Source organism: Oculina patagonica, chromosome 2, assembly GCF_052425735.1.
Source record: "Oculina patagonica isolate OP01 chromosome 2, crgOcupat, whole genome shotgun sequence".
Classification (NCBI taxonomy): Eukaryota; Metazoa; Cnidaria; class Anthozoa; order Scleractinia; family Oculinidae; genus Oculina; species Oculina patagonica.
The window spans coordinates 27133868-27205956 of NC_135759.1; the positions used below are offsets into that span (position 1 = coordinate 27133868).

Sequence of the window (72089 nt, forward strand, 5' to 3'; positions counted from 1 at the left end):
CGAGTAGCGATGCTCTCACAACTTGCAACACAATCAATTCACGATGTAGTCGGAGGTTTTTGGACGATGATGAAGCAGGCCATCTTTTCCCGTGAAATGGAAGCTATGTTAATCACCACTACCATGCCGTGGAATCACTTATTATAAAGGGGTTCCATTCCCTTAACTAAAAAGCTAAAAGCAGTGCGTTTATCCGAAAATTTCGTCATCGTCGTGTAGTTATAAGAAGGCAGAATTTTGTGATGCCGTGCTACTTTTTAGTGCTGAAACAAAGAACAACCAAGTCAACAAACAACCTGAAAACAATAGAGCAAGAACAATAGCTCCGACCGGCGCGGGAATATTCGATCGCCACGTTTTCATTACCATTTCCGTGATGGTTTTATTTCATAACAAACAACACATATTGACACCAAGAACCTTTCCGGAGAAACTTTCGCTGCTTTAAAGACAAAAGATAGAAAACTTTTTTCACTACTATGAAAAAAAAATAATCGAACTCTCCTACTTGTCCAATGTTGTTATTGTTTTGGCAAGTTCACAAAGAAAGGAGCTGCTCATGCGCCTTAGAGACATCCGCTGACTACCGCCCCGAGAGTGGTAGTCGCTCAGATTTCATATAATAAGACAAGGTATGGGAAGTTGCTCCCCCCCCCCCCCCCCCCCCCCCTGCAATGCAGTATTGAAAATTTCGAGTTCATTAAGGTCAAAAAGTGCGTGTATTTGTAAACAAAACACGAACACGATAGTGCACGCTGAAGCATGAACCAATTGTTAATTATTACCAAAACTAAAAATATATTTTTTCTTTCTAGCATTGTCGACAGATTATTGCTACTTGCCCAAAAAACTGTGGAAAGGTCTATTTTAAAGTAAATACAAAGGCTATTGGTTAATGTTTTCATTTATTAACAAAAAAAACACGCTTAACCATGCACAACAGGTATGCAGGCCTGATTAAAATACATCTCAAAGCTCATAGTATATATTTGGTGGCCTTTTGCCCGTGGCTATTCTAGTACCTCGAAACTTGCTAGCATATTCCCATTCCTTACTTCTTACAGCTTGCTGCGTCAGCTGTTCCTGGTCTTAATAATTATGTTAATACAATTAACAATACAAGAAATAAAAAATTATACAAAACATTTAATAAAAGCAGCTTTCCGTGTAAACTGGGAATAAAATGGCCATACATCACCTGTTAATAAAAGAACTGGTTTTATCTGGAATGTCTCGTATTCGTTTATTCCATTTTTATTCAAAAGACGCGAGTGTATTACTGGAAAATTGATCACTTGTACATATTCATGTGAAACTACATCCGGGACCGCAGTGGCGTATTTTTGATATATATATCCTCACTAGTAAAGATGACGTAATTTTCCGCCTTGCAGGGTTGTTTTTCAAAGTTTTACTAAATTTGTCACTTTTGTCTTATATAAAAACGAAAATTACACGGTGGTTTAATGAGTTTCATTTTTTCGTGTTATAAACAATATTTTACTCACTCGCTGCGATCATTCTTAAAATATTGTTTTAACCATTCGAAAATATAATTCGTATCTTTGCGCGGCCACGAATATCCTCTATTGTTGCACGTTAATGCCTTATTTGTATTGGTCAAGTATCCTCTCTACGCTAATAGCATGTGGCAATTTCATTTATACATATAAATGTAAATGTAACTCGTTTCCCAGTGCGCATGATAGGTCCTTTAACCTTCTGACGTACACCTCCTACGAGGAGTGTTCGCAATTTTGTAATGGATTTACTCCTCGTTGCTGAAACTTTCGAGTTCATGATTCCTTCATGTTCCATAATTGCGTTGTCTTATTTGCTGTGTATCCATAGCGTAACATGATTATAGAAAAGTGGACTAAAAATTTCTAAATATAGTTTGCTTAACATGCTGTGTATTTTTTTAAATATACCCTGTCAATTAGCCTTCAACAACAGTTGCTGTCGCTAAGAAAATTTGGTACAATGATTGTTAACTAACTCTATACTAAAACTAGCTTTTCTTTTTGCAGCTAAATATATATAAGAAAACAATCGCGTTTGCTGTGACAGGCTATAATGGGGCGAGCTGCTATTAAACATCCACACATGTGTTACAATACGTTTTAATTACCAGTCCCTGTCGATGATGGCCATTATTTCCCTGTGTTTTCATACATTTCATGACTCTCTTTTCTTTTGTTTCCACTAAATCTGTGCTGTTTTGCCGCAGGGGTTTGGACTCGGGTCGATTTAAGAGAGGCATATGATGTATCTCCTGGTCTCCCTGGTAAACGGGTGGAGTTGAGCGAGGCATATGATGTATTGCCTGGTCTCTCTGGTGCCAGAGACATGTAGGTGTTGGAGTACGTTCCCTCAGCGCTTGGAGGAACACTTGTTGTGGTGTTGTTTCCATTCTTCTGTAAACCCATGTAATGCTCTTCACTGGTTCGTGTCGTTGATGCTATGTTGGCCTTCTTCTTTTCCGCTCTTGAATTTCTCTTGCTTGCCTCTTCCTTTCTTGTCAGGTTTTGTGGGACTGGAATTGGTGGTAGAAGTCGGAAAGCCTCCTCACAGATAGCGCCAGAGTCTTGACTCCTTTGCTCGGAAGCTCGAGTTGTTCCTGTACCTAAACCAACATCGTTGGATTGGTTGGCTTCTTCTTCTTGGTGTTTAGGGCGTCTTTGGTTTCGGAAGATCAGATAAACAACAGCAATGATGAGAATCATATTGAGTACTGCAGAAACTGACATTAGCACAATAAAGGGATTATCGAAGATGTCTTCTGTTGTTGTGGATTTACCTAGAAGGTAATAGTGCGATTATAATTAATTTCGCGACATTTAATCCTCATATTTCAAATTAGCATTAGACTAGACTCGAAAAATGATGGGTTTTTTTAACGATAATCACGGAAACACCGGCATTCAGTCCGTTTTATATACTTGCTATATTGGCTTTTGCTCCTCGCTTATAAAAGGATGAGGTCTATTAACGGAAAGTTTTTTTCTAAAAACTGTACCGCAATGTGCCTCAGATGAAATGTGAATAAATAGACAAAGGTGAAACTCGAGACGATAATGACAGACGCTTGGTTTTTGGCCGGCTAAGCAGGGGTTTGACAATGGAAAATTTCCAGCGAGCTGATAATCTGGAAAATCAATCTACTGATAACCTTTCTTTTCGTGCAAAGTGGCATTTTATCATTCGTTATACTCATACCTCATGCACAATAGTCGGTATCTCGAAGAGATCTATGATTTTAATTAGAAGTCAGTTTTTCTATATAAGTGCTGGAGACTCGTAAGAGTTCTGTAACTTGGGTTTTCCCCGATATTTCACTAACATAAATTTTATATCTTCAACAAACAAAAGCAAACATATTATTCAGTTCATGTACATTTCTCCGATAAAAAAAGTATATTAAAATAAGGTTAAAAAGCTGCTAAAAATGGCACTAAACGTTTTCGATCAATATGATTATCTTCAGAGTGAAAAACTGCATAAAGCTGGGTGTTTTTATAGTTTAGGCATAACCGTTACGAAATGCCTGTTCCCATGGAGAACAAAGTTTGGTCAAATGGTTGGAGTTGTTTGTTAAGTTCTGGATGGAAACGTGCGATAAAAAAACCCCAGCGTAATAACACTAATAAAAACACCCAGCTTAATTCATATTGATGACGCCCTTTTTCCTGAAACCAAGGAATCTGGTTAATGTTTTTGTAAAGCAACTGACTATAAACAATTCAAATACTTTTCTGTTATTTTAAATACTTATATATTTCGTGCATGGTCGACAGGGCCAGCGTTTTGTGGGGAAAATATGGTTAAAAAAGGTCATTCAAAAGAAGTGTCGTAGAGCTAGACAAAGGCCAGAAAATAGATTCTTACCACTTTTCTTCAGACACCGAGTCCCATTATCATCAATTGTTGTGGTCTCTTTGTCATTTAGGGCACACGAGTAATGTGTTTCGTTTTGATGACAAGATGTGTTGTTTGGGCACGGGCGGCTCAGGCAAGGATTGATGACTGTGAAATAATTCGTTTACATAGACTAAATTAATTATTGAGGAGTCATAGCACATGAAATTACTCTTTTATGTCGTTAGCCAATATTTCATCGTATGTATTCTCTTAACTTAATGTCGGTGGGAAGCTCATATCTTGAGGGCGTATAACGTGCTAGTATGACAAAGTATTCAACAAAAGATTTAAAATGGCATTTTCCGTTTTCAAATATCTATTTTAGTTCTGGAGATATTTAAGCTTAGAAAAATCGTAAAATATGCAAGTTAGGGGACAGGCGACGTCATCTACTCAACCCAATTTTATTTCAAGTACAAATCTTAAGTTATCTCGGTCATTTTTTTTACAGAGACCAATGAAACTTGACAGACTAATAGTTCTATAAGTAACACACCTAAAATTGTAATAAAATTATGTTACCATGGCAACTCACTCATTTCCAGTCCCCACTAATGTATTTTTAAAATTTTATTTCTTAAGCTTGGAAAAAATGAAAACCGGGCAAGACATTTATCTTATTCATTCATATGCCTGCCAGATCACGCATAAAAAGCATAACAGGCAAATACCAAAAAATAATGACAGAATTGACCAGAAAAGCCTTTACCTTCAGGGGGATCTGGAGCCTAGTATGTCGCCATGGTAACCAAATTGTTAAGTTTTATCGTGAAATTTTATTTCAAGTACAAATCTTGAGTCATTACTTTGCTTTCACGTCTTTACTTTGCTAGTTTGCATATTTTAAAAACTGCTTGGCTTGAAAAAAAGGACATTTCTGATCGCGATCACGATTTAAAGAAATTTTTAAGCCAAATCAGGGCTAAAATTCTGAAAGAAAAAGTTAACTAGTGGTACTTAAGTTGCGTTTAAATCCTTTAGGATTTTATTTGCAGTCATTCTAAACAAAATCGTTCTGTTAACAAAGCTACAGCCACTTGAAAAATAGTTAAGACTCCTCTTTCTTCAAGAAATCATCCTTTTTTGGAAAAATAAACGAATGATTTCCATTCCCACCCCTTCCCCCTTTTAAATTGTAGCATAAAGGTTACAAGATAATCATGAAAGTGATCAACAATGATCAGGGGGAAAGGGGGAAAGACACGAAACCTGATTATTAAAATGTATAAAACGGCATTCTTAACCAAGAGTGTCTCAACTTTTTTTTGCGAATGATTGTGTGTCGACGGTCCGAGATTTACTTTGACTCGCATTGCGTCTTGAGATTACATGTATTGGATTCTAACAATACCCACGATTTGTACAAATTGTAACATAACAAACATGTTTATTTATTATTCATCTTTCTATTTACTCACGTATTTCACAGTGGAGACCCGTAAATCCATCTGTACAGTTACAAATAGCACCAACTGCAGTCTCAATACAGGTTCCGTTGTTTTCACACGTAGCTTGCGAGAAATTTGGAAAGTTATCTGTGGTTAGTAGCATATATAATGTGAATGAGATATTGCTAAGGAAATACTTCTTGTGTAATTCAAGATTGCTTATCCAAACAGTAAAGAAAGTAAAAAGGGAATGCACTAGAAAAAAAATGTAAATAAATCCTTCATTACTTTACATTTAGTGACAGCCACAGCTTCTGTGGCAATAAACTCGGCATTTTTTTCCTGAAAATAGTTTTTACTGCGTTTCGTTCGTTAGGTGCTGGTGGCACAAACCAATCTTTCAGCAAACATGCACTGAAATTCATGCCTTCACCAATGCCCAATTCTTTTGTGTGGCATCCCCACCGGGAGTCATGGTGGTTGTATTTAAAGTGCCTATAAACCCAAACTTTTTTTCGCTAAAACAAAAAAAATATTGGAAAATTTTGAGCAAAATGAAAAGAAAAATTAAAACGATGAAAATAAAAGGATGATGTCTACTAACGAAAAAACTGTACCGCAATGTGCCTCAGATGAAATGTAAATAAATAGACAAAGGCGAAACTCGAGACGATAATGACAGATTCTTGGTTTATGGCTAAGCAGGGGTTTGACAAGAAAAATTCCCAGAAAGCTGATAATCAGGAAAATCAATCAACTGATAACCATTCTTTTGAAGCAAAGTGGCATTGAAACTTTAAGATCGGTTTTGACCTGTTGATTTAATGCATTGCAAATCGCTTTCAATATTATCATTCCCCATACTCATACCTCATGCAAAATAGTCGGCATCTCGAAGAAATCTTTGATTTTAAGTAGAAGTCAGTTTTTTATACAATTACAAGCTTAAGCGCTGGAGACTTGTAAGAGTTTCTGTTGGTGGAGTTTTCCCCCAAACTTCACTGCAGTTTCATTACCATTAATTTCATATCTTCAACAAACAAAAACAAACATATTATTATTCAGTTCGCTGACGCCCCTTACCCTGAAAACAAGGAATGTGGTATATGTTTTTGGTAAAGCAAAACTATAAACAATTCAAATACTTTTCTGTTACTTGAATACTTATATAGGTATTTGGTGCATGGTCGACAGGGCCAACGTTTTGTGGGGAAAATACGGTTAAAGAAAAGTCATATAAAAGTAGCAAAGGCCAGAAAATAAATTCTTACCACTTTTCTTCAGACACCGAGTCCCGTTATCATCAATGGTTGTGGTCTCTATGTCATTTGGAGCACACAAGTGATGTGTTCCGTTTTGATGACAAGATGTGTTGTTTGGGCACGGGCGGCTCAGGCAAGGATTGATGGCTGTGAAATAATTCATTTACATAGACTAAATTAATTATTGAGATCCATATCACATGAAATTGCTCTTTTTGTCGTTAGCCAATATTTCATCGGATGTATTCTCTTCGGCTGACGTAAAATTTCGGTGGGAAGCTCATATCTTGAGGGCGTTTTAAGTGCTACTTTGATGAAATTTTTACCCTTAGCTTTTTATGGCGTTTCATAAAGTATTCAACAAAAGATTTAAAATGGCATTTTCCGTTTTTAAATATCTATTTTGGTTCCGAAGATATTTAAGCTTTGAAATCGTAAAATATGCAAGTTAGGGGACTGGTGACGTCATCTACTCAACCCAATTATATTTCAAGTACAAATCTTGAGTTATCTTGGTCATTTTTTTTTTTACAGAGACCAATGAAACTTGGCAGACTAATAGTTCTATAGGTAACACACCTTAATATGTAATGAAATTATGTTACCATTGCAACTCACTCATTTCTAGTCCCCACTAATTTATTTTTAATTTTTTTTTTTTTGGCTCGGAAAAATGAAAACCGGACAAGACATTTATCTTATTCATTCATATGCTTACCAGATCACACATAAAAAGCATAACTGGCAAATACCAAAAATTAATATAAAATCTTCGTTCACTTTCCAAAATCCACGCGCGCAACTGGTTAAAACAACATCACGTGATTTTGCTTTACCTGTCGTCAGCAAACTCCGACAGTGCAGTATTGACAATAATGCACAAAAATCGTGCATTATTGAAAATGCCTTCAGCTTTAAGGCTTGCAGAAGCGGAAGAAAAATATACTCCTCAAATTATCAACGATCCAATACCGAACAAAATCGAAGAGGATAACAACTTGAAGCGGTTTCATGTTCAAAGGTAAACTGCAACTCAATAAATACATTTTTGTGTGCGATTAATTTGCTTGTTGCTTGATTGTGAAGGCCATCGACTTGCTTTGAACAAGCTTCTCGCTGACTGTATTTATGAACGACCACAGCTGATGAACGATTTTATGAATCATTTGAAGCTTTATTTCTTTACGGCTTATCAGTTCGGTTGGATTCCATTTCTGGAAGAAACGAAAACAATTGTTCTACGTCACGAAACGTCATTGATCAAAACATTGGATCGCATTTCATAACATGTTTCGCGGTAGCCAAATTCAAGATGGCGGACAACCACAAGGAAAGTACATATCGAATTTTTTATAAATTTCATGCCGCAGACTTCTTCTTCATCGTAGTTGAGGCTTTGACGATGTAAACAAGCTTCGTACCTCCATAAAATTGACGGTAGTTCGCTGTCTTTTCTCGTAAGTCCTCTGTTTTATTTAATCTTTTAATAATCATGTAAGTTAATTAATTTTGTCAACAGACTTTTGCTCGCGTTTTGCCTAAAATCCCGTTCCCTCTCGAAACTCTTGCGCTTTTCTCGACGTTAAACGTGCTCAAATCTTGCCATGAGATTCGATTGAGTTTTAAAACGCGAACGCGTCGCTCTTGACGGACCTCGTTTGGCCCATGTTGAGTTGACTATTATATAAAACTTTTCTCCCGTTCGTAGTTTTTTAAGTATATTATTATGTTAAGGCTTATATCTTGTAAATTGTATTGCGCGGTCAGAAAAGGAGCAAAAGAGCTTGATATTAAAAATGCAGTTTACTTCCAGTGTTGCAGTCTTATTTACCGATGCTTTAATCAATAATATAATGTCATGGTGGTACAATAAATGTTGGTCATTGAAATTGTTTTGCAGCTACGAATTATTGCCCCCTGAACCGAAAGAATTTGATTCTGTGCTAATATACAAGTTATTACCAAAGGGTAAAGAACATGACAAAAATCTGTATGTTCATGCCAGCAGAACATTTCCATAGAAAAATATTTCTTTAAAATTCTTTCTCAGATTCCAGGGTGTGCAAGAGGGTCTTTTTCGACTGCAAAGTGAAAAATCCTTGGTTGTAATTCAGTTCATTTAAGTCTGGGAATAGCAAATTTGCTCTTGTTGTCTACATTAAACTGCACACGTGAAAGAAGAAAGTATTTTCGTTTTGAATGTGTCAGGACACTGGTGTTTTATTCAACAACAACAGTTTACAATTCCTTTTTCCTCTTTGTTCCTCCATCCACCTACAAACAAAACACAAAAACAGTTTTAACTTTAACTTGCACTCATAACTGAGCATATATTGACCTAATTTTTAGTTCTGAATGAATGAATGGACTTTTACAAACACTCAACTTTATAAACAAAAATAGTAATATAAAAACAACAATGAATTGTTATACACTGATACAAAGTTAGAAAAAAGCTTTGTGAAAAGACTCGAGACAGACTAACTCCCGAGTTAGGATTTCGAGTTGGATTTTCAAGTTGGATTTTCGAGTGAGGATTTCAAGTTGGATTTTCAAGTTGGATTTTCGAGTTAGGATTTTCGAGTCAGGATATTTTTTGACAAAGCAAAACCCATTACAATTATTGAAAGCCAAACGTAACCTGGCTAACCGGAGTGCAAAGTAGGCTAACCAAAGCGAATAGTAGGCTGACAGGAGTACTAGTGTGTAGTAGGCTAACAGGATTGCATAGTAGGCTGACCGGCGTGTATAGTACGCTAACCGGAGTGCATAGTCGGCTAACCGGAGTGTTTAGTATGGTAAGCAACTCAAAAATCCAACTCGAAATCCTAACTCGAAATCCGACAGGTAATCTTAACTCAAAATCCAACTCAAAATCCTAACTCGGTAAATAGGCAACCTCTCAAAAATAAGTGGCACACAACCCAGAGACTCTATATTCACTAAACAAGAAATTTTACTGCCCTGTCCCTAACATGCATGTAATGGCCTGGAATAATTGGTCAGAGAGCACTGGAAAAATGAAAAAAAAATTAAAATGGCAATTCATCTTGTGGCTACCCCTCTTGCACGTTTTTTTTTAATTTTTGCAAGCCAACCTGCACATACATCTCCCCTCCTTCGCCAACATTTTCAGCCCTTCATTTGCCACATTTTGTTGCCACAGTAGGGATATTTGCTTTTGGTAGAGTCTGCATGTTATATGCGGCAAGAGTTCTCTACAATTTGAGAATGATTCTCCATTCCTTACAATTTCAGTAGAGAGAATCAACACAAACGAAACAACATTTAACAAGGAGCATGAAACATACTCATCAGTAAACTTTAGACCAGCGATTTGAGAATCACTTTCAAGTTCATTTCGAAGTAGAAAAAATAAAAACCAAGTCCCTGTACTCTCAATGATTTTTTCACACCTTCAGATGTGCTTAAACGAATCTTCATTTCGAACTAATGCCGTAAAAAATGCCAAAACATTTGCCCCGTTCGCTATTATCGGAGCGAACTTTAGCTCTCTTCTCATCATCAAAGCGACGCACTAAGGAATGCATCCAAGCGGTCAACTTTAAAAAGTGTTACCATTTTTCCTAGGTGGTTACCAGCGACGAAACTTTACAAAAACAACAATGAACAACGACACATTCAAGGAAAATTGTTCACTTCGACTACAAAATTCTCCATCACAGGGAAAACAGAACATAAATCAAGGTACTTACATTTCAAGTCCGCCATCATGGCGGCGGCCTCCACGATCCGCGATCTTTTCGTTGCTTAAATTGCCGTTTTCAAACCTTCTATTCTCACCCAAATGCGACCGAATTGGCATCCATCTTTGTTTTACTGGAATTGCTGCTCAAAATTCCCGGATATGGCGCGTAGAGACTGGTAGACAACTTTATGTATAAGGCACCAATTTCGCTCTATTATTTTGGCCGATTTTTGCATAGTTTCGCAAGAACAATAGAAAAGTGACGTCACGCTTTCTTCCAGAATTGGAATACATCCGAACTGCTTATTTGTGATTTTTATATTAGTATAGGTAATCACATGATTTCGAGTGCAATTTGGGATAAATCAGCACGAGTAACTTTTTCAAAGACTAATCAAATTGCTCGCCGGAGGCTGTAGGGCGAGTGCAATTTGTTGTCTTTGAAAAATTTACGAGTGCTGATTTATCCCAAATTGTACGAGAAAAATCATGTGATTACTTGTTAATATTACACATACAAAAATTTCACTTGAAGTGGATGACAAACAAAACGTGTTCAGTGGCTTACCTTTCCGATTTGTTCTTAAACATAACGGAGTTGCCGGGCTTCGTAAAATCCAGATACCGCTAGAAAATTTTAAATCTCTCTGTCATGCATTATCAGGTGCTTTTATCCTTATTCAGTTGTATTGGTTTGGGCTGAAATGTCCAACTTCAATTCACGCTTGTAATCTTTCTTCTTTTCGAGCCGTCGCGTAAGAAAATCCACGATTGGTAGCTTTCAGTAGTTTCGTAAACCCTCTCTTGTGCTGTACAAACGTCCAATTCCTAGTACTTTGGTTTAAATACTTATAACTTTCGTTAAATCGGTCAAACTTTTCATGAATCGTTATGTTTTTGCTCGATTTTTACTCTCTCAAACACTCCGACAGCGGCCGCCATTTTGTTTTGGCGCGCTTTCCGACTTTCCGGTCAATCAATTTAATTTCAACTTTCTGCACTGTTTGGGATTAATTGACGTGCCCTCAGCCAATGAGCATGCAGAAATGTTTGTATGTATATTATTATTGATCTAATCCCGTGTAATTATGTACTGCTACACTTCTTATTTTTAAACATTATTGTTTGTAGGTCGTTAAGTCGATGATCGCTTGCAGTGTAACGCAGATTATATATTAAAAGGGTTAGAGTCTGTTCGTTCGTGTTTTGTTTACAAATACACGCACTTGCTGGCCTCACAATGAACTCGAAATTTTCAATACTGCACTCGGCTACGCCTCGTGCACAACTATTGACAATTACTCGTTCATTGTGCGGCCAGCGCGTGCGTGTATTTGTCAACAAAACACTCACAACAGTCTCTAACCCATAAATAATGACAGAATTGACCAGAAAGGCCTTTAGCTTCAGGGGGATCTGGAACCTAGTATGTCGCCATGGTAACCAAATTGTTAAGTTTTTATTGTGAAATTCTACCAAATCATAACGTACATCCCGGTTACCATGAGATGCGCACGCACCGCCGCAGGTCAGTGCACTTATCGATTGCCGTGGGTCAGTCGTGTTGTTCATCCTCTTGTGTTTATCAATTACTCGACCGATATCTAACTGGGTAAGTTTACCTATTTTTTGTTGCTTTGTATTCTCTTTGCAGTGGACGTGTTCCACCATTTGTTTGGGTCTTTCGACCTGAATTTTCTCGGGTTGTGTGACGTGTCACATTGCTCGAATCGACAAACTTGTCGAACGAACAGACTGCAGGACGTGTCCTCAGTCGAAACTGCGAGGTATAACGCGATTTATACCTATTCACTCTTTACGAGGTTTCTCGGTTATAAATCTGTTATTTATTTCCGTTACAACGAGTTTGTACGCGGGGTAAAGTCGTATAATTGATTCGGCTTCAAAACACGTGGTGGACGTATCCGCCATTTTGATTTTGAGATAGTCTTATCTTACTTCGCTTCGTTCTGTATTACAGACGATGGGTGATAAGGCCAAGGCCGTTGCTGTGGATCAGCCAGGCCAATCTGCTCCACCAGGGACAGCAGAACTGAAGGCCGTGTTTTCCGAACTTCTTAATGACGCCAAACAGGATATTTTGGTCCAAGTCAAAGAGTCCATTGATCAAGTATATATGGATTTTGACAGTGCTGAAGTGGAGGCTGAGGATCCTCAGCCCGTCACTGGGGCGAACCCAGAAGACAGCCAAGATGCTGCAGTTGCAGAGAAAATTGAAGGTTTCATTCAACCTACGAAACCTGACGAAGTCAAGGGAAGCAGTGAGTCCTTTAAATCACTTGCAGAGGAGTTCAGTGTTATTGAGAAAACATCCCCTGCCATCGACGCTAACTTGACAGAGATAGTCGAAAGTTTGATCAATGAAAAGCTTTCAAAGGAGAAGCTAAGCGAGGTACAGGCCAAATACCTCAGGCGGGAAAATTGCACTGATCTGGTAGCTCCCAAAATTAACAAGCAAATTTGGCAGCAGTTCCTTGTACGTCAAGAAACAAGGAATTCTGACTCTGCTTTTCAGAAGGCACAGTCCCAACTAATTTCAGGCCTTTATGCGATTCTCCAGCTGTGTAATAATTCAAGTGGGGAACAAAAGAATGTTTTAACTCATGCAGCAGTCCTTTTGTCGTCAGCAAACAGAGATCTCAATATGAAACGTAGAGATCTTATTCGTCCTGACCTGAACAATCAATATGCTTCTCTGTGTAACCCCTCCACCACCATTTCAACGTTTCTGTTTGGTGATGACCTAAACAAGGAGGTGGAAGAACTGACTAAATCAAATGGTAGAGGTATGCGAGGTCGCGGCCGTTTTAGTCATAATTCTGGTAGGGGAAGAGATTCCAAGTCCACTAGTTTTTCTTTTAGTGCGAGGCCGGGGCCAAGCACAGCCCCATCAAAACCCCATGCCATCGTCAACCAAGACCCAGTAGGATCATCTGAGGGGGTAAGTCAAAGTTTTATTGCTTCTATTATTGCAAATCAGAGACCCTTTAAGGCAGGGGGTTTGCAAGACTTTCTCCATATGTGGGAGAAAATCACTTCTGATCCATATATCTTGGATGCAGTTACTCACGGTCATATTAAATTTGACTTTGTTCCAGTGCCACCAGACCGCATTCCTCGTTTACTGAAATTGAACAAGGTATCATTGACAGTGAGATAGAGAAGTTCCTTCAGAAAGGAATAATTAGGCTTTCTTCATTTCAAGATGGCTAGGTGATATCACCTATTTTCACACGGCCCAAGAAAGATGGGTCACATAGGGTTATATTTAACCTTAAGAGATTGAAAGAGTCAGTATCTTATCACCATTTTAAGATGGACACATTAGAAACAGCCATCAAGCTTATACAGCCTTCTTGCTTTATGACATCTATTGATCTTAAGGATGCCTATTATTCTATACCTGTTGCATTAGAACACCAAACATTTTTGAAATTTATTTGGAGAGACCAGTTGTACGCTTTCTCTAGTTTACCTATGGGCTTGTCTAGTAGTCCTAGAATTTTCACCAAAGTCATGAAACCTGTCTTTGCTTATCTAAGAAGTCAGTTTGGCCACACTTGTCTAGGCTATATTGACGATTCCTTCTATCTTGAAGACAGTTATACGGAATGCGAGTTAGCCACTTTACGTGCTGTGCGGCTCATTATCAGCTTAGGTTTTAAAGTTCATCCTGAAAAATCAGCTATCATACCTACGCAGACTTTAGAGTTTCTAGGTTTCGTTTGGATTCTATTCGTATGATAGTTACTTTGACATCTAAGAAAGTTGATAAAATCTTGCAGTTGTGTGAAACGTTTTCTCACCCCAATAAGCAGTTCAGTATTCGTGAGGTTGCATCTTATCTTGGGACCCTAGTCTCAAGTTTCCCTGGTGTACAGTTTGGCCCTCTTCATTATCGCCAGATTGAGGTTGATAAAGAGAGAAATTTAAAATTGAATCAGGGGAATTTTGATGCTCTTATAACACTGTCTAGTGATAGTTTGTATGAGGTTTGTTGGTGGTTCTCTAATATTCAGTCAGCTTTCTAAGAAAATCCACGAACCCAGCCCAGATGTAATAATTTATACTGATGCGTCTAAAACAGGCTGGGGTGCACAAATTGAACAAGGTATTAACACCTGTGACATATGGTCTTATACCTAATCGTACCTTTTTGGTACGCTTCGGCGGCATATCAGGCGAGTTTGGTCGAGCCATGGTTCGTATTTTGGCGAGACGCAGTCGAGCCAAAATACCCATGGTGAGACCAAACGAGCCTGATATGCCGCCGAAGCGTACCAAAAAGGTACTATTAGGTATTTACCGTACCCAAATTCAGCCAAAAATCCGGTGATATTATTCGATCTGTTGAAGCCATGCTTGCCAGACACGTAGTACAAAATGTGTTGACCTGCTTGTATTGATACTTTTTTGGTCTTCAACACTTTTATCAAGTCCTCTTCTTACATTTTTTTACTCGTTTGTTTGGAGTTTCATTCCCTAAATTTTCAAAATCCAAATTTAGCGAAAAATTTGGAAACTCCGACTCCATTGTTTCAGTGTGAATGTTTCAGTAGTCGTCGGCAAACATCGCGCAATTGGCGAGCGCGCTCAAGTTTAGTTTTGGCGGGAAAGTTTTTCTCATTTTACGACCGGTAAACACCAGCTAATTAAAAATACTAGTTTCTGTTTTAATGGTAAACCTCTTTTCAATTCATCGTACAGAAACACTACTTTAATTCAAAGTGACCGTGATATGGTGGCATATCAGCTCAGCGACTTGATATCGTAGGATATCAGGACAGTAGATCGCGCTTCTGATTGGCTACTTGCGAATTTGGGTACGGTGAAAGTCAGAATCGACCAGGCACATTAATTACTTAGAGCTTGCTTTGTCATCTTTGTTTGACAACAGAAGTGACATTAATATTAGGGTCATGTCTGATAATACTACTGCTGTTTCTTATATCAATGCCATGGAGGGGTGCAAGTCATTAGAATGTAACTCCCTTACTCAGAAAATTTGGAATTGGGCCATTGTTAGGAACATTTGGTTATCAGCAGCCCATATTCCAGGCTCTAGCAATGTTGATGCTGATCAACTCTCCCGAGATTTGAAATTAGACCTTGAATGAATGCTTTCAGTTCATGTATTTAAAAGAATTGTTGCTCTGTTTGGGCAACCAGACATAGATCTTTTTGCTAGTAGACTTAATGCACAAGTGGAGACCTATGTCTCGTGGAAACCGCATCCAATGGCAAAGTTTTTGGATGTATTCACTGTTGACTGGTCACAGTTTTTCTTTTACGCATTTCCCCCTTTTTGTCTTATTTCCAGATGTGTGCAAAAAATAATTCAAGACCGGGCTACAGGAATTCTGATAATCCCGAAGTGAACAACTCAGCCATACTTTACAGTTGTGTTGAGCCTTCTGATAGACACACCACGGGTTCTGAGGGCTTCTGCTCAGAATCTGGTTCATCCAACTCTGGCCGGTCCTCATCCACTACACCACCAACTGGAGTTACTGGTTTGCAAATTATCAGGCAGTCCTTGCAAAAGTCAGAGTTTTCGCCGGACATTGTCGAGATTATCATGCATTCCTGGAGAGATAGCACTCACAAACAATACAGAGTGTATATCAACAAGTGGCTACAATTTTGTAGCGAGGGATCACATGTTCCCTTGCGTCCTGCTGTGAGGCCCGTGTTATTGTTCCTGCATAGTCTCTTCGAGAAAGGCTTAAGTTATTCGGCTCTGAATACAGCCCGTTCAGCAGTCTCCAACATAGACATGAATAGCGATGGTGATCCGGACTACACACCAGTGGGGAAGCATTTCCTTGTGTGCAGATATCTTAAAGGGGTGTTTAATAAACTCAAGCCTGTCCCGAAGTACAATAGCATTTAGTCCGTGGACACTGTTCTTGATTACCTGAGTTTATATTGGCCTTTGGATAAGATTACTTGGAAGGAATTCACCTTGAAATTAGTCATGTTAATTGCATTGACTACAGGTCAAAGGTGTCAGACTTTGACATTTTTGGACATGTCAGAGAAGTACATGCAGAGGAATGGAGAATGTTTAAATTTTCTCTTTACAGATCATCTTAAGCAGGACAGACCTGGGAAGGTAATTGGGAATGTCCATCTGTTCAAGTATCCTGTCAAGGAACTGTGTGTGTATGAAAAATTACATTAGTACCTTAAGGCTACTGAGAATTTAAGAAATTCAACTAGATTGCTTTTGTCATACATCAAACCATATAGGACAGTGACCTCGTCCACTGTTGGGCGCTGGGTCAAGACCATGCTATGCCAGGCGGGCATTGACAAAGAGAAGTTTTCTGCCCATAGCACTATATAGGTGTGCTTCAACAAGTAAAACTATTGCATCTGTTTCCACTGATGCTATTCTTGCTACGGCTGGTTGGACTGAAGAGTCCACATTTCGTAAGTTTTACAACAAGCCAGTTGCTGTCACAAACCAGATGAGTTTGTCAGTTCTTGAGTAGATAAATACTTTGTCTTTAATTGAATTTTGCTGCTGTGTGGAATTTAAGATTTGTTCTAAGCTGTTTTTTAGCTTTTTTCATTGGGTGCTTTGTCATTTTGTGCTCACTGCTTTAAAATCTCATGGTAACCCGGATGTACGTAATGATTTGGTAGAATTGAAAATTAAATAAGACTTACCAGACCTGTAAGTTGAAGTTTGATTGAAATTCTGCCAAATCATTAGGAGTACAGAAGGGTTAACATGCCCATAGCACTCTTAGAGGTACCCACCCTGAATATTTCCTTTGTTGGTCACGCTGTGCTAATTAATCACAAAATGTCTTTAAAAGCTGACATGCGGCGGTGCGTGCGCATCTCATGTTAACCCTTCTGTACTCCTAATGATCTGGCAGAATTACAATCAAACTTCAACTTACAGGTAAGTCTTGTTTAATTTTCAATTTTACTTCAAGTACAAATCTTGAGTCATAACTTTGCTTTGACGTCTTTACTTTGCTAAGTTGCATATTTTAAAAACTGCTGGCTTAATAAAAAGTACATTTCTGATCGCGATCACGATTTGAGGACATTTTTAAGCCGACTCAGGGCTAAAATTTTGAAAAAGCAGTTAACTAGTGGTACTTAAGTTACGTTTAAATCCTTTAGGAATTTATTTGCAGTCATTCTAAACAAAATCGTTCTGCTTATAAAGCTACAGCCACTTGAAAAATAGTTAAGACTCCTCTTAATTTCTTCAAAAAACCATCCTGTTTTGGAAAAATAAACAAATGATTTCTATTCCGACCTCTTCCCACTTTTAAATTGTAGCATTAAGGTTTCAAGATAATCATGAAAGTGATCAACAATGATCAGGGGGAAAGGGGAAAAGACACGAAACATCATTGTTAAAATGTAATGGCATTCTTAACCAAGAGTGTCTCAACTTTTTTTTGCGAATGATTGTGTGTCGACCGTACGAGATTTTACTTTGACTCGCATAGCGTCTTGAGATTACATGTATCGGATTCTAACAATACCCACGATTTGTATAAATTGTAACATAACAAACATGCTTATTTACTATTCATCTTTCTGTTTACTCACGTATTTCACAGTGGAGACCCGTAAATCCATCTGTACAGTTACAAATAGCACCAACTGCAGTCTCAATACAGGTTCCGTTGTTTTCACACGTAGCTTGCGAGCAATTTGGAAAGTTATCTGTGGTTAGTAGCATATATAATGTGAATCAGATATTGCTAAGGAAACACTTCTTGTGTAATTCAAGATTGCTTATCCAAACAGTAAAGAAAGTAAAAAGGGAATGCACTAGAAACAAAATTGTAAACAAATCCTTCATTACTTTACATTAAGTGACAGCCACAGCTTCTGTGGCAATAAACTCGGAATTTTATCCTGAAAATAGTTTTCATTGCGTTTCGTTCGTTAGGTGCTGGTGGCACAAACCAATCTTTCAGCAAACATGCACTGAAATTCATGCCTTCACCAATGCCCAATTCTTTTGTGTGACATCCCCACCGGGAGTCATGGTGGTTGTATTTAAAGTGCCCATAATCCCAATTCTGCCCAATTCTTTTGTGTGACATCCCCACCGGGAGTCATGGTGGTTGTATTTAAAGTGCCCATAATCCCAAACATATTTTCGCTAAAACAAATTTTCGTAAAATTCTAAGCAAAATGGCTCAATAAGTTTTGTTTTTGGTCAAAACCGGATTTTTTTATGAATTTTTGAAGAAGTCTGCCCCACACCCGGGTTGATGGAAGACTGGAACTAGTGACGTAAAACTTGGTCATTTGCGCAGCAACTGTGAAAAGAAAGCAATAACAGAGCATCAACAAAGCGAAGACAATTTTTATTCTTGGACATTTTCAGACATTTGCTATCAGCGTATACGTCGATTAAGAAATGGCTGCGAAACGACTTCAGTTTCTCCTCCAGTTCTGATTCTGTCGTCACGGAAATCGGGAGGAGTACGAGCAAGGATTCGAAGGTTCGCCAAACTCTGGCTTCATAGCAGACATGACAGCGATGAGGAGGTTCACGGTCGCTTCGATACAAGTTGAAGTCGATTCTTAACACATGTAAAATATTTCGATACAGAATTAACCACGTGTAAAGTCAAGGATAAGCGTTCAGTTTTCCTATTTGATATGTATCGACAATTTTCCCTACAATTTGTAAACGCGAGTCGATCGATTTAGGCGCTCGATGGACACTGACATCACCAGCTTTATACTCGACATTGTTAATGTTATTCCAGTTTATATTTCCTGGTGGTAGGCTTAATACGCCTTGCTTGAGTAATTGAAGAAGTGTTATATGTATTTACAGTCTCGTTTGCGTGATCTCATTGTACATACGTCAAATTTTATTACGCGTAGCGGAGGTGTCGGTACGTTTCAGTCCTTAAGGAGGGATGTTTTCGCTCGAGCAACTATTTCTTTAAATGTTTGTTTGTTTAGTATAATATTCTGTATGGAAATACTTCGATTAACGAGAACATTTGCCGAATCGACTTTACATTTCATTAGATTTCTATAATTCGCCTTCTATGTCAACAAACATGCGAGCACATAAGATGGTCCGTCTGTGCCTTCGTTTTCTTTCCTCATTTTCAGGTTTATCTGCAGCTTTGTCGCTTAACACACAACGAGCGTGCTTGGTCGGAATAACACAAAGCCAATTTCATCTCCATTCAGCCTCCGGACCAAATCATCAGCAAATTTGGTGTAGTCCTCGTTTGAGCTCACGGCCGAATGCTCAGTGGGTTCCTAATGATCAAAAATGAGCATGTGTCGATTTCAAAAAATCGATCTACCCCTTCCTTCGTTTTTGCTTTTCGGACTCACTTTTACCGTAAAGGGGTATAGGATGAACCAACCTCGTACCCAGGGCCTCTCTCCTTTTTCTCCCTTGTCGTGATGAGGGAGACCCTGGTTGACCCTGGTCACGTGACCATATGGTTAAAAAATACCGCAGTGGGGGTGGGCCATTTTTTCTCTTGCCGTTTGCACAGTTCAAACAACTTTTGCCGTACACTAATTTATCTCTACGAGTTATTCAGAGTAAAAGGAGGCTTGACGAAGAAAGGCAGGTAATTGTTTGAAAATAATTCAAAACAGTCAGTCTGTAATTTACAGCGAACGCTTGGTCGCGGAAGATGGCGTAGTAATCTTGTTTGTCAGATCTAGAACAAGTTTACAAGGAGGTTCATCTAGAACAAGTTTACAAGGAGGCTTGACGAAGAAAGGCAGGTAATTGTTTGAAAATACTTCAAAACAGTCAGTTTGTAATTTACAGCGAGCGCTTGGTCGCGGAAAATGGCGTAGTAATCTTGTTTGTCAGATCTAGAACAAGTTCACCCTATTTAAAGTTAGTTTTGGAAAAGCTTTTCTGTTTTGTCGTTGCTCAGCACTTGGGAAAACCTTGCTTAGATACAATGTTTGAATTTGTAGCAAATAATAAAGATTTCTTTTAGTTTCTGTGGGAAAATTTACGGCTTAAAGTCGAAATTCAAGTAACTCGTTGCGAAGCCGAAATTATAGTGCTATTGCGTGTTCGTATTCGTGTACAACTCTTCGCGGTAGTAAATTTTTGTTTTTTTATTTGGTAAATTTTGGGAGCAGTGACTTTCCTTGCAGCGCTTCGGCTACGGCAAGAAGAACGCTGTTCCGTTCACTTCTTCACTAAACAGACTATTGCTACGATCTCTGTCACATACGTCCGCACAAACCCGGCAAAACTCGAGTCACGGAGAAAAAAATTTTTTGTTTCTTGGAAACAAAGCGCCAATTTAAAACACCTGCTGACGGGTGGGAACAATTATTTAAATCCCCTTACCCCGGCATGGTAGATTTGTCACATGGACGAAAAAGAGACTCTGTTACCCCTCCCTACCAACCTATTTTTTTTTACCACCCAGATTTTGGGTGACACGTGACCAGGGTCAACCAGGGTCTCTCTCTTCAACGACAAGGGAGGAAAAGGAGAGAGGCCCTGGTTACGAGGTTGGGGATGAACATTCGAATACTGCTACATCCAAAAACAGCACATCTTTTAGGCATTGTTTTGTCTGTAACCATCTCTGATGGAAGTCACAACTCGCGAAGCGAAGCCTGTCGAAGTCCGAGTTTTACGTCACAAATTGCACTCGACCCATTCCCTTTCGTCAAGTTCTTCGGCTTGGTTATGGATTTTCGAATCTCGATTTCTCGACACTTTGAAAATTCACAGAAAATTCCGGTTTGACCGAAATCAAATGTTTTTTTTTTTGGCCATTTCGCTCAGAATTATACAGAGATTTTTTTTTTGGGGGGGGGGGGGGGGGGGGGTATAGGCACTTTAAAGGTTAAATGAACCGAAATTCTGATTTTTTTTTATTTTTTGCTCAAGTGTTTATTAAGAGCCAAACAAAACATATCCCTAAGTTTTTAAGGAATTGGATATTGCATCGCAGAGATATTGCAAGTTGAAAAATGTTTTTAATGCCTTCATTATCATAGAGTGCTCGGAAAAGTAGTCGAAAATAAACACCGGTGACGTCATAATTAGTGTGTTTTGAAGACGACCACAGACCGATTCCACAGACCGCACCTTAGAATTTAAATAAATGTGTTTAGTGAAAATGTGTTTGTTGGTTGTTATTCAGAGACGCGCATTTTTTTTAAAAAAAATGCAAGAATTAAAGTTTGTAAAATCGCTCTATTGTCTCAACGGCTTTGAGAACCAGTGCAGTCTGCGGAATCGGTCTGTAGAAGTGTTCAAAAACACCAATTATGAGGTCATAAACTCGTTACACTCCCTACATATCAGTGGGCGTTCATTCAAGAGACGTTTTCGTGAAGCCTTCGGAAATTTTCGTACTTTTTGCTGTGATTCTCGGCTCGGAAAGCAAAATTTTTCTTTAATATTACTAAATAATGGTTACTTTTAGTGTTTGGTTGGTTAAAATGGCTTCTTAAAATCTCGTTTCATTTGACCTTTAACAATTCAAAGTCGGCGGGGCCTTGTATGAAATAATCATGATTTCCTGCCGGCGCGTCTCATGAAGGCAACTGGTCGTTACGTATTTAATTTTCTTGTTCAAAACGAAAAAAATTGGCCAGCTGGAGTTATTTAGTGTGCGTTCATCCGGATGCAGTGGATATTGCAACGCACCGATTCCGCGGCAACTTTTGTCCAGTTATCAATGCACTGTAACTTGCCAGGACCGACCTGAAATTACTGCCTAGTCTTTCTATGTTTACAATAAAAATGAAGTGTAAACATTAATTGTAATCACTTATTATTTCTTGCCTGATTGATATGGTAATTTACACAGGGCTGTTGCCCTAGAGCCTCTACCATTCGGATAGCCGTCGACATCTTTTGAACATTCGCCGAAGTTGGACTCATTGCCCATGCATCTCACGTTCTTAAACCACGCCGGTCCAGTACCGTCACCAAACTGATTGCTATAACCAGATGAAATAGCTCCAGGATATCCCAACTGGCGGCATACCACGTGAGCAGCATTCATGTCCCATCCTGGGTAGCGCACTGTCCCCCAGACTCCTGCGTAGAATACTTCCACTCGTCCAGCATTCCTGATTGGTGCGCCAGCTAACCTTACTTTTAAATCTAAGAAACCAGATATAGTGATATTGTAACAATAAGTATAAGTATTATAGTGTAAGTAATATAAACATCGAAACGTCGTATTGCAAGTAACGTAGGCATTTTATTGTAAGTAGTGTGTTGTAAATAATTTAAGTGTCGTGTTGTAAGTAGCGTATTGCATTGAACTGTAAGTAAGCTTTGTAAAGTAAGTAATCAGTAGTGAACATCTCGCTTTGTAAAAATCGTTCTGTGTGGTTTGCAAAAAAAAAAAAGATTCTTTCAAACTCTCTGAACTATTTGCATAAGGTTATGAAGGCAAAGAGTGGCTATAAAAAAATTAAAATGACGTTTTTATTTTTTTGTAGATTTTTAGCTAAACTACCGGAATGGTGGTAATTGTGTTAAATAAAGTTGTTATAATTGTTATTATAATAAGAATTTCATTTTATAAATTTGATTTCAAATGAGCCTTACTGAATCAGGTTTAACAAATGACATAAACAGATAATTTTAAATGTACTTGTATCAGGCTGTTATAAATATAAAATAGCACATAAGCAATGCTGCTAACGGCGAGCTAAAGTTGTTTTCATTTCACGAAACACGAAGCACTGTTAAACCGATTAAATAAAAAGAAAGATGGACAATTTAGACGTAATGAAAAACGAACCTATATTCCATATTTTGTTTAAATCTGTAAGCATAAGCGTTCAACCGCCATTCACCAATTTGTTTCCCGTGGCGTCGTCAAACTGTTTAACATCGGACAAACCATTTCATACAGGTTGATAATTTCACGAACCATTCACTGTCTACTTCAAGCTTGTTTAGCCCAGAAAAATGTTTCGAAAGGTGAACGATACCTGTTTCTCACTGTACTTTCTAGCTAAGCTGAATTTGTTGTTGTGTTGTGGCTTCACGAGTTTTTAAAAACTTTGACGACAAAACTGATTTGGACTATGAACTCTGACCACGGGCGTGATTCACACCACGCAGTGATGCCATCTGTGCGTCTGTACTCTAATAGATGACAGGCATCTACCAATCACAACACGCGCAGTAGCTCGGTTATTGTATAAATTGTATTATTAAATTCTCAACGTCGGATATTGCATTTCTAGCTTTCTGATTGGTTCACTGAATCCCGGTTATCAGGTCGTATACCTATGTTTGACCTTATATGGGAAATGAGTGCGGCAAGTGCCGCCTAGCGTAAAATGGTTCTGCGGGAAGCGACAGTTCCATCAGAAAAATGGTTAAAAACAGCAAATTTGGCGAGCTTTATGAACAAAAAATAATCTGCGGTGCCTACAAAGACCACAGAAATGCCATAGTAAAATTATCTATGCAAAACAGAGGGGCTGATGAGAAAAGTTTAATTAATAATACTTGTAAACGCACAACAAGAGCGAGTGAATAAAGTAGAAAAGCAGCAAAAAATTTACGAAAGAACGGCAAACTGACACAGTTTCATTCAGTGTACGTCATAAAATTAGGCTCAGCACTTCTGTAAAGTTTGGTACCTTTCAATCTTGGTCTTGTCCTTTTATACTTAAAAAAAAACCTGTTCCACTTTGAGCTCAATTTCGCTTGAAATAATATAGCAGCCTTGATGACAGCCGTGGGGCCGTAAACAACAATGTAAACACTTGCTTCGTCCGACTTGCACAAGACGTGTAGTTTCCAGAAAAACTTTTGCTTCGGATCATCCCGTAAGTCTTAACTGTTGCCACAATTTCCAGGATATATAGACAACTTTAGAGGAGATTGATAGAGGAAAATCTGGGGAAGAAAACTCTCTCGCTCGCTCATCCTTTTGTGTTTCATTCAACTCAACGAAGTGAACACCGCGTCACAAATTTTCCCGCCTCCTCATAATCACTTCGTTTACATCAAAATGAAATGACCAGTCGATTTAAGAATTTAATAAAACAATTATTCTATTCGCCCTAATTACCCCTTGTTGGATACGAGTCGTTATAGCCAACTCGGCGCTTCGCGCCTCGTTGGCTATTTACCACCTCGTATCCAACGCGGGCTCATAGAATAATTGTTAAATAATCCACAGAACTGAAATACTTGGCTCTTTGCATTCATAAAAAAATTGCTTTCGGCTTTAAAGAAATTTGCTTGATGGGTGAGAGAATTCAAATCAAAGGAATTCTTGCAGATTCATTCATTTCTCTATAAAAAAAGAATGATTTAATTATAACCAACCATTTGATGAGCTGGAATTTTCCTCACTGCATAGCACACCAACCGCATAGGTTGGATTTTGATAATAAGGGCGTAGGTATTTAACGTTGTCCGATGTTGTCACTGCACAATCTGAGAGTTTTGTTTCGTTTCCACTGCATCGTATCCTGTAAATCCACAGTGGTCCCTTTACTTGTCCAAATGCTGCTCTATTAAATATCTCATCAGCACCAGAATATCCCAGCTGACGGCATACCACGTGACCAACATTAATATCATAGCCACGACCTAGTACACCGCCCCAGACTCCTTGGTACATCACCTCGATCGTACCCGCATAAGGAACACTGGATCCATTTAAACGAACAGGAAAATCTGCAAGACAAACATGTTCTGTTTATAAAATGTTTTCAAAACATTCATGGTAAGCTTGCTGTGTTAATCTCGTCTCCGTTTACCCTTTGAATGATTGTTTATTCGTGTTGCTCTTGCTTCAATCTCGTTCAAAGGGTCTCTGGGGAGTTAGTTTGGGGGCGGGGAGAGAGAGACCCTGGGAACGAGGTTTGCTGTTGCAAAAGCTTTGACACAAGGTGACCGGAACTATGTTTTGGATTATTTTTTTTTATACATTATTCCGATATGGAGGCTGTTATTCACAGTTAACTTCTTCTTTTAAAAAATAATTTCCTGTTTTTTTTTTTATAAAATTATCTGTTATGCTACTTTTTTCTTTATGACATGACGGTGTGCCAAAAAGTCTGAATTCACGATTCGGATTGGTTATAATCGATATTATCTGCAGTCTAGTTCGACAATCTCCTTTTACTGGACCAGCATTTAAGTCGGTCTATATGTAACATTTGCCATGAGAAAGCCGCAAAGAAAAATACCAAAAAGGTTGCTTGTTTCTGCTTGATTCACTTAATGTCAAAAGTCTTGAGAAACTTCGGTAGAAAAAGGGAGCTGGCTGGCTATTCTTACGCCCGGTTATCAATCAATCATCAAAGCGTTAACATCTGACAAACAACGCGCGATTTTTCTTCGGCGGTTACTGGTTTTTCAAGCCTAAAGGTGAAGAAACACTTGATCAGCGACTTTCATGCTTGTAAGAAATTTAGCCAGTCAGTATGAGGCTTGAGATTCAGAAATCAAAAACATCCCTGTCACTGAGTGAGTTCGACCTTCCTTGCCCAAATTGGGGCAGCCAAGTTATAATTATAAGTGCTGGGTATATGCAATAGGATCACGAACTGTGAAATTCAAGTAGGCGAATCCACCAAGTACGTATCTCAATGAACGGGTTCAGACTGCATTAACCTTCGAACGTATACACGGAGGGGTTGGGGGTGAGTTTTTTTTTTCGCAATATTGAAAAGAGAACTTACTTCATGATCTGAAACTTTCAGCAGCTGTTTTCGTCTCACTCGTGAAAATTTTGATATGTCTACTATGTGCCCATGTTTCTTTACATTGTCATGGCAACTGCATACTTACATGCAGGCTTGACCAAATATCGACTGTTTTGACATAATCCTTCAATTTCTGCATATATTTGTACATTTCATGACATTAACCACGGTGGAGACAAAACACCGAAGTTGGAGTTTTCCCAGGGTTCAAACTTAGAGTAAGACCAGTCTTATTCAGTCACCTTATTTGATATTTGCCACACATTCTCCAATAGTTAGGCCGGAGATTTTTTTCAAATAACGAATAAACGAACAAACGAAGGAAAGAACAAATAACGGCTTCCTAAAGCTTTCTATTCCTCAATACTCTGAATTGATAACTTACCACTTGTTTGGGGAACATCTGGTTTACAAACAACACCGAAATCAGAGTAAGAACTGCTTCTTGTCAGATAAGGTCCGCGATAACTGCAATTCAGTAAATTAGTCTCGTTTTCACGACAGTAAAGCCTATTACTGTAAAGCCACTGGGGCCCAGTTCCCCGACCAAACACGGACCAGCGGGTAGCCAGGATGCCGTCAACAAAGTTCAGCTGTCTGCATATTACACGAGTTACTTTAGGATCAGTGTACCAAGAGTCAAAGAGATCATGAAAGTCGGAGCTCGAGCCGATCGTTCCCCAAACGCCTTTGAATCGAAGCTCCACTCTACCAGCGTGAGGGAATGGAGAGCCACTCAGCCTCATTTCAAAACCTAGGCACATATACAGATTTACCGTTACTCATGATGACTGGACAAAGGTTATTTTCAGTCATGCTGCTTTAAGGGGGCACTATCACGCACGGGGATTTTGTTGCATTTAAGGTCATAACCGAGATAAAAATAATTATGACTAAGTAGCTTCGCTCAGTTCACGAGATGCGCTTTGAACACCAAGACAAAGATATTAAGTGAATTACTTAAGAGAAAGGGAAGTGTAATTAGTGTTTAGCGATTAATCTAAGACATATGGGCAGAGTTTGAAAACGCCTGCCCGACTTCAGTTTAATCTTCGATCCATTGTATGTCTGTATAACTCACAAATACTTTTTTTGTTACTTTTTTGGCCTAATACAGTCGTTTAAAAAAGGTAGGCCATTAGGTTTGGGTTTTCATTAATGTGAATGCCATTTGCCTTTTGACTTTTCCAAGTGATGCTCATGATAGAGCTCCTTTTTAAAGTGACTTAATGTCATTGTTGTAAAAAAGATTGACCCAGCTATATAGCTAAATGTCCTTCTCTTCCAGTTATACTGCTGTTTTCGCTCAGTGCAACAGACCAGATGGTCAATGTATTTTAAAGAAACTTGTCTGAAAGACATTCCAAGCTTCAAAATATACTTAATGGTTCTCTTTGACTGGTCTTCGGCTTTTAATTTGATATGCCAATTAACAGGTTCGAATTTTAAATGTTTTCTATCTGTTTAGATTCCCTTAAATAAATATTCTCACCGCACGTTATACGTTTACCTGAATCAGCCATGCTGTCTTTACACACAACATTCGCACAATATCTATATGATGAGCCAGTAAAAAAATCCCATGAACACTGGTTCAAAGATGATTCATTTCCGTAACACCTGAAGTTGGTGAACCAATGTGGAACAGCAGCGGAGCAGAATAGTCCATAACCTGAGAAGGACGCTGTGAAATATCCCAGCTGTCTGCAGACAACTGTTGCATCATTTATGTCCCAGCCGCTATCATAAATTGTTCCCCATTTCCCAGAGTAATAAACCTCTACTCGTCCGATATTTGATGAGTGCGATCCTCCACGTAACCTAACTGACATTTCTAGTAAGAGAATATAGCATTGCAAATATATTTTGAAAATGATACAGCGTATGCGTTGGGATGCTTTTATTCACAAAATGACAGCTTTCAAACGTGATCTCCAGTGGGGAATAAAACCAATATTTTATCAAATGGGTATTTCAAGTTTAGATTTAAAATGCGAATTAAGCTTTCTTAAGTGCAGACATTTTTGCTTTACATAATGCCTTTCCTTTCAAAACCAAAGAAAATATCAACACGAAACTCGCTAATGCTCTAAGCGATTAAGAAACAGTATTAATTATTTGGCATAAGTTAGATAAAGGACGAGAAAGAACTGAAACTGCACACGAAAACTTGTAACTTACTATAGTATTTAACTTTATTACATGACAAAGCCAGTCTTAGGTAAATCCGAGCGTTCTGATTGGTTCTTTCTTGGTCGGAATTATGCCATACGGACCGTTTCCATGAAAACGGTGCAAGCCGTGTATTTTTTCGAAAGCCGGCAAATTCAAAATTTGAAACTAAACCTGCGAAAAGAAACCGTGTACACACTCTCACTCTTCGCAAAGAAACTACCAAACAGATTGATATTTTACGGAGCTTACAACGTGGACAAAGAAAACGAATATTCACCAAGCGAATTTTTACCGAGTTACCTTGAAAGATCACAAAACTTCCGATGTGGAAACTGAAACAGGCATAACCGAAAGGCAGAAGGCCATAGACGATTTTATAAAGTGAAACGAACAGAAAAGTAAAAATACAAATAAAAAGACGGCTGCTGATATGAAAGCTGTTCTCCGCTACATGTAAGATACATGAAAGTAATTGTATGACAATTGAAAGAATTAATTGAAAGGACAATACCCGATTCCCTCTACAGCGCGCGCCTGCAGGGAATCACGGTAGTTGTATTCATCAAACCATGCGCGAGACTCAGCAACGATGCACGTTGCTGAGTCTCGCGCATCCTCGGAGACCCAGGGGCAGTTAGTCGGGAAGTCGGGCAGCTCATCGGGACGATGGGATTTTCGGGCGAAAGTTTAAAACAAGCTCGGGAGAGCCCCTGGGCACTTTCTTTTACCGATCCAGTTCCAGAAGTGTTTCAACTCCTTCCTTCTGATTGGCCAGAAAAACAGTTTTTCTGGCCAATCCGCGAGGATGACCAGCAGAGCGGCTCTGACGCCTTCTTACACGAAGTTGTCTTCATAGAATCGTCGTGGTTGTTTAGAATTAGCCCGTCATCGGATAATTTTACGTGGAGAGCCTCAGATAAAAAAACAACAAAACAATGAGGCCTGGGAATTTGTCAACTGTGGCATGGCGCAAGCAAACAAATGAGTTTTTATAGCTATATAAGCGATGCACCACTTTCTAAACTGTTTATAAGTTTTGTTTTTGTTATTTAAATATCCAACAAATCAAACAAAAAACCCTTTGTTTTAATACTCAAGCTGGCAACAAAATAACAATAGGTGTCGTCAGCGATATGTTCGCAACGAAGACAACCACACCGTGGAAAGTTTCAGAAGTCGTTCAACAATCAAGGAAAAATAATAAGAATTGTTGTTTACTCGCAACTAACAGTGTAAAACTGGAAGTCGTGTAAGGCTTATTCTTTTCTGACACTCTCCACGTAAAATCATCCGATGCACGGGCTAAACAACCACGACGAGTCTATGAGGAAAACAACTTCGTGCAAGAAGGCGTCAGAGCCGCTCTGTTGGTCATCCTTGCTGATTGGCCAGAAAAACTGTTTTTCTGGCCAATCAGAAGGAAGGAGTTCAAACGCTTCTGGAACTGGTTCTGTAAAAGAAAGTGCCCAGGGGCTCTCCTGAGCTTGTTTTAAACTTTCGCCCGAAAATCCCGTCGTCCCGATGAGCTGCCCGTCGCCCCGACTAACTGCCCCTGGGTCTCCGAAGATGAGTCTCGCGCATGGTTTGATGAATACAACTACCGTGATTCCCTGCAGGCGCGCGCTATAGAGGGAATGGGAATTGAGCCTGCTTCCGAGGTTGACCAACTTTCCGTCCAAATTTTTCACGCAGCGAATTTTTTATAAACACACGCAGCAAAACATTGAAGAAGAGTACGAGCCAGCAGCAATTTCCAGTTTTCAGCGCATCATACAGCGATATCCGAGAAGAAATATCTATTCAACATACTCAACGACAATGATTTTGAACAATCCAGAAGAGTACTAGCTGCGTAGTGCCAGTCACTAGTTCACAAGTACCGCGAAGGAAACAAGCCGCTCATGCCTGATCTGGCGATTTATGAAGACGAAGAAGATGCTTTTTTGAAGCGGGAGAATCCGGGGGGAATCCCATATGAAAGTGACGGGGATGCTCGTCGTCTCGCTTAGGGGTGTAAATTTCGGATTTTTGGTCTCGCTTAGGGTGTTCCGGGCAAAATGCCAATATTTTACCCATAATGGTCTCGTTTAGGGTTACACACGAAGAAATATACAAATACAAAATCCATTCTTATCAACAAAATGTTGAGTCACACCCAGATTGGTCTCTTTTAGGGGTTCTTTTTAAAATTTCCGACGAGCATCCCCGTCCGTTTCATATAGGAGTCCCCCCCCGGGGGGGGGGAGAATCAGGCGACTTCAATCCAGTAGGCCGCTTCAAACAACTGTCTGGTGGTTTTTATCCTTACACTTTGGTTTACGAGCGAGAGAGGAAAACCGAGGCCTGTAAGTTACGCTACGGAGGCCTATTTTCAACTTCAACAGCAGAATGATGGCCAAGAAACCTCGGTTTGGTTAGCTGAACGGCCTCCTGGCATTCGGTGATGCCTGTTTCAGTTTCTACATCAGAACTTTCCCGATCGTTCGGATAATAAAATCCGCTAGGTGAATATTCGTCTTATTTGTCACGATCAATAAATTTGTTTTCAAACTCGTGGTAGCTTGTTCTTTCTGAGTTGCTCGCGTCATCATAACCGCATTACGAAGGAAGCCCTTTGAATGCAAGTGACCGGAAGTGCTTTTCAACAGTAAAATAAACAAGCATGGCGCGAATGCCATATAATAGAAAACTTACTAACCTAGCTTGCTCGTGTCGTACTGGGGAATATTGGCCCTCGATTGTTTTTGTACGGACCTCTCTATGCTCGGTCCGTACTGCCACGACCTCGGGCCAATATTCCCCAGTACGGCCCTCGCGCTCGGTTATATTAGTAAGAGGTTAATATTATACAAAAATAAAAATGTGGAGCGAATTTCAACATTACCATTTGGCAAGAATCCGTCCTTGCAAATAACGCTGGCAACACGCCGACGCCATTGCGATTCAGACTTGTTTCCAATCACATCATGAGAACAACTCATCAAGTTTGTCTCGCTTCCGGAGCACTGAAGGTTAGTGAGCCACACCGTACCGCTGACCGGACCATAAACGACGTTCGTCAAAGCTGCTTCTGCGCCAGCTTGGTAACCAAGTTGTCGGCAAGCTACTGTTGCGCCATTAATATCCCAGTCGTATTTGCTGATTGCTCCCCAGATCCCTGCGTACAACACTTCTACTCGACCAGCGTTAGGAACTGAGGATCCTTGAAGACGAATTGAAATATCTGACGGAAGAATAAGAAATATATTATCAGAAAATAGAAATAAATTAGTTTACTTTGGAGTTCAATGACCCCCAAAACAAAAGTTCCGGATATCTTGCTATGTCAAGCTCGTTCCCAGGGCGTCTCTTTCTGCCTTGGAGTCGTGTGTCATGTGACTACCCCTTCAAAATTTCCATCGAGGTAGAGCTCACCAATTATAATTTTGTTGCTTTGTAGGTGATCGCTTACCACACACGGGTATATTGTTCGTGCAACCATAAATACACCATGGCCTTATTCGATGGTTTGGCATATAATGCGCGCGGATATTTTGTGAGTTGCGTAGTAATAAATACGCTGAAGCAATGAGCAAAATATTCGCGCGTATCATATGTTAAACCATCGAATAAGTAATAAGTGATTTACTATTCCACTGATTTTTCCACTAAACTTGGGTCCGTACGTATTCCGTGAGTATATGTCTGTCCGTATTCTCGCCCTGTTCTACAGTGTAATAACGTGGCGAATTTTGCGCATTCGTTTGCCCTAATATGGTAAAATGGCGCAATAGTGGAATAATAATGGTAAATATCCCTTTTATCTCTGTCACTTGCCAACCGCTGACACCTTATTTCTGAGCTAACTAAATATTGACATTGTTGCTAAGTCATTTTGCAGCCACAAATTTGTTGAGCTTGAATATATTTAGCATTTATTGGAAGAGGCAGAGTATGATATGAAGAATTATGCAGATCGAGGAGGGTCTGCATAATTCTTCATATCATACGAAAGCCGAATTTAATACAGTCCGACCTCTGTAAAGCGGCCACCATCGGAACTTTGAAAAGTACTAGTGGCCGCTTTACATAGGTACAATATAAATTGGATAGGAATGGCATTTAACATAATTTTATTGACTCTGTATACCAAAATGCTTTTAAAAAGTAAACATATATGAAGATAAATTCAAAAATCATGGTAACACTCATCAAGTTCTAGCTCTAACACAGAGGGCACGTAGTTTAAATGTACAGTTTTTCTTCGGAGTGGTAATGTACAGAAAAATATGCAAAACATCAAGTTTATTAGGCCTTTTTGCATCAGCAGTTAGTATGTGAAAAAAGTTAGCTCGTCATTTCGTTTGGCCGCTTAATTGAGGTAAAAAGCATATAGATCATACACCCGAGACAGCAAAAAGGTGGCCGCGGCCGCTTAATATAGGTGGCCGTTAAATTGAGGTTTCAAATGCAGCAGTTTAGTGACAAATAAATCGGGACTTTGGAGGGTGGTCGCTTAATAGAGATCGGACTGTATTTGTTTTATTATTCACTGCAAATATTTCCAGAGCTCCAAATCCACAAAATGAAGTAAATAGGGTTTTTCGATTTAAACTTCAAAAACTCGGGTCCCTTCATTAAATTTCTCGTCCTTTATAATGCCGATATTTAGCATTTGCTTGAAGTGTCTATTAAGCTAAATCTGATGACACAGAGCGACGTTTTTTCCATCGTTCTTGCTTAAACAGACATAGAATTTTCGTAAAACTGCTTATAAATTTGATTTAAACTTCAAAAACTCGGTTGCCTTCATTAAATATCTTGTCCTTTACAACGTCGATATTTAGCATTTGCTTGAAGTGTCTTTTGAAGCTAAATCTAATGACACAAAGCGACGTTTTTTCCATCGTTTTTGCTTACTCAGACGTAAGAATTTTTGTAAAACCGCTCCCAGTCCTCTGCAGGGATTTTTTCCTCTTGAAGATACGCTTTCAAAATCGATCGACTCCCTGTCATTGCCTTTTCCGTGTTTTGACTATCTTTGTCTTCTAATAAGTTAAATATTTTCCTCTTTGTAAATGCTCAAAACTTGCAGCCATTTTTGAGCTTTCAAACTGCTTGGCAGCAAAGCCGTTGTCGCGAGACGTCAGCAATTCTTGAGAACCAGGTTGCAATCGGTTAATCATCCTTGGGAACGAGGTTGCGATCGGTTAATTTTTTATGCAGGACAATTGATGACGTCAATGGTCGTATAATAGGACCTTCTTCCAAATTTTGTTGTCGCTAGCCGGTTAGCTGGAATTAACAGGGGATTGAAAGCCAATCAGAAGCGGAGAAATGTTTTGAATGAATAATAATTTAGATTAAATGACTAGTAAGAAAAGCATCTTACATGAAGCACTTACCGCTGTCATCAGGATCAAAGTCATGAGTCTTACAAATCACTCCCACTTCACGGTCTCTATATATATCGCTTTTGGGCCAATCGCGATACTGACATTGTTGTAAAGTCTTCTCAGTACCCGTACATTCTACATTAGACATCACAACTGGCCCTGAACCTTCTCCAAATGATGAAAATCTCAAGGCCGTAATGACTCCTGGGAAGCCAAGCTGCCTGCATACCACGGCAGCCTCTGTTTTATCCCAGTGCCTACTCAAGACACGTCCCCAGACTCCATGAGCAAATATTTCAACACGACCAGCGAAAGACTTGTTATGGCCAGTAAGACGGACATGTGTATCTAAGGAAAGGGAGTTGTTAAGTATTTACAAAACTCATGATCCCCAATCGAAAACACTCCCAGGGTTTTAAATTTATGTTAGTCGATGTTGGGCCATTTTCAATTTTAAAACTTCCTCTCTTTCTGTTTCCCGGTATCAGACAATCAGCAGCTGATTTTTCTTTGTCATTGTACGGATGACATTGAAAGCGAGATTACTAGCTTGTTTAGGTTTGTTGTTGTTGTTGTTTCAATTTTGAAAGTTTCTGGTACATTATTGACATATTTTACAGCCTACTGAAAGGGAACAACGAATCAATAAGAAAAGCGCGATGAATGTACAACAATCGTTCCTTGCAAACAGGACGTATGTATGTCCCGTATTGAAATCAATTAACCTTGATTAACGAAGCTTTAGTTAACTTCTCACCGGAGTAAAATAGCACAAGTCTCATAAACGTCAATGCAGACAAGGAGATCATGCTATTTGCTGGTTACATGCACTTCCTTTTTTTTTTCAGTCTATTGAAGTCCCGCGGAGCCGATTCTTTCTGAAATAGCAACAGTTTAACATAAATCAATCAATCAATTAATCAATCAATCAATCAATCAATCTAGGAATAAATAAATACATGAATAAATAATAAAGAAAGAAAGAAAGAAAGAAAGAAAGAAAGAAAGAAAGAAAGAAAGAAAGAAAGAAAGAAGAGAGAGAGAGAGAGAGAGAGAGAGAGAGAGAGAGAGAGGGAGAGAGGGAGAGAGAGAGAGCCATATGCCCGTTGATACCCCGCCGCAATTTGTGGCGGCGCATCAGCCATATGGCTGATTTCCCGCCCTTTGGCTGATGCCCCGCCGCAAGTGTGGCTGATTCCCCGCCGGTGGTTGATGCACCGCCACGTATTGTGGTTGATGTCCCGCCCAGTGGCTGATGTGCCGCCACCGGTTGATTTCCCGCCACTTGGGTGGCGGTGAAATTGATGAGGATTATTGCTGAGGATTTTCATTTCTAACGGTAATTCTTTATTCTCTCTTTAGGAATACGGATAATACATTATTATATTAGACAAACAATTATTTGATTTTTTCCACGTCTTTTTCATTTTTTTTTCTTCTCTAAATTTTTGCCGGCTTTTTCCTACTAGTCACTGCGGAGAAATAAAGTACAAAATATATGTGACGTCACGTGATATCTTGATAATCAGTTATAGATCTTCTTTCTCTAACTTTATTTTTTTCCTTTTATTTTAAGGAAGTTTAGAAAGGCCCCACACAAAGCCAGGCCCCACATTTTTCCCCATCTTCCGGAAGATAGAAGAAAGTGTCCACAATAAAAAAATTTTATCACGATACATAAAATAAAACAATATTTTTTTCTCCCTGTTTTTTTTTTTGCGACCGTAATTTATAAATGACCGTACCTTAAAAAATATATTTAGAATAAAGCACATTTATTTTTACTTTCCACGACTTTTTTTTTTCGATTGTTTTATATTGGCTATTCCTCGAGCGTATGTATATTTTTTAAACCGTACACTGTTTGAAGATTTTCTTGAAAAATTTCACAATAAAAATAATAAAGAAATGCTTCATCTTCAGGAGTTCAGAGTCCATCCTTGACTTGCTACGTTTGACCTGGAATAAATCTATTTCTGGCTCTCTTCTTGAACATGTATTTGCTTTGTTAGAAAACATTCAAAGTCGCCGTCGTTTCGCTCGACAATCTTTAGCTGGATATGACTGGAACAAAGCCGTTAAGTCCGCTTTGCCTGGACGAACTCTCAATTTCTTCATTTTCTTTCATCAGTCTGTTCATTTTTCTTCTTGGACCGGAAAGCTGACAGACACAGATGCTGGCGTATCTGATATAACGTTCGACCACGCCTCTTTCTGTTTTATATGGCTCATTATTTTTGGAAGTACCATTTCTCTTTTCTTTTCGTCTCAAGTAGACCATTCTAGATTTTTGATCATCAAAGTGTCGTTCAAAAATTCCGTAAATCCATATGTCGGCACTTTTTCCTAACTATGTCAAAGAGTACGAAAGTGGAAACACCTGATGCTTATTTGACTACTGGTGAGTCCTTCTTCGTTATTGCTTTCCTCATGATCTTCATTTTTGACTTTTTGAATTTGCTGACTTGTCTATTCGATCTTTTATACTGACCTACCAAACAAGGGTCTTCTTCAGTAGCTGGTGATTGAAGACTTTTGTATGTCAAGTCTTCTTTATGAGCCACGTTTTCGTGGATAGCCCTCTTTCGAGATTACAATCAAAAGTTGCGAGGATGCTATTTCTAACATAATAATAATATAATATAACATAATAACATAACATAATAATAACACGGTGCCGACTTTAATCTCTTGCCTTGAACCAAAAGGCGGTTATTCACTTGCCGATGTTGCTTTGGTCAAAGGCCTTGCCATTGGCACAGACGTTGCGCACATATTCGATGTAGTGGTGACATTGGCATGCGTTTCAGCATCTATGCAAATCCGCGCCGGGCCATCAAAGGATCGCTTGTGTTTTGGACATTACATCGTGTAGCTGCCATCATTGCTCAGCTCTGCTTGTCGGAAGTAGAATACTGTGGCAGTTTCCATGGGACCTGGCCGTTGTGCATTTTCAAGCCCAAGTCGGGCAATGAGAAAATGCTCTTGTACTGCGTCATGTATGCTGTAGATTGTCGTATCGAATTAAAGTGGCTATAAGCCACTAAACGGAAAATTTATTATGAAACAAGAATAAAAAACAACAAACTGAAAGAAGTTATGCTGAACTTTCACACTTCATTTTAACGCATTTGGTTTGATACATCCAATAATATTACTAATAATGTCGGTAATAAGAGAACAGGTCTCATTCTTTAAACTGAGTCCTTAAGATACTTGCACGCATTGCGTGCCTATGTTGATGTGAAATTCATTTCGCTCACTACAGCCCGGAATTTCCCCGGGATATTTTAAGTTGTAATTCATTTTGACCCTTGCCGCCTATGGCCAGAGACACTCGTCGACAGTTTTAGTATTCTAGGTGGTAATTTAAAAAGAATCTGGACCATTATTTAAAGGTTTCCGTTAACACTCAAATGTTTCTTAGTTTTTGAAACTACGCAAACAAAATCCCCACGATACTTCCCAAAAGCGAACAACAATATCCTTGCAAGGGCTATTGGTAGGAAGGCAAGTGAACTGTCTTGCAACAAACTTGGAAAGTCTCCATCAAAAAAAGAATAGTTATGATGTTAATAAATTTAACTGGCCAGAAACTAAGCAACATATTATATATTTTATTTGCTACAGAAAAAGGCCATTTTTTTCTGCACGTTAAAACTATTGAAATCGTCGATCTATACAGGTGATTTGTATTAACATCGCAATCAAATAGTAAATTTTTGGAAGAAAATAGCGAAATTTTTTGAGTTCTGGCCTGATTTATGTCAATGGGGAAAAAATGCGCATTTTGGTTGATTGCCCGCCGCTTTTAGTCTTTGAACTTGAAAATCGCCCAAAATATGCAATGTAAAGCCAAAATGAACCTATTTCCCTAAATTACATGCAGTTTTACACCCTGCTACAAATTTCCAATTATATTTATCGAAAATGACAACTTTTATCAAGATTTGAAAACGTGTTTGATTTCCCGCCGCGAAAAAAAATAACTTTTTGTAATTCAAAGTAGCGTAACGAAAACAAAATTTCCTAAAATAGAGCGAAACTTTGCAAAAACTTGCTATATTGCATGCCTAATTGTGTGAATTTTTGTAGTCCATTACCGCTAAATGTGTCGAAGATATATTTTTTTAAATTATTCTGTTTGGAAAAAAAATGATGAATGCGCTTTCTTGAGCTTTGAATCTAGTACTAAGCATGCAAGTACACCGGAAAATTTTCAAAAGTCAAAAAATCGGAAATGCTTAAACGGGGGAAAGCTAAGGTAATCCTAGGGGAGTCGGGTGAATCATCAAAGGTAAACTTTTGCCGAAAAAATAAGTTTCCAGGGATTTATGTGACTTTTTCGAGTAAAGTGGGTGATTTCCCGCCATTTGCAAAAGTAAAGAGCGATAAATTAATGGAAAGAACGGAAAAATGAAAACCACACATTGGATGATGAAGAACAATGCAATTAGAAGTAGTGTGGAAAGTTTCAAGTATTGGTATGATGTTTAAAATTTTTTTCGGGCACCCCCAAAACTCAAGTTTTCCCTGGCACCTAAGGGCTTGATGAGGCATATACAGAGAGAGAGAAAGATCGTTTTCCAAAATTATTGTTCACTACTTCTTTTTGAATTAATTTCTATGAAAAAGGCCGTTTTATCTGGTAAAAAACTGATCAAAGCTGTTGATTCTAACGAATGACAAACATTTCTTCTAGATTCTGTTTTGTTTAGTTTGCCTGGTCGAGGCGTTAAGCATTTCTTTCGAATATGTTTTTGGAAACTAGGGAATGAAAGCATAGGTGAAATGATTCTCATCTTAGTTCACTGCTTACACGTTTAAAATGGAAGCTGTCTAACTTTGATTAACTGATATCCGTACAAAACTGGATAGCTATGATTCAATGCTAGCCTTTCGTGCTGACAACTGGCCTGGTGTCGCGGGACCTCTTTTCTCAACTTTCGAGCCTGTGACATCTGACTATGTAAGGAAACTTATAGTCAATTAAGAATTAAAACTATGGTTAAATGTTAAAATTTGTACTAAATTTTCGGCAACTTTCTGTTGCCTTCCTCAGAATAAAATGACTAAATGAATAAATTTAAAAGTTCCAAAACTTGTGACGGTCCCTAAGGTTCCAGTATTTGCACATAGTTCGGATAAAAGTCATGTTCAGTGGTCTCCGCGTGCTGTTTTATTGCAGACCCATTATTGCCTCGAGTACCACTAGGTTTGTGCTCTTTCCCCCGAGATTCGCTAAGTTAAGCGCGCCTTAAGCAACAGTACATGTTCATCGTTCGAAGTGGATCGAAGTGCAGCAAGGAAGTACTAAATCTTGAGAAGAAAGCATCTAAGTGTCGATAAGTGGCATGTGTGTAGCATTACTTTCTTGTTTCTTAATTTTGATGCATCTAAATGTTGGATTAAGCGAGCTTGTTAAGATAATCTTACGCTGCTGTATTTACATTTGCTATCACGACATTGCCAAAAAATATGGCTCTGGAAATGCCCCAAAAAATGCCCTAGGTGCCTATTCTTCGCCAATATTTTGATTGTTATCGATATATTTATGCTTGATAAGCTATTTCGTACCAATGTTTTGCTAAATTTAGGTGGCTCGTAATGGTTTTTATATATTCCCATCTTTGGCATTCTATTACATCATCACCATCATCATCAATTCTCGTCGCGCCAGCAGGCGCATAAGGCCTACACTACACTAATAATGTTGCAGTTAAACTTTTAGTACAACTTTGTAAAAGTTTTACCAAAGAACAAATTAAAGTCACCGTGACTTCAAAAATCGTTGCCATAGAAACATCCAAAGTGGTCAAAGATACCTTATATTTGACTTTTTGAGGCTAAAATCTTAAAAACTAGACGTTGAAACTTTTTGTTTTTTATATATTTTTATCCAATGGACAAAAAAAATCAAACAATTTTGTAAATTAATTCTGTAGGTGGGGTTCAGAGCCAACTTAAATTTATGAAAAAATAACGTAGCTCCGAATCCTGCCTACAGATTTTTTTTTAAAAAATTGAAAAAAAGTTCCGTTTGTCGGTTAGATAAAAATATGAATTTGTCTTGGAACGAAAACGCGAATTTTCCTTCCGTGATACCTTAAGCTTAATCTGATGACACAAAGCGACGTTTTTTCGCTTTCGTTCTTGCTTACACAGACGTAGAATTTTCGTAAAACTGCTTATAAATTTGATTTAAACCGAGTAGTTTTTGAGTTGTTAGCCTCAAAAGGTTCAAAATAGGGTGTATTTGACCTTTAATGACGTTACCATGGCATCTAATTTTGACGTGACAATGACCTCGATTTGTTCATTTGTAAAATTTTACAAGTTTGTACTAAAATATTTCCCTTAACGTTATTAGTTTAGCTGCGATAGAACACCAAAGACGGATATATATAATTTTGACTAAACTATTACGAGCCACCTTAAGGTAAATAAATGGCTTCTGTGTTTCGGTGAATTTTGATGAAATAGCAAGAAATTATGAAGTCACGTGTGTTTAGTTCCTCAGCACGAATTAAATATTGAAGTCCCCAAACATTTTGTGCCTTCCAAAAGATCGTTTGAGGAGAAGAAATAAAATCGAGCGGTCAAAGTGAATTATTGTACTTAAAGCCTGACAAGCACAGATTATAATTAAGTGAATTTTATTTTCAGAAGTCTTTTTTTTCTTGTGGAACTGGTTAATCAAAGTTAGCTAATAAGATATGCATAAATTAGTGAAAATGACCATTTTTGCAAAATTAAAGGTGCCATAACTTGGAGGAAATAAAATATTTGGTGCTGATGTTTTGCTACAGTTAATTGCTCACCATACCAAACATTCGTGCCAAGTTTGAGTGAAATCGGTGATTTGAGCTGTCTCACTTTTTTACAGTGTAATCCCGATATAACGATATGCCAAGGGAGCAGTAGAATTATATCGTTATATCGAGGAATCGTTATATCGAAACTCCCGATATAACGATATGGCCGTAAAATAACCGAAAACATCGTTATATCAGGGTATTTAATTTAACCCTCGGACGTACAGGGGGGAGGGGGTGGATGCCACCCCCCGTAAGGTTTATTTCGAAATTTTGAAAAGAGGATTTACTCTACAATGCTGAAACTTTCAGTAGCTGTTCATTCATCCCTTGCGGAAATTTTGATATGTCAGCCAATGTGTCCATGATATTTGACGTTGCCATTGCAACGTCATAATTACAAGCAAGTCTGGCCAAAAATCGTCATTTTTATATTTTTCTTTATCTTTTCCAGTTTTTTGAGACAGGATTGTAAGATTTGTTTATTTTTACATTCCATCAGCATTCTCGCATGATTTTACATCAGATTTTGTTATTTTCCGACTTGCTAAGAAAATGGTGAAATCCAAGATGGCGGATCCAAGATGGCGGCTCTAATGACGTCATATGCCGTCATGGCCAACAAAAAATTATGTTATCTTGTAGAGTAAGCTAAGGGCTTTCTACTCAATGCAAAATAATTTGGCTGTGCTTTAGTAGAACGAAAACCCTGGGGAGGGGTTCCATCCACCCCCCCCCCCCCCTCCCTGTACGATGATGGGGGTCTGAGTTGCTTTTACTCCCGAGGGTTAATTTGTTACGAGAATCAAATGATTCTCAAATGTGACATTTCAAGCACGCAGCAATGTCCTTAAACAGTTTGCAAAGCACTAGAAGCTTTCAAAGTTTATACAGTTAATTCTGTGGAACTATTCAATGGCAAAGAGGATAAGCTCGATAAAGAGGCTTCTATCATCCACATTATCATTTCCGTATATCATCGTACAAGGCTGTTTACAGAAACGTTAGAGATTACTCGATTACTGTAATGTTATTTTTTTAAATTCAATGTTTCGATTAAATTGTGACTGTGTCCTGTTAATATCGTTATATCGGGAAAGATTTTACGTAATTCGGTCCGCTAAATTAGATCTCATCGTTATATCGGGAATACCGTTAAATCGTTATACTCGGGGTTCCACTGTACCTGGTTCTCACATGGACAAACTCTTAATACAACGTGTAATAAATGAAACAGAAACAAACCCTGTGTCGCCAGCTGCCTGACAAGATTACTTCTCTCCAACAGTAGGTCGGCACAGCTCAAGATACTCAGTTAAGGATTGACTACTAGAACCCCACCGATCGACAAGTCATCTGCATCAAGAAAATACAAATTAATTGCCTAGAAGAAATATCGTTTATTATTAAAAAACTTTTACACTTGGCAGTCCTTAGACTGAATTATGAATAAAAACTATATATATTACCTATTAAAGCTTGATAGAGTTTTGACAGATCTTTTGGTTTTGGTTTAACCTGCGTGTCAGCGTGGTTTCTAGAAGGGACGCAAACAACACTGAAACGCTTACAACACGGAAATCTGAATAAAACCCAGGAAATAAAACAGATGAAACAAGCTGTAATAAGTTAAAAAATAAAGGTTTAAAAAAGGCCAAGTGTAAATTTACAAGTTTGAACAAAAGAATCAATTTTATTGCGCAATTTTTTAAGAACAATTTTGACTGCATTATTTATATTTCACTTCATTTCTTGCTGCAAAATATCGATTCAAAACTCCAAACAATGCCTATTGCCCGCTTGGGTTACTGTACCGCCACTCGCCAATGCATGGCCTGTGTCAGTAGTTTAAACGAAACTTCGAGCATTGTATAGCCCAACAATTTGACGTTCAATTTGTTCAATTTGACGTTCATTTTAAGTAACGGGTGAGGCGTGTTTCAGCATTTACAGCACAGCCGGTGTTATTCAGTTTAATCAATTTTTTTATCTATATTTATATTTATATTTATCAGCAATCCTCCAAGACTAGCGTGATGCCATAATTAGACAGCAAACTAGAAGTTTTTGTCGACTGCGGTCAGTTGGAAAGAGGGAAAGACACGAACCAACTTTCGATTAAAAGTGGACCTAGTTCAAACCATGAGCACTGATTCGCTTGTTTTCGCTTTTTCCATTACAATGGAAAAGCAGAGTGCGAAGTCGATAGAAATGCGAACAGTCAGTGACCATGCACTGGGAACAAATGACGTAAGGGGAGGAGTGGTGTTACTAAATTGAGGTTTACATGGGACTGTAGTAAGGTAAGTAAGGCCTAGTTCAGACGTCGTGCGTCTGCCGTGCCTCAATAAATTGCAATTATGTTCGACTGTAGCACGGCAGAAGCACGACTCTGATTCAGACGTCGTGCCAGAGTCGTACCAAATCCAGGAGTACTGAAACTACGTAGCAATTAGTCAGCGGTGATCCAACAAAAATGGCGCCGTTTTCCAAATTGCAGCAAAAACTTCTACTATTAAGATCAAGAAAAAGACACAAAGAAAAGTAATAAAAAAAACTTTTCCAAGTACGGCGAATGTTTGTTTCTTTGCCCGACTAGTTTCCGAAAACTTGCTTATTTCAGATTCAGCCCCGCTAGATTCTTCTTTGCCCTGCTTCCTGTGAGTGTCATTAGTGTCATCTACTTCGTTGAATGAAACATCATCGACGTGCTTTTTAGCAGAAAAAATTTCGTATTCCTTTGGCTGACATTTTTGCCATTTTTTTTTCTTTGCCGTTTGGCAAGAATAAAATTTAATGCGCATACTAAACCTCGTCCCCAGGGTCTTCTCAGTTTTCAAAATGGCGGCTGAAAACGGAGAAGACCCTGAGGATGAGGTTGTGCGCATACTCCGTAAAGGAGTATTATTCTCGGGCCTCCTCGTAACTCCTCGCGGGAGTGTAATCCCGCCAAATACATTAATATAATTTATGAATTTGGTTTGGTGCGGCAAAAGCACGACGTTTGAACCGCTGCCGTGCCAGAGTCGTGTAGCACGGTATGGCGTGTCGAACTAAATTGCTTTGCCGAACTCAATTCAAAAGTTTGATTCAGAAGCCGTGCTTCTGCCGTGCTTTTGTCGAACTTAATTCCTGAATTTAGTTCGGCACGGCAGAAGCACGACGTCTGAACTAGGCCTAAGCCACCACTTTGCAGACGCTAGCTTGTGTTCTAAAAACGTCAATGAGCAAAAGTTCACGTTCGGACTGTGTTTACTCGTGGTGTAACACGCGTGACTATTAGTTTAAACTTGGCTTAGTTACACAAACCTTCGTTAAGTTGTTCGTCCCACGATGATGTTTTAATCAGCGGGTAAAACGGAGTTTTGTTATCATTCGACATTTACAGCATTTACATTTCCTCTCAGGATGCCTTTTCTGAAGCTTTACTTTTACTGTCGCATATCATTGAGTTTTGAAAATTCGTTTAAAACTCAGCGTGGCTAACAGTACCTTGTTTCCACATGTCTGAAGGAAAAGAAAATATGCAAATTTGCGTTTGTCATCTTATTAGTATTCAGCACGTGCAGCAGCTCACAACTCCTACCCGTTTTACCTTTCGGTCTTGTCCCGTGCGCTTTTGTGCTTTTTTCCGACAATCTTTCTCGAATCAGCTGTATAAAACTCTGTCACGCCAAGGTCAAGTTTATCCTTTATAACAAGTTTTACCAGGAGCCATAATCGGGGACGGAGACCGTAAGCGCGTGCCATTTCAGTATTGGGGGTTGTCCCCATGATATGGAACAATTTTGCTATTTTTAGCATAAATTGCGTCATCGCGTGTGGTACGCGCGCGTCCTGCTGCGAAGGTTTTTGCGTGAACGTCACGCGGAGAAAAACAAACAAAATGGCGTCCAAAATAACCTATTCAAAGCAAGTGAAACAGATATTGGATTTCCTTCATCTCTTTCTATTACTCAGTTACATTAGTTCTTTCTTCAATTGAGCACTACCCTGAAAGTGACCATGAAAGTGAGGGTGATTCGAGTGGTTCAGATGTCCGTAGTAGCTTTTTTTCCGACAAATACAGTCGTGAACGACTAGTGCTAAAAGCCGGAACGCCGGAACGCCGGAACGCCGGAACGCCGCCGTAACGCTGCAATACTAAAACCCGGAACGCATAAAATATATCGTGTAACCCTTACAAATATAAAGAGCTAACCGAAAACAGGCTAACCGAAGTACATAGTAGGATAACCGAGGTGAATAGTAGGTTAAGCGGAGTGAATGGTAGGCTAACCGCAGTGCATAGTAGGCTTACTATTCGTTCCGGTTAGCCTACTATTCACCTCGGTTAGCCTACTATCAACTCCGGTTAGCCTTCTATTCACCTCGGTTAGCCTACTATGTACTTCGGTTAGCCTGTTAGCTATATTTGTAAGGGTTATACGATATATTTTATGCGTTCCGGGTTTTGGTATTCCGGCGTGGCCGGAATACTAATACTAATACTACTTCTGACCTCCTTCATCATTAGCCGAGTTTTTAAACTCGTGTTTAAAAAACGTGTTGAAAACAAAACGTGTTTTAAGCACGTTTTGTTTCAATTTTTTTCGCTTCCAAACTACATTGCTTTCTAGATAGTATTAAAAGTTTTAATAAACATGTAGGACATTCTTTGCTTTTTAGAATAATCGTTACGGTCGCTCATTTTGAATTCAAAGCTTTGGTTTCAATTCCCGCATCTCGCGGCAGTAGCTGGGCCGTACGCTTTCCTATTAGGGCCGTATGGCTTTTTCCGGCCCTGTTAGATCGAGGCATACGGCCCTCACACGGGACCATTTTCATATGGTTTTCCAAAAAGAAAAGGCGCGCGGGTCCGTACGGGTCATATGATAAGACACCATCTTCGCTCTCAAGGAAAAAACTGAGCACTTTGCCTTCATTTCATTTAACATATGAAATGTACAGTTAGTCTTGTATTTCATGATGCTTATAAATGATGCATTTCATATGTATATCTAGTAATAATAGAACAGATGTTCATCTTTTAGCTGCAAGTAATTATTTTGCCCACTATTTTATTTTAGCCCCATGTTTGTTTTATGAGAGTTGTTGTCTCATTGTAAGAGCTCTATGTTCGGTAAAATAATCAACAATAATTCGTTAAACCTTACACAGTCTCATTTGTCTTTATTTTTCTGGTGGATCAAGGGGATCGCAAGTTAGCTAATCTACACCCCCCCCCCCCCCCCCTTGCTTATTATTCTGCCAGCCACATTTTAACCCCATTTACCCGCATGCAGCCAATGATATGTAATAAGGTCTGCACTACCCCGTGGAAGATAGAAGTTAACAAAATTCTTGAGAGATTACAAATTATTGATGTAACCTATACTAGTACATTAAACACTACTGATTTATTTGAACTTTTGTTTGTAACCGAAGAAAGTTGTAAACAAAAAAGAAAGAAATCAGTAAAGTGATATGTATCGTGACACAAAAGTTACAAATTCACTCCTAAGATTTGAATTTGTGACAAAACTGGAGTTTGTTCAAAAGATTCACCAAATGAAAAGATTCAGTCCATATTACAGAGCTTCAACAAAGGTTACCAATGAAAAAGATGATAGAAGAACCATCTACCAAACAATATTATTGTTTGGTGATACCAGAAACCTATTTCTAGCAAAAATCATGGATGTGCTATTCAAAACAAATCACTTTTTAGTATATTATCTGTCCATTTTATGTGAAGGAGACTTAAACTCAGGCCTGCTACAGTTTGGCTGTCAAGCATTGAAGTAACATATAGATATTTAACTTCACTTCATAGAAATAGCATGTGTCTTACTCACCAAATTAAGTAAAGTATAGAAGTTTACCTTCTTACTTATCCAATAAAAATTGCAATGAGTTTTTATTTTTATAGCATAACCTTGAATGTTCCATCAATGAAAAAATAACTACAGAAAATATTTAAATATATTGCTATCAATGTGGAGTAACATTAATTAAAACCACAAGAGTAAAGTGCAAGCAAGAAGATCAGAGTAATGTAAATTATTTTAATGGTTTATGTTTGGAATCAAACAATCCCAAAAATAAATCAGTAATATGTTTTTAGTTACATGTGCGCTAGTTTAAATATTTTAAAATCTCGTTCCCAGATCTCGGGCGGGGGGAAGGGGAGACGAGATTAAATCTTTTAGTATTATATTAAATTCCCTCTTATTTCGATTCACTTTCAGTATGCCCAGAAATAAATTTCAAAGTCATATTTTAAGTGTCATATCAAGGCAGCTTTAGCAATCACTCATTTTTTCGCAAAAAAACTTAAGCGTGTAAGAAACGCGAGCCATTCAAAATCAAATATCTACAGAAATCTGCATATACGTGCATTCAAACACATGTCATTTTTTATAAAGGTAAACATTTACATCTTGTCGTAACGCGCGTGCACGACATAACGTCTCAAACGCGTTCACTTCCAAAGTAACTTTATAGTCATGTTTATCCTAACGTTAGCCTGCGAATACAGCCGGCTGTATTCGCAGGCTATCCTAAAGTTTTCAGATGCCCTATTCTTTCACTGTCATTATCCCAAGAATTCACTTCGAAATGTTTTGTTCGCACAAACGCGCCTTACAAAGGATAGATTACGACAACTAACACTGAAATAACAGCAATGCTTCACCTATCCTTAGACCATAAAAAGAAAATCAATTGTAACGTAATTCAAAATGCGAGCTTTAACATTCAAGGCCAGGTCCCCGCGACGGTCCCCGCTTTGAGATTGAGGACTCAGTTTTCAGATCACTCTAGTTGCACTGTAGTCTCCTTCGAGCTTTAGCAAACGACGACGGCAACGTGAACAGAATGTCACCAAACAAAAGGTTTAATGAGTAGAATAAAAGCCTTGCACGTGCATTTTATATCCTGGTACATGCAAAACAACAACGTCAAATGACCAAGTTCTGCGTATTTTGCAGAGCGTGAACGACGTCGACTAAATTTTCGAGTTTCTGTTTGATGATGAACGCTTTCTGACATATTTAGCTCCAGCTTGTTCCTAAACCAATAGATACGCTGAATACATTTGGATAATCGCGAGATTCTCAAGTAAAATATAAATTTATCTTGCACCAGGCGTTGTCCTCGGCGTTGCCGTCGATATTGCTAAAGTTCCCTAATGGCGTAACGAACCAAATAACGGCTGCGAAGGAGACTCGAAAAAAGACAAATGAAGACATTTGAAAGAGAAGTTGTTATTTTACCCTAAACAGATTCTTTTCTCCCATGTCAGTTGAAGAGCTTGTGCTTCACGCACTCGCGTACGTATTTTGTTTTCTTCAACGGCAGGGGTTTCAAAATGTTACTCTTGATAATTTTTATCAGTTTATGCAAATGAAGTGCTCAACTTAAGTCAAAATTATACTACCAAAAAGAAGGTTTTGCATTTTTTTTCTTAAGTTTTAAGTTGTCTACCATTTGAGTTATTTTGTTTATGACGTACTTACCTTGGAGCATACAAGGATTTGAGCAGCGTCACACGTCTTTCGCTAGTGGACAGATCTAGAGTAAAAGCTTTTCACACAGGCAGACGGACGATATTTAGCATTTCTCTCTCAACATCGCGCAACCTCGTTTCCAGGGCTTTTCCCTTCCCGTTCCAAATTACCAAGGGAAAAGCCCTGGGAACGAGGTTGAACATCGCGATGCTTTGAAACTTCTTGATGGAGAATTTAAGTTAAAGAATGAAATTCACTGCGCTAAATATTTTCATACCGTCCGCCATGTGTAAGTATGACACTGTTTTTTTTTAGCGAAAACGTGCGTTCTACAGTAGCTTCAAACAGGAACTGCACCGCCCTGTGATTGGAAGTTAAAAATAGCATTAGTCACGCTGCTGATCCTTAATCACGCTGACGTATCTGGGCGTTTTAGTACAAAAAAATATATGATGATGATGATGTTATAAGGTATTTGGATTAGCAGTAGCAGTAGCAGTAACAGCAGTAGCTACTGATAGCTAATCGGGTATACTAAAACTATTTATAACATAGCTAGCAGAGCCACGCAATCAAATTTAGTATACGTGAACGCAACAGAATCCAAAAGAACACGCTGATAGCGTGAGGTCGAACATGACGTGAGCAAATCTCTTCGTCAAAATTTTTGTGTCACAGCTGGGCTCCTCAGACTTGGTGTAGAAGCACAGGACACGTCACAATAGAACACTGCCTCGCAAACTTATTGTTTTCATTATATTCCTCGTTCTTTTGTCCTTTAGTTGAACTAGAGTTCTCTATTGTTAAAGGTGAACTGTGTCTTCTACACGAAGTAAGAGCCCACAGCTGTGACACTTTTTCATCACAAGACTCATTTCGAGGACTCCCGATTGGTCGTTAATTTTCGTAATAGCAGGTATGCTGGACGCTGATTGGTCGTAATTTCTCGTGTTGACGATAAACGGGACAGCGATCGATACCGATTTGAAACGAGGTGGCAATCGGGCAGCAATTAGTACTTCGGATGGGCTCGCCTACAGACTTGGATATTCGGAGTTAATTGATCGGGATCCGACCAACGATGATACGATATTTTCAGACGCCATTGCTCATGTTGTGTGTGTGGAAGACGTTTTTGCAAGTTCTCTGTTCTTTCTGTCATGTCTTAAGGCTGGTTCTCATATGATCGCCCCGATCGTTTCTATCGCCTCTGTCGCTTCAAAAACAATTGCTTGAGATCGGGGCGATTATATGAGAACATTACAGAGACGATCGCTAACGTCTGCGACGATCGACACGATCGCGATCGCTTCGATCGCCTGTGTTCTGTGTTCTAAACGTCTATGACGTTTCGGAATCGCTAACCCTTGGAATCGCTTTAAGGCACGTGATCGGATGCAGTTGGAAAATCGTTGGTTCCCTTCGAGTTGCGGAGCCAGAAATCAGTCTTGTCTTCAAAGTCAAGCAACTATTTCGAGAGGCGGAATCAATTTCGTTTGTAGGAACGAAACATCGCTTTCTGGAGGCAGAATCAACGAATACGTGAAGGTATTTGTTTCCATAAAGTTCTCTGACCAATTACTTGGTTTCACACTAGAGCTCGTAAGTATAATCTAAGTGCACTTGGAACCTATTTCGAATGTGAAGGGGTGCAAAGAAGCCGAAGTACGCCGGCAAGTATGGTCTACACCAAACTTGAGAACGCACTTGACCAATAGCTGAAATGGAAGCCAAATGAAAGCGGCGTGCAGCGTTATCACGATTCTAAAGATGATCAGTACCTCAAGTAATATGCTTTGTCATCAAGTGTGAAGCCAGATTTTGTAAAATGCGACTTAAGATTTTCAAGTGCACTCGAGTCAAGCTAGTGCTTACTTCAAACTAACTTAGCTTCTAGTGTGAAGCAAGTATTGTTTACAAGTAACCTTGCGGGTTGCAAAATTATTTCATTGTTATATTGTTTCCGTGGTTTAGCTGTCAATTCCTTGCAGCTTTCTTTTGTTGTTATTCCAAGCGTAACAACCATTTAATTATTTTTGCCGTGAAGTAAACGTTCCTAATAAGACATTCTTTCAGGAATCGTTCCTTATATATTTGCGTAAATATTGCCACTAACATTCAGCTACCATATTGCAGACACGAATATATATATATATATTTTTTAAAAAAAAGGTCTCTATATCTGAACTTTCTGACCTGTTGTTTTTCATATATGTAACCTTTCGATTTGCAAAGTTTCCTTTATTTTAATATTGATTTTTCGTTGAGTTTTCAATCAATCCTATACAGTTATATGTTGTTTAGTATATTGTTATTCCTAGCGTAACAAGCGCACAACTATTGTTGTTTTTGTTTAAACAATATAAAGAAAGAAAACCAATTTATTGAGAAAAAAAACAGTTAACACTGTTTTTTCCACCTTGACTTCTGTTAGTTTCTTTTCAAAACATAAAACACAGCAGTGTGCAGGCGACCTGTCCCCCTCCCCCCCCCCCCCCCCAACTGCACTCAAATGACATCCTGCAGGTCCACTCGCTCAAGGAACGTCCAGCTAAGCAAGGAACCTGGTGACTTGGGATTAGCCCAGTTCATTTTTACCACTGAACCAGTATATTTTTAAACAAGTACAAAAAATCAAGGTTAACCCTTTAACCGTCAAATTTCAGTGACTTTCTAAAGGTTTTTTCTGGGCTTAGACATTGTGTAGAACTTCGTGATTGCATATAAGAAGTTTAAGTAAAAATGTGTGCTGTTTCGAAACACCGAGGGCTCAAATTTTTATTGTGACGTCAGTAGTCGGCAGTTGCTTCTTTCGTAGGCGAGCTGTTGGGCTTGGATTTGGCACGTTTTGTGTTTATAAGTGATTTTTCGAGTCATTTTTCACTGCAGAAGCCCCCAGGCTGGCATCATTAAGCTAGATGGTGGGTAGAGGACAGCATCTGAAAGAAACCAGAGGTGAGAGATGATTTTGTCTTGATTGGAACGCCAAAAATATTCGAATCGAAAGATGGCGGTTCATGAGTAAAGTTGTCTCTCTGGCCGTTCTGTGGGTGGATTCCAAGACCTGCCAAGGCATTTTGGACGAGTTCTGACTTCCAAAGAATGCAATCGGTGCAACATTTTGCCGGCAGGATTGGGTGGCTATATGGAATAGAGGTAGGTAGCCTTTCCTGCCGCCGCCATGACTGTTTTTCCCAGGCATCCCTTTCGGTAACCGATGAGGAAATTACAGGTTTGCAAGCATAGCTCTAATCGCTAATCGAATAGTAATTGCTGAGTCTGCTGAATGATTGATGGCAAATTTCCTTGGTGAACGGAAAGGAATAGGGTTGAAGTTTGCTGCAAATGTATATTTTTGAAGTCAGTATTATTTTTTCATTAAAAAAATGGAGGCAAAGATGTGTGTTTTTTGTTGTTGTCCTGTTAGGTAGAAAACGGGCATTTTCAGATTTGCTGCTGAACAAACAACCATATGCAACAGAAATCAAGAGTTGTAGTCAGTTAGTTGGCTTTTAAAGCTATGCCGGAAAATTATCACTTTGCCATAAAAAGCAGTCATTACTAACATGAGCCCAGATATGTAAAAGCTAGAGTTTTTTCAATCACTGCTGGTGTTTTTCGTACACATATGTACGATTGCCGGTTAAAGGGTTAAGCTGTGACACACGTAAACATTGTTTGCCTTTTATTTTCCCTTGTGCGAGTTTTGGTCGCGGGTAGTAATCGACATTTTACCGGTAATGTTACAAAACAATTGGTTCATGCTTTTATATTACTGAGCACTATCGAGTTATGGTCATAAGCGTATGGGCACCTATGGGGGGGGGGGGGGGGGTGTAAGCATTGGTTGAAAGCCGAATAAAGAGGCAGATAAAAGGGAAAATAGCACGTGCTTTGAAATACAGTCGAAGCTCTCTTAACGGACACTCTCGTAAGCGGACAGCTCTACTTACGGCCGCCTGGTTTGAAACCCCGTTTTTAACTTCCATACAAACTCTGTATTTTTACATTCTCGTAAGCGGACATTCCCGTAAGCGGCCGCGGACACTTTCAGAGATAACGAGTTAGACTTTTTCTTTGTTTTTGAGCTCCCGTAAGCGGACACCCCAAAGAAAATCTATAAACAACCTCTGTATCTTGTTCTTACCAATCAACTTTACATCGCCGTTCGTCACAATGATTTTACAGTAATTACAGTAACATATTTCAGTGCTTGTTTTGTCGTCATCCACGTCCGGTTACATTTCGAAACACCACTTACACTTACGGAAAGCTCCTGTAAGCGGCCATTTATCCCTTACAACTCTAGTGGCCGCTTATGAGAACCATTCTCGTAAGCGGCCAGCTCCAGTTACGGACACTTTTTTCGCGTCCCGAGGGTGTCCGCTTACGAGAGCTTCGACTGTAGTTGTGTACAAACTTCGCCTGCTTGCTTTAAGTTGTTTAACTTATCTAGTGGCGTTGTCCGAAGGTGTTAATGCAATGAATACGTTTTCGTTATTTATACACCATAGTTCAGGAAAAATGAAATTAATTTTGGAAAGCCAATTTACATTGTTTTCCCGCTATTTGAAAGTACAGTGGAACCCCGCTTTACGGACACCCCGGTATTACGGACAGTTTCGTTGGTCCCGACGAAAACATTGTACATTTTCTCTAAAATCAACCCGCCTAATACGGACACACTTTAATACGGACAACGGACACTTTTCCGTGTCCCGAGTGACAAACTTGTATACATTGTCAACCTCGCTTTACGGACACTGTTGTTTATCTGTGCACTGTCAATGTTCATTGTCACAATCATTTGCTAACTTCACCCTAGCTGGTGAAATAATGAAAGAATTCGTTAAAACGATTTTAATTTAAGAGTAGCTTAATAGCGTCAGTGACTAGCAAAGGTTTTGTCGAATCTTCAGTCTGCCTGCTTGTGTCGCAACCTAAAAGCTTCCGTGCAAAGTAAAGTTATCGACTTTTTCAAATGAGTTCAGTTGTAGAGTTTAAGAACGTTTAACGTTTACCTTTCAATTCAAAGGAAACTTTATAGAAATCTTTCTGTTGCTGTTGAAATGCGTTTTATTACTTGTTCGTATATAGTAAAGTTGCGACATTTTTAAATAATTCCACTGTTGCGGAGTTTATTAAAGTTTAGTTCGAGTGTCTGACTAGATCGTAAGGTTTTCGTATAAACTATTAGTTTTAGTCAGAGAGTTCACAGTTTGCATGTGTTACAGTTAAAGTACAATTAAACAACGTTTTGTTGCCGCAGAAACGTTTGGCAATGCCTTCGTCTTTGTTTTGATAAAACATGTATCCGTGACTTTTTTCTGAGACCCCGCTTAATACGGACACCCCGATAATACGGACATTTTGGCTTGTCCCCTTGGTGTCCGTATTAACGGGGTTCCAATGTAATACAAAATCGTGTAAAACATTCAGGGATGAATGTAGTAACATGAAATACCTACTGACCGCTGACCAGCAGGAGCGAGGTCGGAGAGTGGTAGCTGTGAGTTTATGCATGTTGTTGTGTTGCTTATTGTCTTGCTGTCTTTCCGGACTCAAAATGGTGTCAGAAGTGGGATCTTCGTACTAGCCTACTACCAAGTTGATTAAATTAGTAAAATTCATGATTTGTACAAAATGCCTTAATGCAGTCTTCTTGGTTCGAAAAGACATAAATTAGAGTACCTTACGTTCACCTCGAGCTAAAACCAGCCGTCATCCAACGCTCCTTGCCGAAATATAGCTCAGAACTACAGTGTTGTGTCAAAATCAGAAGACACCTTTTACTAAATCAAGGTAGATATACAGTGTGCTGTTGTTGCAGGTAAATGCCTTATTCGTATTAGTCTAGTATCCTCTTCACGCTAATAGCATATGCCAAATTTATTTATATTTACGTACGTAACCAAGTGCGTTTGATAGGTCCTTCAACCTTCTGACATACACCCCCACGAAGAGTTATCGCAATTTTGTAGCTACGATGCTGAAACTCTCGAGTGCATGGTTCCTCCATGATTCATTATTGAATTATTATATTTGCTGTGTATCCAAAGCGTTACAAGATTATAGAAAAGTGGACTCAAAATTTCTAAATATTTTTTTGCTTAACATGCAGTGCATTTTTCAAATAAACTCTGTTAGTTTGCCTACGACAACGGTCGCTGTCGCTAAAAACATTGGGTACAATGATTGTTTACAAACTCTATACTAAAACTAGTATTTCGTTTTGCAGCTAAATATATATATAAGAAGGATACCGCTGAAAGTTCAGCCAATAAATGCGAAAATTAATTACCAAAAATCCACTCATAGCTCAGTACATTTTGTAGACTGTTCGTAGTTGAAACATCTCACTGTGATTCATTTCTCTAATTGACCCCGCTATTACATTCTAAAGCATTCTCGAGAATGTTACCGTCAAACCTAGTAAGAAAAGCTTAAAACGCATGGTGTTTTGTTTTGTTTTGAACTGACGTGAAACGTCCATTTTTACTAAAATATAAAGAACTTCAAATTCGTTTTTCTCTCGATCGCAAGGTCAGCTTGAGAACTAAAATTTCGATAGATTCTTCTTAACTGTATTTATACTGTTACCATGCTATGAAGTCTTTTTGGTAACTTTATTTTTGCCTTTGTTGATCGAATGTTCGACGTAAACCGTCATAATAGAACAATCGCGTTTGTGACCAGAGGCTTTAGTGGGACGAATTGTATTTTAACATCCAAACAAGTCATGTGTTACAATACATTTACCAGTTCCTGTCGATGATGGCTATTATTTTCCTGTGTTTTCATACATTTGATGGCTCTCTTCTCTTCTGTTTCCTTTATTTCTGTGCTGTTTTGCCGCGGGGGTTTGGACGCGGGTTGGGTTAAGCGAGGAGTATGATGTATCTGCTGGTCTAACTGGTGTCAGGGACATGTAGCTGTTGGAGTACGTTCCCACAGCGCGTGGGGCAACACTTGTTGTGGTGTTGCTTACATTCGTTTGTGATAAACCCATGTAATGCTCTTCGCCGGCTCGTGTTGGTGATGTTATGTTGGCCTTCTTTGTTGCCGACCTTGAATTTGGCTTGCTTATTTCTTCCTTCCTCGCCGTGTTATGAGGGACTGGAATTGGCGGAAGAGGTCGGGAAGCCTCCTCATAGATAGCGCCAGAGTCTTGTCTCTTTTGCTCAGTTATTCCAGTACCCAGGTCAACGTCGTTGGACTGGTAAGCTTCTTCTTCGTTAAAATTGTTTACGGGATCACCTTTGTAGGCCATGTTGCTGAAAACCGTCCCTGGGTTATTGGGTTGGTGTTTCTGGTGTCTTCGGTTTCGGAAGATCATATAAACAACAGCAATGATGAGAATCACAATGAGTGCTGCAGAAACTGACATAAGCACAATAAAGGGAGTATTGAAGATGTCTTCTGTTGTTGTGGATTTATCTGGAAGAAAATAATGCAATTTTAATTAATTTCGTGACACTTATACCCTCATATTTCGAATTAGCACTAGACTCGAGAAATGACTGTTTTTGTTAGATTAGAGGTAGCTTTTAATTTATATATAAATATAGTTGTCAGTAAATCCTATATTATCAGCACAACTATTTTTCCTGAATTTCTAATAATTGACCAATTTGGGATTAAATTTGGATAGTTTCAATTATGACGTTCAGTTAAAATGCACAAACTGTTCAATGTAAGAAAAATTGGACAGTTTTGTCTCAGCCAGTCAAATCCAAGAAAAAACAACATCTGACGGATATTAGCCAATTAGCACAAAGCATAGCGTCAACCCTTGTAAACTTGTCACATTGTTAGTCGACAAAGTTAAAGAAAAGTCATCCAAAAGTGGTAGCTTCGTTGAGTTATAAAAAGGCCAGAAAAAATATTACCATTGTTTTTCAGACGCCGAGTCCCATTATCATCAATGGCTATGGTCTCGATGTCATTTGGAACACACGAGTAATGTGTTTTGTTGTCATGGCAAGATGTGTTGTTTGGGCACGGGCGACTCAGACAAGGATTGAAGCCTGTAAAATAATTCATTTACATAGACTGAATTAATCATTAAGTTTCAAAGCACATGAAATTGCCCTTGTATATCGTTAGCCAATATTCTATCGGATTCATTCTCTTCGGCTGTGTGAAATTTCCCTGGGAAGCATCCTCGTTCCCAGGACTTTTCCCCCAAAACCAAGGGAAAAGCCCTGGGAACGAGGTTGCGTGGGAAGCTTATATCTTGAGGGCGTTTATATTAAACAAAGATAAGAAAAATTGTTTCGTCGAACTCGATGGTGCCTGAGATAGAGTTTACTTTTGTAGGTTTAAGTTATTTTTAAATTACTAATTTGATTCTTAACTCCTCCCAGAAATTTACCCCTACGTGAAAATTAGTCCAGTAACTCTTCTTTGAAAACTGGTATTTTAATACCGGTTTATTACCGGCTACCTATTTTAATACCGGTCTTAAAAAACTCCTTAAAGGATTTTTTTAAGACATTACCTATACTTACAGTGGGGTATGTTAACTTTAGTAAAGTCATCTTAGGCCATCCCAATAAAATGTTTCGTTTCCCATCGCCTCGTCTCTTGTGATGGTGGGTCGGTCGGTCGGGCAAAAAAAAAAAAAAAGAAAAAAGATGGAACGCTTGAAGGAAGAAAGCCTCGGGTTACGAATGCGAAAAGGTGGCTATTTCGTTTGTTATTTCAATTATTCTTTCTTTAATCAAAATTAAAGGCAAGGACATCACATAATGTCAAATGTTGTTGATAAAACAAGATCGTGTGCTTGTAAATTAAAGTACTTGCTTCTTTGACTAGTGAATCTGCAATTTTTTTTTTTCCTTTTTGAAAAAAAAAAAAATGGGTCGGTCGGGCGATGGGAAACGAAACATTTTATTGGGATGGCCTTACCTGCTGTGATGGGTTGTTCACATCGTTGTCCCGTGAGTCCTTTGGGGCATGCACAGAGATATGAAGAACCATTGCTGAAACATTTACCGCCATTTTTACACGGAGAACTCTGACACGGGTTAAATGCCGCTGAAAAAACGAAACAAGAATAATAACTGCTACTCACACTTTCCTTCCTCTTAAAAGAGGCGTTCAGAATAGATTGCACCGTGACTGCTTGGTAATTTAATAATAAGAATGTTCCAAAAATGAATAATATTAATTACTCGAAGAACGAGGACGTCTTCGATCACGATCAGGATTTGGGGACAATTTTGAAGCCGTCTTATGTGTAACATTTTAAAAGAGCAGTTTCCAACTGCTACTTATTAAAATTATGTTTAAATCTTTTGGGATTTTGTCTGCAGTCATTCTCAACAAAACAAAGCTGCAACCACTTGACAGTTAAGACTCCTCTTTCTTCCAAAACATCCATTCTTGAAAAAAAAAAACGATTGTCATTCAGTGCCCCCCCCCCCCCCCCCCCTTGTAACTTCAAAGTTGTAGAAGGTGTTTGAAGATAATCCTGAAGTTGATCAACAATGATCATGGGGAAAGTGGAAGGACACAAGGTCTCGGAAAATGTGTCTTAACACTTTTTGCAAATGATTGTACATCGACCATAAGTAACACTCCATGCATTTGATTCTAACAAAAACCACGATTCTTACAAGTTGTAACATCATTCTCTTAACTCACGTATTTCACAATGGACACCTGTTAATCCATCTGTACAGTTACAAATAGCACCAACTGCAGTCTCAAAGCACGTTCCGTTGTTTGCACACGCGACTTGCGAGCAATTTGGAAAGTTATCTGGAGTGAGTAGCAAATAATTAAATATCAATTAAATATTTTCATGGAAATTATTTCTGTGTTATTAAAGATTGCTCATCCAAACAGCAAAGAAGGTAAAAAGGGACAGCACTAGAAAAAAAAATGTAAACAAATCTTATATCTTTATATTTAGTGGTGACAGCAGCTTCTGTGGTAACTAGGCATTTTATCTTGGAAATAGTTTTTATTGCGTTTTGTTCGTTACGTGTGGATGGCCACTTCTCCCTTAAGCAGAACAAAGCAACATTTCGTGCACTCAAATTCACCTCCCTCACCAATGCCCAGTTCCCTATATGAGACGTACCCGCAGGGAATCGTGGTGGTTGTATTTAACTGTTCAAAGTTGGGGCTTGTCTGTAATATGAAATGATCATAATTTTCTGCAGGCGCGTCTCATAAAGAGCAACTGGTCGTTTTCTTCTTTAATTTCTTGTTCAAAAAAAAGGAAATTGGCCATTTGGTGTCATTTAGTTTGCGTATTGCCGTGGGCAGTGGATATTACAACCCATTGGCTCCATGATTAATTCGCGGCAATTTTCGTCCTACAGTTATCAAAATAACTTTTCAAGAGTGGGGCTTTGATCGACCTGCAAATCAATGCCCAGCTTTTCTATGTTTACAATAAAAAAGAAGTGTGCACATGTAAAACATCACTTATTAATTCTTGCCTGATCGATATGGTAATTTGCACAGGACTGTTGCAAGGTTACTATAGCCACGTCCATTCGGGTAGTTCCAGGCATCTTTTAAACATTCGCCGAAACTAGACTCATTACCCAGACATCTGACGTTTGTAAACCACACTGGTCCAGTACCGACACCAAACTGATTACTATCACCAGATGAAATAGCTCCAGGATATCCCAACTGACGGCATACCACGTGAGCAGCATTCATGTCCCATCCCCAGCGGGCCACTGTGCCCCAGACTCCTGCGTAAAATACTTCCACTCGTCCAGCATTGCTGATTGGTGCGCCAGCTAGCCTTACTTTTAAATCTAAGAAACCAGAAATAGTCAAATTGTAACAATAAGTTTCTTCTAAACTCTCTGGACTGTTTGCATAAGGTTATATGGCACAGAGTGGCTATAAAAATGTAAAATGACGTAGAGTTTTAGCTACGGGCCACAATGTTAACTACCGGGATGCCGGTAATTGTGTTTCTACCTATTAAAGTTGTTATCATTGTTATTATAATACAGTCGCTGAAGTCTGATGACAAAGAAAATTCGCAAAAAATTTTCGTTACATCCGATCCCCACGTCAGGGACGGACTCTGGGAAACTGGAATCGATCAGATCAATTTCAGGTCGATTTCAGGTAGAACCTTGGTCTTCCGGTTTTTATTGCGCATGCCCTCAGGTCTAAGCGGAAGTAAATTTCCCAGAACGGAAGTAAATCGAGAAAGTTGAACTATTTCTAACACAGTATTGACAGAACTGGTGTTTATCGAAGCAACAAAAGTAACAAAAACGTTCTGCAGTTAACAAAAGAGAGAGTTAACAAAAGAGCGTCTGGTGTTTTGATTTCCGTTAGTCTCTTTCTTGTGCATACTGTTATAATGGTTTTAAATCAAAGATCTTGTTTGCCTTCCAAGATTCCGCCTGACTGTGTGCATGTGTTCGTTGTTGTTTTGCGGACGACAGTGAAGAAATTTACATAATGCACAACGCACGGACAAGCTATTGTTCTGTTGATAAAAATTTTTGTTTGGCGACTTTCGTATATTTCAAAGGCTTCTCGCTGACAGCGCATCTTTTCGTGATAGATTGCATGTTTTCGAGCAAATAATTTTTTCCTCGTCAAATAGCGGTAATATAAATAAAGACGTTAAAGGCCACACCGGTCAACGCTATTCAAAAGGTATAATTAGCATTTCGGCGACTCAGCTCGTGCACACATTCACGCAATTCACGTGCACAAAATTGTACAATTCCTTTTTTCAGCAAAACAACAACGCGTTATGTTCAAATTCTGCTTTATTAGTTATTATTTTGAATCGAGCACTGTCTGCGATATTCAGTTTTTCAACCGTAACGGAGATTTGAAAGAAAACAGTAGTTCTAGCGAGATTTGCAAGTCAACTATAAATTGAGTTTTCAATCGACCTTGTCCTTGGTGACGCCGTGGTTGTTGTTTTAAAACTCCGCTCAGAATCGACGCTTAAAGGAAGTCCTTTTTTATTCAAGGTATCTTTTGAGTTCAAAAAGAATGGTAGAATTAGAAAATACTTCATTTATGTAGCGCCATATGACGAGTTCTTAGGTGTTTTACAAAATTAAGGTGATACACCTGAACATTTGACCATGGAAAACAAAAAATGTTTTTCCAGGGTTTCCGGTTTGGTTTACTTCCGGGGAAGATTTGCAGACTTCCGTGTTGATTTCTATTGTTCTGTGAGGACCAGTAAGACACTGAATTATTATTCAGTTTCCCAGAGTGAGTCCCGGCGACCCTACCGCTGACCAACCGCTGACGGATCGCGGAGCCGGGGGTCACTCTGGGCTCGAGATTGCACGAAATTTGGCAAAAAGAGCAATCTCGAGCCCAGAGTCCATCTAGTCGGTCAGCGGTATGGGATGGACTCTGGGAAACTGGAATCGATCAGATCAATTTCAGGTCGATTTCAGGAAGAATCTTGGTCTTCCGTTTTTTATTGCGCATGCTCGTAGTTCCAAGCGGAAGTAAATTTCCCAGAACGGAAGTAAATCGTAAAAGTTGAACTACAGTATTACTGGTGTTTATTGATTCAACAAAAGTAACAATAACGTCCTGCAGTTAACAAAAGAGAGAGTTATCAAAATTGCGTCTGGTGTTTTGATTTCCTTTAGTCTCTTTCTTGAGCATTCTGCTATGTTTGTTTTAAAATCAATAGTGTTGTTAGCCTTCCAGGATTCCGTCCGTGAAGACTGTGTGCGTGTGTCCGTTGTTGTTTCGCCGAGGACAGCTAAGAAATTTACATAATACACAGTGCACAGACAAGCTATTGTTCTGTTCATAAAAAAAATTTGTTTGGCAACTTTCGCATACTTTTGTTTGGCGACTTTTGTATATTGGAAAGGCTTTTCGCTAACAGCGCATCTTTTCAGGATAGGTTGCATGTTTTCAAGCAAACAATTTTTTCCTCGTGGAATGGCGGTGATATTAATAAAGACGTTGAAGGCCACACACACACAGGTCTACGCTATTTAAAAGGCGTAATTAGCATTTTGGCGACTTAGCACGTGCACACGTGTGTTATAATTTTTGTACAATTCATTTTCTTCAGCAAAACAACAACGCGTTTTGTTCAAATTCTGCGTCATTAGTAATTATTTTGAATCGTGCTCTGTCTGCCATATTCAGTTTTTCAACCGGAACGGAAGTTTGAATGAAAACAGTAGTTCTAGCGAGATTTGTAAGTCAACTATAAATTGAGTTTTCAATCGACCTTGTCCTTGGTGACGCCGTCGTTTGTTGTTTAAAAACTCCGTTCAGAATCGACGTTTAAAGGAAGTCCTTTTTTATTCATGGTTTCTTTTACGTTCAAAGGGAAGGGAAGAATTAGAAAATACTTCATTTATTTAGAGCCACATCACGATTTCTTAGGTGTTTTTACAAGATTAAGCTGATACTTCTGAACATTTGACCATGGAAAACAAAAAAATGTTTTTCCAGGGTTTCCGGTTTGGTTTACTTCCGGGAAGATTTTCAGACTTCCGTGTTGATTTCTATTGTTCTGTGAGGGCCAATAGAGAAAGAGAAATACATTTCAGTTTCCCAGAGTGTCCACCGGCGACCCTACTGCTGACCAACCGCTGATGGACCGCGGAGCCGGGAGACACTCTGGGCTCGAGATTGCAAAAAGAGTGACTAGATAATTACCCAGTCCCTCCGCAAATTTCAGCTGAAACACTTCAATGTGGCCTACACGACGAATAGGCCCACGCAGTGATTTTCCGATTTCAACATGCGGTGGAATCGATCGGCCGAGATCGATCGCTACTAGCGCAGAGAGAGTTCTCTAGCGCCTGGAACAAAAAGATTACACCAAAGATAGCATTTCAAGTGATAAAGAAAGTGATTTGGATCGACAGCTGCAAATTTAAGCGACGGATCGGGGTAAGACTTGAGTAAACATTACGCGAAGTGAAACTGAGTGAAACCACACGCGTGGTCTGATACGCAAACAAATATTAAACTAGAATTCCACAATCGGAAATTTATATAGTTCACTTTTTACGTTCGAAACCTTGTGTGTTATATTGACACCATTTTGTAATATGTGTTGCAATACTCCTACAGAACTGAAATATTTGGCTGCAAGATTTCATTAAAAAATATTGCTTTGGGCTTTAAAAATTCAAATCGTACGAATTAATTGAGGGTAGCTGAACTCTTGGAGATTTATTCATTTCTCTATAAAAATAAGAATGATTTTACCATAACCTACCTTTAAACACCCTGGAATTTGTCTCATTGCACAGCACACCAGCCGCATAGGTTGGATTTTGATAATAAGGGTGCGTGTTTGTAGCATTGTCCCATGTTGTCACTGCACAATCTGAGATTTTTGTTTCGTTTCCACTGCATTGTATCCTCCATATCCACAAGGGTCCCTTTACTTGTCCAAACACTGCTTCATTAAAAATCTCATCGGCACCAGAATACCCCAGCTGACGGCATACCACGTGACCAACATTAATATCAACATACCGGTAACCACGACCTAGTACACCGCCCCAGACTCCTTGGTACATCACCTCGATCGTACCCGCAAAAGGAACATTGGATCCATTTAAACGAACAGGGAAATCTGTAAGGCAATTTTTTATATCAATTGTTTTGAAAACATATATGGTAAGTTGGTAGTGTTAATCTCGTCTCCGTTTGCCCTTTGTATGATTGCTTATTAGTGTCGCTGTTACTTTTGCTTTGACATAAAGTGACCGGGGCTTAATTCTTTTCTATTTATTACTCATTAATCCCGATATGGAGACTTTTCTTCACAGTTAGTTTCTTCTTTTACCAAATAACCTTCTTCTCGACGTCGGTAAGATCCTCGCCTGGTAAATGGTACTACTGACAAGAGTCTTAATTGGCTTTATAATTATAAGTACTGAGTACATGCAATAGGATCGCGAACTGTGAAATTTAATTAGGCGAATCCACCTAGAGTATTTTAAAAGAGAACCCTCGGATGTGCAAGAAGGGAGGGGGGGGGGGGGGGGGGGGGGGGGGGGGGGGGGCTGCAATTCTGAACTGAGAACTTACTTCATGATGCTGAAACTCAGCAGCTGTTTTCTTCTCCCTCGAAAAAATTTTGATATGTCAACTGTGTCCGTGATTCTTTACATTGCCATGGCAACCGCACATTATATGAAGGTTTCACTAAATATCGACTGTTTTGACACAATCTCTCCAGTTTACTAAATTACACAATTCGTATAGTTTTACATTCCATTAACCCAGGTGGAGAGAAACTGGAGAAATCATGATCACCCAAGTTGGATTTTTCCATAGGGTTAAAACTAAGAGTTAGACCAGTCTTATTCAGTCACCTTAGTTGATGAATATTTGACACGTTATGCAACCGTTGGAAATTCTTGTTCAAATAACTAATAACGAACAAACGAACGAAAGAACAAAGAAATAAATGACTGAGAAGGAAGGTTACCCATTCCACATGTACCTAGCATTCCATTCCTCAATTCTCTGACTTACCACTTGTTTGGGGAACATCGGGTTTACAAACAACACCGAGATCAGAGAAAAAACTCCTTCTTGTCAGATGAGGTGTGGGGTGACTGCAATTCAGTAAATTACTCTCGTCTCCAAGACACTGAAGCTCATAATTGTAAAACCACTGGGGCCCAGTTCCCCGGCCAAACACAGGCCAGTTAGTAGCCAGGATGCCGTCAGCAAAGTTCAACTGTCTGCATATTACACGAGTTACTTCAGGATCAGTGTACCAAAAGTGAAAGAGATGATGATAATAATGGGAGAACGAGCCGATCGTTCCCCAAACGCCTTTGAATCGAAACTCCACTCTACCAGCGTGCGGGACTGGGGAGCCACTCAACCTCATTTTAAATTCTAGGCACATATACAGATTTACCATGAATAATAATACCAAAACATGTAATGATAATACCTCTCTTGTTACTTTAGTGGACTAAACAAGTCATTTTAACAAAGCTAGACCTTTATTTTTAGTAAATACGTCTTTTGCTTTTTGACTTTTCGAGTGATGCACATGATAGAACCCCTTTGCCTGGCGTTATGTTAATTTTGTAAAGAGAGTTTACCTAGTTAGCTATACTGGCAAACTGCCCTCCACTTCCAGTTATACCGCTGTTTTCTCTTCAATAGACCAGACGGTCAAAAAGACACTTAGCTGAAAAACGGTCAAAGCTCCAAAATATACTTAATTATAATGGTTCTCTTTGACTGGTCCTGGGCTTTAATTCGATATGTAATTAACTGGTTCGAATTTAAAGTGTTTTTGTTGTTGTTGTTGTTTTGCTGCCGAGAGTCCCTTTAATAAAAGATAAATACATACTAACCGCACGTAATACGTTTACCTGAATCAGCCATGCTGCTACACACAACATCCGCACAATATCTATATGAAGAGTAAGTAATGAAATCCCATGCACACTGGTCTAAAGATGATTCATTTCCGTAACACCTGAAGTTTCTAAACCAATTTGGAACATCAGCGGAGCAGAATAGTCCATAGCCTGACAACGATGCTCCGGAATATCCCAGCTGTCTGCAGACAACTGTTGCATCATTTATGTCCCAGCCGCTATTGTGAATTGTTCCCCATTTCCCAGAGTAATAAACCTCCACTCGTCCGATATTTATTGAGTGCGATCCACGTAGCCTAACTGACATTCCTAGTAAGAAAATACAGTATTGAAAACAATATTATGAAAATAATACAGCATATCCGTTTATTCACAAAATGGCAGCTATTAAACGTGATTTACAGTGGGGAATAAAACCAATATTTTATCTAATAGATATTTCGAGTTAAGCAAAAGCAAACATGAAAACAAAAGCTATAGCTAGTATACTTAAACAATTTAAAGAAGATTGTTTAAAGCCGATCTGTTTCTGTGGAGTGCCACGAGCAATAGCGAATCAGCAATTAAACAGCATGCTGAGTCAACGGAACATAACATCCATCCTAAGGACGCCCAGATCCTCGAGTGGAGTGCGCGAGCAATAGCGAATCAGCAATTAAACAGCATGCTGAGTCAACGGAACATAACATCCATCCTAAGGACGCCCAGATCCTCGAGCGTGGTGTAGTCAATTACAGCAAGAGGCTTTTCTTGGAGTCGTGGCACTCCACTTTGGACAGCGATGCTATCAACGAACGCAAAGCTTTTCCTCGCGCTTATGTTCCGTTAATTCATGCCGATCAAAATTAAAATGTCGCACTAACGCACGGATTGGTAGCGCGAGCTCCAACAAACTTTCACTGACTCTGATGAAGGTGTTCATCAGGAACTCTGGTTCCAGTATTTTCAGTAATACTTAAACAACTTATTTTGTAATTTCTTCCTGTTGTGTTTGCGAAAATTGGGACTTAATCATGCTGTTATATGTTAATTTACCTCGGTACTTGGGGCGACCGTGCAATGGGGCGACATGACCTACATCCCTGTGCAATAGCTATAGTAAGGGTGGGGGCAAAAAAGCAGGTCTGAATGGGGTTTAGTGTTAAGTGTTATTTGCCCATATTTTAAGTGTTTGTTGTTAAATTGGCCAATTTTTTAATGCGTTCTGTTTTTGGATAAAATACTGCTAAGTGTTTGGAAGGTTTTTCGTGAAAATCAATGTCTTTTAGCATTGTGAATTCTTATGTGCTCTTCGAAAATCGGTCTCTTTTTTCAACCCATGCGAAACGGTCTTCTGGAAAACCTTTTGGAGTACTGTATCAAGAGCCCGCCATCCTTTAGTCAGCGTCAAGGGCGAAGTCAAAACATTATGACGGAAAAAATCGTATCTTTACACTGTAAAAAATATATCTCTCGCTTGTTAATGTAACGACGAAAATATAGTCGAAAATTTTCGGATTTCTCCTCGAAATCTTTTGTAGTCTTCGGACATCTTCGCTTTCGACCTTTGGCTTTGTATGTATAAGGGGAGAGACTCTTCCCAGGCGCGTAGGAGGGGGGGTTCGAGGGGTTCGAACGAACCCCCTTTGGAGGTCAATAATGGAGGACCGAAAACACAAACTGTTGATTTTCAGCTTTTAGCAAATAGTGGGGGAATGGAAAACAAACTTTGAGAGTTGCAGCTTTTAAATTACCCTGCACGAAAACGCTAAAAGTATCGGGAAAGTATTAAATTGTTAGGAGAATGGATCTTAGTGCCCTAGTATTATATGTAGTCAAAATGATCCCATTGCTGAAAAAGTATTTCCTTAACAGGCGTCCGGGATTTGATAAATGGAGTATCAATAAACAAAATGCGGGGATTACAATTTCGGGGGACCCAGGTAATACGTGCATTCATAGTTAGTACTAACTATGGTGTATTTAGTGCATATTGACGATTTGACGCCGCTTTTAGTACATTGAAGGTGGAGCCGGGGTGGGGGCTTAACCTTTGCAGCACACATCAAGCTTTTGTAAAACGTTTAGTGTACTAAGCCGGTATGTATGTATGAATGTATCAAGTTAACAAAACGCCGGAAATATTGTTGTTATGACTAAAAATACCTGTTATTTTACACTCCATCGAGTTTGAAATATTGACGTACACAATGCTGAAAATAGCATTTCCGGGCCTCTAGATTCAAAATATTCTGGGGGGACATGCCCCCAGATCCCCCTAGAGGCTCGCGCCTTCGGCGCTCGTATTAAATAACCGCCCTTAATAAATATTCCTGTCAATACTAACACCCTTACAAAAAGTTCAGCTACGCGCCTGCTTCCTTTACATACAAGCTAACGGACGAGCGAACCAAGCGAACCACTTAATGGCCACTCACAAGTCGAATAACATTTCATTTAACTTAACTGAGATATCCGGATCAAGATGAGCCTAAATATGTATTGTTCAATGCTTTAATAACCCATAGATTACTAATTTTCTTGTCCGCGAACACATAGGGTGGTCACGCTGTGGTCATACATGAATATTTACGGGAAAAAAATCATTGAGTCTCATTGCGAATCGAGTTCAGACTTAAGTAGCGAGTTAAGCTTACTTAAGTGCAGACGTTTTTGATTTACATAATGCCTTTCCTTTCAAAACCGGCAAAAATGTCTAAACGAAACTCTCTAATGTTGTAAACAATAAAACAGAATTGTTTGGCACAAGTTAGATTATTCAAGTCGCAATATAAAGGACGAGTATAACTACCCAGCGAAACTGCACACCAAAACATGTACAGTATGTGGTCCTTGGTCCGTGAGGTCCTTGGTCCGCGACTTTTTCGAATATGATTTAATATTTCCTCGATAACTAAACTTCGGCAAAAAAGGAATGTTTCCAATGATTTTTTGACTATTCTTCTTTGATATGTCAAATTTTCAGCTTTTGTACTGTCGGTTACGGTGCGAAATTCACGCTTGTCAACAGACAGATAAATTTGCCTTTCTTGAAATTTCAACTTTTCGCGGGTCCGTGAATTACATGGTCGCCTTTACTATTAAAAGCTAGTGCATAGATAAAACGCAACGGGAAAACGTGTTTTTTTTTTTTGGAGAACAGGTTAATAGATCAACTGATTTCAGATTTCAGATTTGCAGAGTTGCAAATTTTTCGATTTAGCGACTAATGAAAGTTATAAACAATTTTCGCACATGGGTCCTTGGTCCGTGACCTTTGACTGTGAATAAAAAAAAATTGTTTTAAAACAACGATAATTCAGTAAAATAATAAGCACCGGGTGCACACATTGGTCCTACGGCATTTATCCTCGCGTCGAATGTTTCAAAATAAATTTGGAAAGTTTTAACATGAAGAAATAAATACGCGGGTTTGTGTCGGAGACTTCTGTCTGAAAGAAATCTAAAGAGTATACGAGTTGTTTTATACTCGCACCTCACAACGACTTCCAACAAGACTGAAGCTTAAAAATGTCAAAAATAGTAAAGAATAGATTAAATATTGCTAAAATGTTGTATCTTTTTTGAAAACTATCGCGATTCATAGTAATTTTGAGGCTGTTCACGTGCCTCGCGGATCAAGGACCACATCTGCGGACCAAGGACCTGCGAGCACGTTCACTGTTTTTTGAATTACACGAAAACTATTTTAGTTTAGACGTTGTCACTTTGTAATTATAAAGACGGACAAAAAATCTCTCTTCAAGAAAAATTTCAGCCCATCGGGCTTTGATTCAGGTAAGATATTTAAGTTTATAACTTTTACTCGCGGACCAAGGGCCACATACTGTACAACGTGATTTACTATAGTATTTTACTATATTAAACAAAAACAAATTGGAAGCGAACTTCAACATTACCATTCGGCAAGGATCCGTCCTTGCAAATAACACTAGCAACGTCTCGGCGCGATTGCGATTCAGACTTGTTTCCAATCACATCATGAGAGCATTTCATCACATTTGTCTCTCTCCCGGAGCACTGAAGGTTAGTAATCCACACTGGACCGCTGATCGGACCATAAATGACGTTCGTCAAAGTTGATTCCGCCCCGGCTTGGTAACCAAGCTGTTGGCAAACCACTGTTGCGTCATTAATATCCCAGGTGTCTCTGCTGATTGCTCCCCAGACCCCCGCGTACAACACTTCTACTCGACCAGCATTAGGAACTGAGGATCCTTGAAGATGAATTGAAATGTCTAACGGAGGTATAAGAAATATATTATCAAAAGAAAAATAAATTATAAAAAAACGGTTTTAAAGTCGGTCTGTTTTTGAAACCTAAATTTTCGGTGACTACTGTTCACCTTCATCAGAGTTAGACAAAAACGAACTTTTTGTCTAACTCTGAAGAAGGTGAACATAGTCACCGAAATAGGTTTCAAAAACAGATCGGCTTTAAAACCATTTCTTTTTTTAAATGCCCTATACCGATCGCAATACTGGTTCCAGAAATAAATTAGTTTACTTTGATGTTTAATGACCACCTAAAACAAAAGTTCCGGGTATCTTGCTATGTCAAACTAATTCCCAGGGCCACACTTTCCCCTTCGCGGCCGAGGGCCACGTGACTAACTCTTAAAAAGTTTTCATCGAGGTAGGACTCACCAATTTATTTTGTTGTTTGGTATATTTTTTAATGGAACTGAAGGCGATCGCTTACCGAACACGTTTATATTGTACGTGCAACTCTAATTTCAAATCTTCAGTCACCTTCCAAGTTTCACTGAGGTTAAATTGAAAATTGCTAGATTTTTCCTTCTAGCAAATTATGCAGCTGATTGGGTTGTATCACTCTGGTTTTAACTCATCTGATTTTGAGAACGATTTTGCTGTAAATCACACCTAAAATGATGTTTAAAGTTCACCAGTATGTAAAATATTGGTAAATCTCCCTTTATCTCTGTCACTTGCCGACCGCTGACACCTTAATTCTGAGCAAAACTTAATATTGACATTGTTGCTACATGTAAGTCATTTTGCAGCCATGAATTTGTTGAAGATTTATTTATATTTGAATAAATAACTAGTAAGAAAAGCATCTAACATGAAGCACTTACTTCTGTCATCTGGATCAAAGTCACGAGTCTTACAAATCACTCCCACTTCACGGTCACTATATATATCGCTTTTGGGCCAATCATCATACTGACATTGCTGTAAAGTCTTCTCAGTACCCGTACATTGTACGTTAGACATCACAACTGGTCCTGAACCTTCTCCAAATGATGACTGTTTCAAGGCCGTAATGACTCCTGGGAAGCCAAGCTGTCTGCATACCACGGCGGCCTCCGTCTGACCCCAGTGATTACTCAAAACACGTCCCCAGACTCCATGAGCAAATACTTCAACACGACCAGCGAAAGACACGTTATGGCCAGTAAGGCGGACATGTGTATCTAAGGAAATGAACTTGTGTTATCATTAGGTATTTATAAAACTCAGTTACCGCTTACTGAAAATACTGCCGGGTGTATCACAAAGGCCATGATTAATTTCAAAACTTCCTGTCTTTCTTTGTCCGAAAACCAACATGGAGCAACTGTTTCTTTTTTTTTTCTTTTATACTAATGTAAAATAATAGTGAAAACGAGATTTTATTAAAGTAGCTTTGTTTTGTTGATTTTGCAAGTTTCTAAACCATTATAAATTGACCTGTTAACAGCCCATTGAAAGGCGAGAAAGCGAACAACGAAGTTGTAGTTCATATTATTTTTCGGTATACCGATATCTCTAAAAGAATTAATAAGAAGACTACAATAAATGTACGGAAGTGTTACTTGCATGAAAAGGACGTATGTATGGCCCGTATTGAAAATTAACCTTGATTAACAAAACTTTAGTTAAGTTTATGAAACACTAACCAGAGTAGAATAGCAGAAGCCTCATAAACGTCAATGCAGACAAGGAGATCATGCTATTTGCGGGTTAAACACTGCTTTTAAGTCAGTTAACGTCCCGCGGAGCCAATTCAATCTAAAATAGAAACAGGTATGGTGACCACTTAACATCAGCCTGATATAACCATAAAAAGCAATACTTTTATCGGTTTACACGTTGTCATTGTAATTGTCTTTGTCGTTGCCATTGTTGTGGCTTTATTAGCTCTCACCTATTGTTATCACTGTGATTAGACTCTTTTTTTCAGACCATGCGTAGTCCATATGTTATGTTTGTTGCCGCTGTTTGTATTTTATTTCAGGTTAGCTTGGGTTGAAAATTAAAGGAATCCCTGCAAGTGTGCAATCTTTGAATACAAATTACAAGTCCTTACTCGAAGGACAGGTTCTTTTATTGCAGCAACAAATATATAAAATATTATGTTAAAGAAAAATAATAAGAAAAACAACCACAGATAATTGAACAGGATTTAAACAGTTCTGTTAGACTCACTAGCAAAGTACATTACAAGGAAGAGCCCTTAATGTAAAATCATTTAATTTGGTTTGTTTTAGATGCCGGAAGACATACCGTGAGTCCTACAAACCGCTCCCACTCCAGGTCCCCCAGAAAGTATTAACTATATTCAGACAGGGGGGGGGGGGACTCTTTTCAAATAAACTTTTGAAGCTATAACCACCAAACTTAGCGACTTTTTTATTAAAAAAAATAAACTGGCAGTATTTTGACGCTAGGTTTTTTTAGCTTGAAAAAATGGGGAGTGTTTAGCTTGTCTTGAAAAATACAAAAAGTGCTGGCACTCCTTATGTCAAATAGTAGCGCATTTCAAAGTTCGGGTGCAGTTTTTTCACAGTTAAAGTTTACAAACTTCCCTTTTTTGGTTTTAATCAATACTATTTTTTATGTTTTATGATGGCATTTGAATTTTTTACTTGATTAGACACAATTAAGGCTATTTAATAGAAATTTGAGTAAGGGTGGCTCGCTATAGTGTTTGCCCACTTTCCGGTGTTTGGCATTCTGCTACATCTAACCCGATGATGTGGCTGAAAAACTTTACAGTAAATCAGTAAAGCGTTCATCACAATTTAAACACAATCGCATCCAAAACGACGTGAAAATTTCGTTGCCATGGAAACGTAAAAAAGGTCAAAGGACACTATTTTTACCTTTGGAGGGTAATAACTTAAAAACTCTTTGGTGAAGGCTTTTGTTTTTGACATATTTTTGTTTAATTGGCAAAAGAAACATTTCTAAGAATTGTTTAATGAGTACTTCATGTTTGACTTTGCTATTTTTTCCATAGCTCGGTGTGTCTTGGTGAACTTTTATCAATGAACGTGCATCTCATTAGCATTCAATCCTGGACATATCTGGTTCACGGGATAAATCACTATCCAGTTGATAAGTGTTGACAAAACAAACTACGTTATCCAGCGGATAGTGATTTATCCGATGGATGGCGTTATCCCCCTTTGAAAAACTGGGGCGTGATTCAAATATCGATCCTTTCGCCATTTTTACTGGCTCGTGTAAGGTCAGTCTAACCATGGATTTAAATTGAGATTCATAAATAGAACGCACACATGCACAGGCATAAGCATCTGGGTATTAAAAGAAGTGTAATTATCACGAGTAAGGTGTGTTATCGAATTAATTGCACTTCGCAGAGTAGTTTTCTCGGCCAAATCATACATGCTAAGATAGATGAATTACAAAGAAATTGCTTAGCGATTCCGTCATATACCTCAGTAATCCTGTTGAACCAACATCGCCTTTTCCTTCTAAAGTCTTCGAAACGTAAAAAATACTTACTTCAGTTTGGACAATCGACTGACATGGATTTTTGCTTAAAGAAATTAAGCTAGAATGGAAAGCTTTACCTCAGTGCCGAAATCCAACAAATCTGCACAATCACTTCCGGGTTTATCAC

The 72089-nt window shown here is 38.9% G+C and overlaps 2 protein-coding genes and 1 long non-coding RNA gene across 4 annotated transcripts in view; all 3 read right to left on the minus strand.

Moving 5' to 3' along the window:
• Positions 1-2046: 2046 nt before the first annotated feature.
• LOC144643839 (scavenger receptor cysteine-rich type 1 protein M130-like) lies at positions 2047-41936 on the minus strand. The gene is made up of 14 exons (XM_078503218.1): positions 41838-41936; positions 41614-41752; positions 34311-34431; positions 33563-33901; positions 31063-31401; positions 27514-27837; positions 26389-26757; positions 24616-24969; positions 22096-22419; positions 17883-17999; positions 6581-6718; positions 5340-5432; positions 3889-4026; positions 2047-2800 (listed from the first exon to the last, which is right to left on the minus strand). The coding sequence occupies exons 3-14, from the start codon at positions 34360-34362 to the stop codon at positions 2154-2156; spliced, it is 3234 nt and encodes a 1077-aa protein (XP_078359344.1). The 5' UTR covers positions 34363-34431; positions 41614-41752; positions 41838-41936; the 3' UTR covers positions 2047-2153.
• LOC144643878 (uncharacterized) lies at positions 8759-10404 on the minus strand. The gene is made up of 2 exons (XR_013568987.1): positions 10288-10404; positions 8759-8845 (listed from the first exon to the last, which is right to left on the minus strand). It is a non-coding gene; the product is annotated as an uncharacterized LOC144643878 (long non-coding RNA).
• A 10494-nt stretch (positions 41937-52430) lies between the features above and the next one.
• Positions 52431-72089, minus strand: part of LOC144643840 (scavenger receptor cysteine-rich type 1 protein M130-like) — a 20119-nt gene continuing 460 nt past the window's right edge. Inside the window, exons 2-12 of one of the 2 annotated variants that reach the window (XM_078503220.1) lie at positions 70120-70231; positions 69316-69654; positions 68116-68454; positions 64208-64525; positions 63348-63719; positions 62077-62439; positions 58313-58642; positions 57507-57623; positions 56769-56897; positions 55748-55885; positions 52431-55295 (exon numbers count right to left, since the gene is read on the minus strand). In XM_078503220.1, coding sequence (XP_078359346.1) covers positions 54640-55295; positions 55748-55885; positions 56769-56897; positions 57507-57623; positions 58313-58642; positions 62077-62439; positions 63348-63719; positions 64208-64525; positions 68116-68454; positions 69316-69654; positions 70120-70171 — 3153 coding nt within the window. In that variant the 5' untranslated portion in view covers positions 70172-70231 and the 3' untranslated portion in view covers positions 52431-54639. Of the gene's footprint in view, positions 55296-55747; positions 55886-56768; positions 56898-57506; positions 57624-58312; positions 58643-62076; positions 62440-63347; positions 63720-64207; positions 64526-68115; positions 68455-69315; positions 69655-70119; positions 70541-72089 lie in introns of those variants that run through there. The other variant, XM_078503219.1, reaches the window with a different exon arrangement.

What these genes read in the sequence shown, in the direction of transcription:
- LOC144643839 (XM_078503218.1), bottom strand. Translation starts at nt 34,362, where the DNA reads ATGATCTCCTTGTCTGCATTGACGTTTATGAGACTTGTGCTATTTTAC. An exon ending in ACTTGTGCTATTTTACTCCG is followed by an intron (nt 33,902 to 34,310) that starts GTGAGAAGTTAA and finishes CCCTTTCCTTAG; the next exon opens with ATACACATGTCCGTCTTACT. An exon ending in TCGGTGTCTGAAGAAAAGTG is followed by an intron (nt 5,433 to 6,580) that starts GTAAGAATTTAT and finishes ATTTCTCGCAAG; the next exon opens with CTACGTGTGAAAACAACGGA.